The sequence below is a fragment of the Lepidochelys kempii genome, chromosome 6, assembly GCF_965140285.1.
Source record: "Lepidochelys kempii isolate rLepKem1 chromosome 6, rLepKem1.hap1, whole genome shotgun sequence".
NCBI classification, from domain to species: Eukaryota; Metazoa; Chordata; order Testudines; family Cheloniidae; genus Lepidochelys; species Lepidochelys kempii.
Genome location: NC_136385.1, coordinates 123,392,694 through 123,447,463, shown reverse-complemented (window position 1 = coordinate 123,447,463; position 54,770 = coordinate 123,392,694). Strand labels below are relative to the sequence as shown.

Genomic DNA, 54,770 nt, shown 5'->3' with positions numbered 1-54,770 from the left:
CCTAACTAGAAACTATTTAACAAACTACTGATAACACATGGGAAAATTTGGAAAATGTTTTATTTGGAAGCAATTCTACTCCTATGTCATACTTTGTTATTTTTTAATCTATTTTTTTTAAAAAATTTGGAACAGAAGGCTTGGTAATTAACAGTTCACTTTATCCTGCTGGCTTACTCCACAGCTAAAGTCTGATTCCAAATTCATTTTCCATGACATCACCATCATTGACATAGCAACAAGCTGTGACATCACATATAGTATTATGATTTCAAGCGGGGAACAACACCCCCACAGATTGCCGAATCCCACTAGGGTTTCCTACAGCCAATATCTTTTGTGGAGCAACACAGAAGCTACATTGGAGACCAGCTACTCATGCTAAATATACCAGAATGAGGAAGCAATGCCAATGACAGGCCATTCCCTCTTATGGAAATATCATGAGTCTATGGGAGGGGCCTGATGACAGCAGGTTTGTTACTATTTATTATTATTATTTAATGGCATTGTTATAGAGACCCATTGGTATACATGGCTATTGAACAGGTAGGAAGGAAGGATGTAGGAAGGCAAAGAGGCTACTGTTGAATAGAGAAGGCTACTTTTAGCCCAGTCTCCACTTCAGAAGATAGTGTGATGGTGAGGTGAAATGAAGCCACTGGTGGCTCACTCCTCTTTTGTGGAACAGAGAGATCTCTTCCCCTGACCTACTCCCAAATCCTCCTGTTTGCTTTATATACAGCGCTGGGCCTTTTTTCCCCACTGTGAGTTTTTTGTTTGGAAGTACACTCAAAATAACAGTGTTCCCACCTGTTATAAGAAAAAACACATGCACCATTCTGTTTCAGCCATCAGAATTTGAATACTGTTAGCACGTCCTGCTTTTGGGGGGGCGGGGCGGGAAGAGGGGATTACTTTTGGCAGAAGATGGAAGAATGCCAGGAGTGAGGTGGAAAGACTCTAATTAAGCCACAATGTAAAAATAACTGCACTGAGGGCATAATCAAGACTTGGTTAGCTGGTCAGACAGCACAGTCAACCAGCAGCGGGAACAAGTGAACTCTGCTTTTTTACAGAAAGTGGAAGAATGCCAACATTAAGGGCTAGCAAAAAGGGCTTATGCCAGGTCTTCAGTAGCCAGGGAGGGCTCTCTGTGCAGAGGGTATTCTCAGGGGGCCATTTCCATCCACTTTAAGACCCTTTCATGGTGCCAGAATGGTGTAAGAAGTCATTAGCGTAACTGAAAATCAGACTCTGAATTTCTCTGTGCAGAAGCAGTGCATAGCTTCCCACAATACTTCTCCAATATGCCTCAACCCTGACCTGCAGTGGCAGTGCCTGGGGGAAGAGGGGGAGAGAGAGTGCATTTTCCAGTACTCCTTTATTTTCTTCTCTGCTGAAATTGCCAACAATTGTATTAATTACTCTGATCCAGTAGTCATGGTAATTATTTTGAAGTGGACACCTCTTCCTCCTTTATAATCCTTTCAGTAGTACAGATAACCTTCACAGTGTACATGATCCTGCACTGTTGCCATGTTGACATAGCCTTGCTGATAAACGGGAAGTAATAAAGAGGAGACATCTATATACACCCTTCACCTCACTGCAGCATTAACGCAGGAGCTTAGCTGTGACCAGAGCAATTTACTCCATCCATGTTGGCTGTATTATTTTTATACAAATATTTTATAAGAAATCCAGATTCTGGGCACATTTTATACACTTTAGAATGATGCCATGCAACAATTTCCCAAAAGTAGGGAGCACGTACATTATGATTCTTCATAGCAACTCCCCTGGGAGACAGGAAAGTTGATCTTATGGTGAAAGCCCTGGACTGGAATTCATGAGGTGGAGGTTCAACTTCTGGCTCTGCCGTGAGCATCCTGTTTGACCTTGGGCAAGTCATTCTTTCTGTCTCAGTTCCCCATCTGTACAATGAGGATAATGTTATTCCCATCCCCCAACCATTGTTTGTCTTCTCTATTTATATTGTAAGCTCTTTGGGACAGAGACATGTGTTTATACAATGCTGGGGACCAATTCTTCTTAGCATAATGCAAATAATAAAGAACATAAATCATAACAATGAGAAGACCAGAGACACAGTATGACTGTCAGTGGACTAAGGGTAGGACAACGAACTAACAGCCCATTACCCTGGCCCCACCTCAACTTGTGTGGAAAATGGTTCGGCTGCTAGCATGGATGGGACAAAGCTGTTTTCAGCATCGTAACAGAAATCATTCCAGCAGGTCTCTCATGCTTCCTGTGACTGTGCGGTTGATGGCACAATATTTTTTTTGCAATAACAACTCAACCATTTTCACCCCAGTTGACATCTGTTGCCAGCAAGACATCATTTTCCTGACATAGATGGACTCACAATGTTGCGGGGGCCATTCATTTCCAGCTCCACTACTGCAACAATCCGCACTGAGCCATAACACTTCTTGATGCCATCATGCCCACTTTTATGCCTCTTCCATCTCATGTCTTCCTCTGTAGACTTAGGAAGTTTCTGTTTCTCTTAACAGTGGTTCCAATGATAAGTAAAATTCCCCTCCCCGAAAACTCCCTGAATTGCCAAAGGTTGTGAAGGATCAAAAGAAATCATCAGTCACTCCCTGAATTTTAAAGTTTGTTCCTTCTGTGACCGTGCTGGCTGGCGAAGTAGCTATACTTTTGTGGCTTGTATTCCAGTTCTGCTTTTGAATGGATAAAGCTATACACTTGTGTTGCTCAGCTTCTTTATTATTTTTATTTCTTGGAAGCGTTTTCAATTTTACCTTGCTATTTTGTGGCAGGGAAGACACTGGACCCATGCACACACATCCAAAGCCAATGGGACCAGTCTCAGGAGTCAACTTACTTGTGTGTGTGTTTGCAGGATCAGGCTCTTAGATTGTAGGCACCTCGGATCAGTGAGCATGGCTTCTTATCTCGCTGTAAAGTACTATATACACTCACTTTGCTATATCAGTAAGAGCTGGCTAGGAATTATAAATGTCAATTCATAAAATTAAAATAAAATACTAGTAAATAATGTGTAACAAAAGCCGCTATTGGGTGAATTCTCCACCCCCGACCCCTGTACATACTTCTATTAATGCCAATGACAATTTCAGACAGCATAAGCAAGACAAGGCAGCATAAGGCACAGACCAGTCCGACCCTACTCCCAGCATCCCTCTTGACCCAAAATTGTGAAGGGGAGACTCCCCGACACTCTGGGGGTAGTAGGTTCCAGATGGTAGAACTTGTAAAACATGGGGTAACACACTCAAGCCATACAATCCCCTTCCATGGGCTAAGGCAGGCCTTTCAATTCCTATCCCCATCTAAAGGAGTAGGCTAGATAAAAGCCCCATTTGGCTACTCCCACAACATAATGGAGTTATATCCTTTCCTCCTGTCCTTCCTTTCCCACTCCAACCACTCCTTTGTGCCCATTGTCCATACTGGACATTCAGGGTTAGAATCATAGAATATCAGAGTTGAAAGGGACCTCTGGAGATCATCTAGTCCAACCCCCTGCCCAGAGCAGGACCAATCCCCAACTAAATCATCCCAGCCAGGGTTTTGTCAAGCCTGACCTTAAAAACTTCTAAGGAAGGAGATTCCACCATCTCCCTAGGTAACGCATTCCAGTGTTTCACCACCCTCCTAGTGAAAAAGTTTTTCCTAATATCCAACCTTAACCTCCCCCACTGCAACTTGAGACCATTACTCCTTGTCCTGTCATCAGCTATCACTGAGAATAGTCTAGATCCATCCTCTTTGGATCCACCTTTCAGGTAGTTAAAAGCAGCTATCAAATCCCCCCTCATTCTTCTCTTCCGTAGACTAAACAATCCCAGTTCCCTCAGCCTCTCATCATAAGTCATGTGTTCCAGACCCCTAATCATTTTTGTTGCCCTTCGCTGGACTCTCTCCAATTTATCCACATCCTTCTTGTAGTGTGGGGCCCAAAACTGGACACAGTGCTCCAGATGAGGCCTCACCAATGTCGAATAGATGGGAACGATCACATCCCTCGATCTGCTGGCAATGCCCCTACTTATACACCCCAAAATGCCATTGGCCTTCTTGACAATAAGGGCACACTGTTGACTCATATCCAGCTTCTCGTCCACTGTCACCCCTAGGTCCCTCTCTGCAGAACTGCTGCCGAGCCATTCGGTCCCTAGTCTGTAGCGGTGCATTGGATTCTTCCGTCCTAAGTGCAGGACTCTGCACTTGTCCTTGTTGAACCTCATCAGATTTCTTTTGGCCCAATCCTCCAATTTGTCTAGGTCCCTCTGTATCCTATCCCTACCCTCCAGCATATCTACCACTCTTCCCAGTTTAGTGTCATCCGCAAACTTGCTGAGGGTGCAATCCACACCATCCTCCAGATCATTAATGAAGATATTGAACAAAACCGGCCCCAGGACCGACCCTTGGGGCACTCCGCTAGATACCGGCTGCCAACTAGACATGGAGCCATTGATCACTACCCGTTGAGCCTGACAATCTAGCCAACTTTCTACCCACCTTGTAGTGCATCCATCCAGCCCATACTTCTGTAACTTGCTGGCAAGAATACTGTGGGAGACCGCGTCAAAAGCTTTGCTAAAGTCAAGGAATAACACGTCCACTGCTTTCCCTTCATCCACAGAACCAGTAATCTCATCATAGAAGGCAATTAGATTAGTCAGGCATGACTTTCCCTTGGTGAATCCATGCTGACTGTTCCTGATCACTTTCCTCTCCTCTAAGTGCTTCAGAATTGATTCCTTGAGGACATGCTCCATGATTTTTCCGGGGACTGAGGTGAGGCTGACTGGCCTGTAGTTCCCAGGATCCTCCTTCTTCCCTTTTTTAAAGATGGGCACTACATTAGCTTTTTTCCAGTCTTCCGGGACTTCCCCCAATCGCCATGAGTTTTCAAAGATAATGGCCAATGGCTCTGCAATCACATCCGCTAATTCCTTTAGCACTCTCGGATGCAACGCATCCGGCCCCATGGACTTGTGCACGTCCAGCTTTTCTAAATAGTCCCGAACTGCTTCTTTCTTCACAGAGGGCTGGCCACCTCCTCCCCATGCTGTACTGCCCAGTGCAGTAATCTGGGAGCTGACTTTGTTCGTGAAGACAGAGGCAAAAAAAGCATTGAGTACATTAGCTTTTTCCACATCCTCTGTCACTAGGTTGCCTCCCTCACTCAGTAAGGGGCCCATACTTTCCTTGGCTTTCTTCTTGTTGCCAACATACCTAAAGAAACCCTTCTTGTTACTCTTAACATCTCTCGCTAGCTGCAACTCCAGGTGTGATTTAGCCTTCCTGATTCCATTCCTACGTGCCCAAGCAATATTTATATACTCATCCCTGGTCATTTGTCCAATCTTCCACTTCTTGTAAGCCTCTCTTTTGTGTTTAAGATCAGCAAGGATTTCACTGTTAAGCCAAGCTGGTCGCCTGCCATATTTACTATTCTTTCTACACATTGGGATGGTTTGTCCCTATAACCTCAATAAGGATGCTTTAAAATACAGCCAGCTCTCCTGGACTCCTTTCCCCCTCATGTTATTCTCCCAGGGGGTCTTGCCCATCAGTTCCCTCAGGGAGTCAAAGTCTGCTTTTCTGAAGTCCAGGGTCCATATTCTGCTGCTTTCCTTTCTTCCTTGTGACAGGATCCTGAACTCGACCATCTTATGGTCACTGCCTCCCAGGTTCCCATCCACTTTTGCTTCCCCTACTAATTCTTCCCGGTTTGTGAGCAGCAGGTCAAGAAGAGCTCCACCCCTAGTTGGTTCCTCCAGCACTTGCACCAGGAAATTGTCCCCTACAGTTTCCAAAAACTTCCTGGATTGTCTGTGCACTGCTGTATTGCTCTCCCAGCAGATATCAGGATGATTGAAGTCACCCATGAGAACCAGGGCGTGCGATCTAGTAGCTTCGACGACTTGCCGGAAGAAAGCCTCGTCCATCTCATCCCCCTGGTCCGGTGGTCTATAGCAGATTCCCACCACGACATCACCCTTGTTGCTCAGGCTTCTAAACTTAATCCAGAGACTCAGGTTTTTCTGCAGTTTCATACTTGAGCTCTGAGCAGTCATACTGCTCCCTTACATACAGTGCAACTCCCCCACCTTTTCTGGCCTCCCTGTCCTTCCTGAACAGTTTATACCCATCCATGACAGTACTCCAGTCATGCGAGTTATCCCACCAAGTCTCTGTTATTCCAATCACATCATAATTCCCTGACTTTGCCAGGACCTCCAGATCTCCCTGCTTGTTTCCCAGGCTTTGTGCATTTGTATATAGGCACTTGAGATAACCCTCTGATCGCCCCTCATTCTCAGTATGAGGCAGGAGCCCTCCCTTCTCACATGCTCCTGCTCGTGCTTCCTCCCGGTATCCCGCTTCCCCACCTACTCAGGGCTTTGGTCTCCTTCTCCCGGTGAACCTAGTTTAAAGCCCTCCTCACTCGGTTAGCCAGCCTGCTCGCGAAGATGCTCTTCCCTCTCTTGTTAGGTGGAGCCCGTCTCTGCCTAATACTCCTCCTTCTTGGAACACCATCCCATGGTCAAAGAATCCAAAGCCTCCTCTCCGACACCACCGGTTGGCTCCGGGGTCCAGATATAAGCTATAATGCAGGCTAGCGTTCCTCAATTCATACGTTCTCTCCAGAAAGATATAACCGAAATTCAAAAAGTCCAGAGAAGGGTGGGGAAGAAGTGACTAGTGGTCTGATAAGGTTAATGCATGACAAAAAATGGGAAAGATCTGAAAGGGAAAAAAATTGCATAAGGGGATTTAAGCGAGGTATAAGAAATTATGAAGGATGAATGGAAACAGATGCCAAGTATAATAAAATATGTGATAGAATGAAGACCCCAAGAAAATGAAAGGTGGTACTATTTACCAGAAACAAAAGGGAACACTTTGTTACACAGCTTCTAAGTCAACTGTGAAATTCACTGATGTAAGAGGTCATTGAAACTCTGACCTTCTCTACACTAAAAAATTTTAGCAAAACATTCCCTCTGGGTCCTCGTATAGATGACTCTCTGCCTTCTGCAGCTGTTGTCATCACTATGTCACATAACCTGGCAGAGCTGGAAGGCTGCTAACCCTACCCATACAGTTGCACCACTGTTCGCATTGGTGGGCATTTTTTGCTAAACAAAGACAAAGAAAAATAGTGTGGCTGCATTTAAAAAAAGGACTGGATACGTTTGGCACAGCTGCAGATGCTATGGGTGGTCAATGTTACCAAAATATTCTGTCATCTGATCACCTTGGTGGCTGGGAAGGAATTTTTCACACATATACAACATTGCACAATTTGGTTAGGTGCACTCGCTTTCATTCCTAACTCATCAGGTACTAGCCAGGCCCGAGGTATTGATTGGATCTTATATGGTAACACCTATTTACCTCTCTGTATTTAAACTCCTTATCAGTAACTGAAAAGATTAGGTCTCCGAGATGAAACATTTTAAAAATTGCTTTAATATTTACCAGTATATAAACATTTAAATTTATAGTGGTGCAATTATCTTTTAAGCGCTTCTAGTTATCATCTTAAGAAATTTGTAATTAGTAAACTCTCTGGGCCAGAATAAGCTCTCAGTTGTACCAGTGTGTATTTGGAGTAACTCCAAGGAAATTACCATTGTAACTGACAACAGAATTTGGCCCAGTGGTACATTAACAGGACTTTCTTACAGGGTAACACACTTTCCTTTTGGTCACATAGGGTGACATTCACTCGTCTTGCATAAAACTAGAGCATCTGGACTCCCTCCAAGCAGAGAGCAAAGCAGCAGTGGGACAAGAAAGGCCAATATTACTAAGAATAATATGCATACATTTTTCTGAAGGAAATCTATTAAAATATTTAAATATAAATGAATATAGGTTCTATTTCATTCTTGAAACTGACAGATTGCTGTTATTAATCTCTGTGGTTTAAGAAAAATAAGGCGATTCATTCATTTTCAATCAGCATTTTACTTTTCTCCTACTTTTCTTCAGAGCTCAGCAATGCATAGAGGGAAGCTTGAAACTCAGGGGTATTTCTAATTAAAGAATCCTGTTATGACATGTACAGCAATCACAGGAGTTTCCTTTTAAGTCCAGACCTGTCTCGTCTTTGAAAAATACTTAAATGAAGATGAGTGAGTTCTACATTCAGCAAACCTGCAAAGTTTCTTTATTTGGGGAGGAAGAAGCCACAATTTTTACAGGTATTTTAAGATGCTTTTAAAAGTATCTCCTTCTTGTTAGACAGGATTTTGCTTTGTTTAAAAAAAACATTTAACATTTCACTGATAATTTCTTTCAGTCTCCATTTGGATAGTCCCAAACTCTCTACAGTCCCACATTGAACCGGGTAGAGAAGATGATTTCTTTGAGACTACATGTATTCTTTAAATATATACTTTGCAGTATCTCCACTCAGCAAGCTGAACCACTTTCTTAGAAACAATGAAATTGACCCACAGGGGCTACACCAGAAGAGGAATGGTGCTGCTAGTTGTTGTCTCTGGCAGGAAGGGAGAGGATTAAAACTGCTATTCATCCCCTCTGGTCTGCAGGAGAGGAGCTGAAATACTGCTAGTGACTAACATGTCTACTAGACTGTCCCTGCAGAGCCTGCCAACTATATTTAGTGTCCTGTAACCAACCAGATATGGACTAATACTAATGACTGTCCCAAAAGCAACTAATATCTGCTAGTGACTATCTCTATAGGAGCTAATAACGCCAGTGCATAAAGGGGAAGGAGTGATTTCAGGAGAAAAGAGCGGTCACATACAGGGATTACTCTTTTAGGTCCCAATGAACACAGTGCAAGCAGATCCTTGCGCCTGTGCAGAATCCATTGCAATTTTGGGGTCTTAGCGGGCAAGTGGGTGGTATGTATCATTTGGGCAGCCAATGTTATAAATAGCGTGACATTAGGGGGTTTCCATATAAATAAGGTGAGCCCACATTGTCATAACTCCAGCTACAGAAAACCATAGTGCCTGTCTGCCTGGAGTTGGGGACAGGCAGCTTCAGCCCTCAAAAATAACACTTAGTTTCATTTTCCATTCCTCCAGCCTCTCTCAAATTCTCTCTCAGCAGTGACCAGCCCAGGTAGTGGGAGAAGGGAAGCCCAGTACATTCTTGTGACTTGAATGTTTTAATCTCTTTTCTTAAACTTGGTAAAAAACCCAAGAGTCAAAGAAAAATGCTTCAGTTATAAGTCAAAGGGAATGTACACAAATAAAGACAGGTTTCAGAGTAGCAGCCGTGTTAGTCTGTAGCCGCAAAAAGGAGTACTTTTAGCTCACCTTACCTGATCACTCTTGTTACAGTGTGTATGGTAACACCCATTGTTTCATGTTCTCTGTCTATATAAATCTCCCCACTGTATTTTCCACTGCATGCATCCAATGAAGTGAGCTATAGCTCACAAAAGCTTATGCTCAAATAAATTTGTTAGTCGCTAAGGTGCCACAAGTACTCCTTTTCTTTTTACACAAATAAAGTGGCTCTCCTGGGCTAGTCAAAGAGGGGCTAACAGTGCAAGTGGTTGTCCTGGTGGGGTTTTAATATCTATGGCTAATGGGCGAGGCTTTAGTCATGTCCTCAAACTAGCCTTATAGGGGCTAGAAGAAGGTCAATAACTGTTCCTGGGAGGGGTAATAATGCTAGTGCATCCCCCCTGGCTACTGAGATGGGATAAATGATCCTAGTCACTGGCCCTGTGGGGGTTAATAACACCAGTGTCTACCCTATGGAGGGTGAGAGGGGGGTAGATGGTGCTGTTGACTGGCCCTATGGGGTTCATAACAGCAATGTGTGTCCCACAGCTGGAGATGGGGAGATGATGCTGGAAATTCCATGCTCTAATAATAAGAATATTGTGCTAGGGATATATCACCAACCACCTGACCAGGATGGTGACAGTGACTGTGAAATGCTCAGGGAGATTACAGAGGCTATTAAAATAAAAAACTCAACAATAATAATAGTGGATTTCAATTATCCCCATATTGTCTGGGTACATGTCACCTCAGGACGGGATGCAGAGAAAAAGTTTCTTGACACCTTAAATGACTGCTTCTTGGAGCAGCTGGTCCTGGAACCCACCAGAGGAGAGGCAATTCTTGATTTAGTCCTAAGTGGAGCACCGGATCTGGTCCAAGAGGTGAATATAGCTGGACCGCTTGGTAATAGTGACCATAATATAATTAAATTTAATATCCCTGTGGCAGGATAAACTCCACAGTGGCCCAACACTGTAGCATTTAATTTCAGAAAGGGGAACTACACAAAAATGAGGCGATTAGTTAAACAGAAATTAAAGGGTACAGCGCCAAAAGTGAAATCTCTGCAAGCTGCGTGGAAACTTTTTAAAGACAGCATAATAGAGGCTCAGCTTAAATGTATACCCCAAATTAAAAAACATAGTAAGAGAACCAAAAAAGATCCACTCTGGCTAAACAACAAAGTAGAAGAAGCAGTGAGAGGCAAAAAGGCATCCTTTAAAAATTGGAAGTTAAATCCTAATGAGGAAAACAGAAAGGAGCGTAAACACTGGCAAATGAAGTATAAAAATACAATTAGGAAGGCCAAAAAAGAATTTGAGGAACAGTTAGCTAAAGACTCAAAAAGTAACAGCAACATTTGTTTTAAGTACATCAGAAGCAGGAAGCCGCTAAACCACCAGTGGGGCCACTGAACAATCGAGGTGCAAAAGGAGCACTCAAGGACAATAAGGCCATTGCGGAGAAACAAAATGAATTCTTTGCACCAGTCCCCACAGCTGAGGATGTGAGGGAGATTCCTAAACCTCAGCCATTCTTTTTAGGTGACAGATCTGAGGAACTGTCCCAGATTGAGGTATCATTAGAGGAGGTCTTGGAACAAACTGATAAATTAAACAGCAATAAGTCACCAGCACCAGATGGGATTCCCCCAAGAGTTCTGAAGGAACTCAAATGGGAAATTGCAGAACTACTAACTGGAGTCTGTAACCTGTCATTTAAATGAACTTCTGTATCAGATGACTGGAGGATAGCTAATGTGATGCCAATTTTATAAAGGGCTCCAGAGATGATCCCGGCAATTACAGACCTGTAAACCTGACTTCAATACCGGGCAAACTGATTGAAACTATAATAAAGAACAATATTGTCAGACATATAGATGAACATAATTTGTTGAGGAAGAGTCAACATGGTTTTAGTAAAGGGAAATCATACCTCACCAATCTACTAGAATTCTTTGAGGGGGTCAAGCATGTGGGTCAAGGAGATCCAGTGGATACAGTGTACGTAGATTTTCAGAAAGCCTTTGATAAGATCCCTCACCAAAGGCTCTTACGCAAAGTAAGCTGCCATGGGATAAGAGGGAAGGTGCTCTCATGGATTGGATAACTGAGTAAAAGATAGGAAACAAAGGGTAGATATAAATGGTCAGTTTTCAGAATGGAGAGAGGTAAATAGCGGTGTCCCCCAAGGATCTGTTCTGGGACCAGTCCTATTCAATATATTCATAAATGATCTGGAAAAAGGGGTAAACAGTGAGGTGCCAAAATTTGTAGATGATACAAAATTACTAAAGATAGCTAAGACACAGGCAGACTGCAAAGAGCTACAAAAGAATCTCTCAAAACTGGGTGACTGGGCAACAAAATGGCAGATGATATTTAATGTTGATAAATGCAAAGTAATGCACATTGGAAAGCATAATCCCAAATATACATATAAAATGATGGGATCTAAATTAGCTGTTACCACTCAGGAAAGAGATCTTGGAGTCATTGTAGATAGTTCTCTGAAAACAACCACTCAATGTGCAGCGGCAGTCAAAAAAGTGAACAGAATGCTGGGAATAATTAAGAGAGGGATAGATAATAGGACAGAAAATATCATGTCGTCTCTATATAAATCTATGGTACGCCCACATCTTGAATACTGTGTGCAGATGTGGTCGCCCCATCTCAAAAAAGATGTATTCGAATTGGAAAAGGTTCAGAAAAAGGGCAACAGAAATTATTAGGGGTGTGGAACGGCTTCCCTCTGAGGAGAGATTAATAAAGCTGGGACTTTTCAGCTTGGAAAAGAGACGGCTAAGCGGAGATATGAATGAGGTCTATAAAATCATGACTGGTGTAGAGAAAGTAGATAGGGAAGTGTTGTTTACCCCTTCTCATAACACAAGAACTAGGGTCACCAAATGAAATTAATAGGCAGCAGGTTTAAAACAAATAAAAGGAAGTATTTCTTCACACAACCTATGGTCAATCTGTGGAACTCCTTGCCAGAGGATGTTGAAAACAGCCAGGTGCGCTCACGGTGGCTGTGGGGGGAGGGTGCCAGGGAGAATGGCGGGCTGCGGCCACGGCGGGGGTGGGGTGCCAGGGAGAACGGCGGGGTGCGCCCACGGCGGCTGCGGGGGGAGGGGTGTGTGCCAGGCAGAACAGCGGGGTGCGCCCACGGCGGCTGCGGGGGGAGGGGTGTGTGCCAGGCAGAACAGCGGGGTGCGCCCACGGCGGGTGAGGCGGCCGCTGACTCGTTGCTGCTCGAAGGACGGTCACAAGTGACGCGACTCGCAGGCCCCGCCCAGCATCCCCCGCTCCCTTCCCCAGTCCCCGCCCCGGCCGAGGCCTCTGCCGCTGTCACGCGGCTCCAGCCTCTGCCCGTCCCTCACCAGGGCCAGCCGCCAGGCAGGGAAGTGTCGCAAAGCCTGACAGGAAACTTTGCTGTGGGTACGACAGCGGCGGGCTCGCTTTCCGGCCCCTGGATGAGTGGAGAGTGGGAGCCGAGGAGGAGCTGAGGAGACGCTGGGGTTAGTGGCCGCGGGCGGAGAGGGGGGGGGGGGGCGGGGAGGAGGCCGCGCGGGGGAAGCGGCCCGGCGGCGGGGTCAGGAGCCCGGGCAGCCGCCGCTGGCGGCGATGTGAGGCGGGGCCGGGGGCCGTCTCTACCTTTGTTGGCTCCCCGCCGCCCCCGCCCGGCCCGGCTCGGCCCGGCCCGGGAAGCGAAGCGAAGCGAAGCGGCTGCCCCGTCTCACGCTCTCCTTCTCTCTGGGTCTGTGTCGGTCTCTCTTCTAGGACATGGCCGAGGTACCGCCCGGGCCGAGCAGCCTCCTCGCCCCGCCGGGGGACGCCCTCTCCCCCTTCCCCGGAGGAGGGGGGGCCGCCGCCTGCCCCGGGGCCCTGGACGAGGAGGAGGAAGAGGAGGGCGGCCAGGCGCCGCAGGCGCGAAGCGGCGGCAAGGGGGGGCCGCCGCCGCAGCAGCACCGCCTCCTCCACCACCACCACCACCCGTCGCACCACAACCACCAGCTCAACGGCCTCCTCAGCCCCGAGCTGCGGCACCTCCGAGCCTCCCTCAAGAGCAAGATCCTGAGCTCGGAGGGGGCCGAGGGGCCGGAGAACAAGCGAGCCGGCAAAACAGTGGGCTCCGGACAGCCGCCGGCCGCAGCCCCGTGCTCGCCCCCCGTCCCCAACCACCTCCCGGAGCCCCAGGCCAGGACTGCGCCCCCGGCAGCCACAGGGGACAGGAGCCAGCCGGCGGCCGCCACTGCAGCCCGCAATGGACTGGCTGGGGGGCCTGGCCTGGAGGAGGGGGATGAAGGGGAGGAGGAGGAGGAGTCTCTGCTGCTGCTCTCCACATCCTTAGCAGCAGCCTGCAGTTTGAAAGGCTCGGGGACGGACTCTCCTCCCGAGGAGGACCTAACGATACGATACGTCCGGTATGAGTCCGAGCTGCAGATGCCCGATATCATGAGACTGATCACCAAAGATCTGTCTGAACCCTACTCCATTTACACGTATAGATATTTTATCCACAACTGGCCACAGCTTTGCTTTTTGGTAAGTGGTGGGGGAGGAGGGAAGACGTTGGGAAGGGTCTGGGGTAGAGGGAGCAGGTTGGAAGGGGGGTGGAATTCATGGGGAAGCTTGAACTGCCAACTGATGCTTTTTCATGGTCACGGGATGGAGAGAGTTCTGGAAATACCCTGTCTTATTTACCGGTGATGTGCTCTGCGCACCTGTGGTGCTCTATGTAGACAATTCAGAAAGTATACCTAGTCACGCTCGTAAATGAATGATTCAAGTAGAGTAATGGGGTTTGCATGTGGGACTGAAACCCAGGAACTCCTGAGTTCTAAGCCTGCCATTGACACTGATGTTCTTTACGACCTCTTGCAGTTCATTTCTTCATTCTCTGCCTCAGTTTCCACTCTTGTAAAATTGAAGTAACAGTACTTAACTAGCAAGTCTTGTGACTTAATTTGATAACTTTTTTCAAGGTTCTGTACAAAACAGTCCAAAGTAATTCACTTATACGATGTGGTCTGAGTTAAGTTGTAAATGTAATGGGATGGACAGATATCATGGAATTGAATTTTTGCAAACCTCAAACTTTTTATCTGCAAAACTAGTTGAAAATGAAACATAAAATACAACTGTATCTTCTAGTGCAAAAGTCACAGTATATGTAAAAACATAATTGTCATGCTATGTCCAAATACTGTGCTAATAACACATCCAGTCTTGTTTCCTGCCTGCTATATTAGACTAATAGTCCATTAGTCTGCCTTTGTCAGTGGCTTGAACTTCTTTATCTTAAAGAAAACATAGTAAGTTCTAAAGCTTTTTTAGTAATGAAAAGTTTAGTGTTATACACTAATCATATGGGTGTGAGCACCATATGTAAGTTGTCTAGAGAAACATTTGTACCTCAATCCTGTAGACGTTTCTGCACGTTTGACTTTATGCACGTGAATACTTATGTTTAAAACAAAGTATGTGTGTAAGTGTATGGCCTTGATCCTGTAAACATTGTCCTTGGTAATAGATAATAGGTAGTTTCCATTTACACAAGGAAAGTCAACATTTGTATGAAAACATTTTTATAACAGTTATCATATTGAAATGAAGTTGAATACAAAGTAAAAGAAGGAAAAACATGTTATGGATCTTTTGGGAACAGTTTAAAGACTAGCTATTACACTACAGACAGGGTGTAACTAATTTTGTGGAGGCAGAAGTTCTTTCTGATAAGTTATTAAACTCTTCTCCTTTATGTACAATAGTATTCATTCATCACATGTGGCTTGCAAATATTCACTCAGGAATAATTATTATTACATGGGAATAAGATGTGACTATACCTTTACTGTGGATTACTGGTGCTTATGTGCTTATATTTTCTGTGTTAACCATGGGCATAATTTAATGGTCTGTACTAGAGTTTCCAAAACTGTGGGCCTTATGACCCCTACAAGGGTATACAGCAGGGGTATGGAAAGTTGTGCAAAAAATGTGAAATAGTTAAAAATGGATATATAACAGAAGCCTTATAATGGTGTATCCTATTTGGACTACCATATTGTTGAATGTAGGAACCTCAGTTAGTGGTTCGATGCAGAGTAGTGCAGGATGTGAGTGTGTACAGCAGCCTGCTATAGCTTCTTCTGATAAAATAGTATGAAGCCTGTACTTGGGTGTGTCTAGATTTACCTTATACAAAACAAGTCCTATTAAAAACACTTGTGTGACATGAAACTCAAGTACCCATATGTGCACACGGCACTGAATTGGGATGCTGGATGTGTCAGCAGAAATCAGGCCAGAAGGCACTGTTGAGCATTGCATGATCTTATAGGATATGTTGTTTAGTCTGTGGAGCTCAGTTCTTGCCAAGGAGTGATTTAGGAAGACTGTTCCATGAAAAGGACAGTGACAAGTCATTCAGTGACATTCTCAAAGAAAATGTGGGAACGTGACACATGAGACATGGTTTTACATCAGTGGATTCAAAACCAGAATGTAGAGTGCTCTGAAGTGCTGGCTGTGGAGCTATAAAGTCTTTAAAGTGATTGCAGCATCAAAGGGGAAAGAAGAAACCTTAGGTTTATCTTTAAGGGTGTGTTTTGAGAAAACTTGAAGCCTTAAAAAAACAACAAAACTTGAGTACTCAAACTGGCAATGTTGATACAGATATCCTTCAGATTTGGTATTTCTGAATCACAACAGTGTAAAGCACATACAGTTGTGGAAAACCTTACACTTGTGACTTCAAATGTTAGTCTAATGCAGCTGACAAATTGAAAACAGTGTCTTTATCAAATAAGTTTGTTTCATGTTATATTAGTAACATGGATGAGAATATTCAGGAGCAACTGCTTTCAAAACTTGGGAAAAGAGACTTCTTAAGCCTTTCAGTGTGCTGAGTCAATTGACGCCTCTGATGCAGCACAGATTTTAGCATTTGTGAGGTTTGTTTTTAAAGGGTCTGTTGAAGACTTGCTTTTTTTGTAAAGCTGAGCTATGTACACACAACAGACAAATGCATATTTGAGACATTTCAGGAATCAAAGTTTTCACATTTGTGGGGAGCATTCTATTGTAATTTGCATGAGCAGTGTCAAGATGATAACAGGAAAGAATAGAGACCTGGGCCTACAGAACCAAAACATCATATCTAATGCTTCATGGCTTCGTTGTTTTTCCCTGCACAGCAAGAACTTGGCAATTAAGAAAACTCCTCAAAGATTGCACTACTCCTTTAGGAAACTTATAGAGAGGTGAACTTCTTAAAAGTTGTCCAGTGAATACCTGACTGTTTGCATTGCTCTGATGGGTTCCCTTCACTGGCAACTTCTTTCATGCTGAAGGGAGGTGGCTTTCACAAGATAAAGTGCTAAGTCCACTCTCAGTTAAGACCAGGATGGCATGTTTTCCTGAATCATCCCTTGCTGAAACCTTCAACATGTTGGGCAACATACTTATCCTAACTAGTTGACATCTTTGGGCATCTAAATGAGCAGAACTTTCTCTTTGGGAGTGGACTAGGAATGCTGCATACATGGTTGCTAAGGACACTTGGAACACTTGGAAATTGGCCTTCATGAGTGCAAAAAGGAAATTTTGAGTTTGCTCTTATTTCAAATTTATAGGGCATTGAAGCTGTAAGAAACCAATCAGGAACTTATACATTAAAAACTGAGGGAACTGAAAACTCAGCTGGGAATACAATACTGTAACCTGCTTTGGAGGGAGTAGGGGGGAAGCTGAGGGGAAGCTGGATCACCGGCTCTTTCATCCAGCATGTTATTGATTTGGCTGCATTGACTAGGCTAGTGCAAGTCATAAGAATGGTCAGACCAAAGCTCCATCTAGCTCAGTATCTTGTCTTCTGACAGTGGTCACTACTAGGTGCTTCAGAGAGAATGAACAGAACAGGTATTTATCGAGTGATCCATCCCCTGTTGCCCATTCCCAGCTTCTGGTAAACAGAGGCAAGGGACACCATCCCTTCCCATCCTGGCTAATAGCCATTGATGGACTTATCGTCCATTAACTTATCTAGTTCTTTGTGAACGCTGTTATAGTCTTGGCCTTCACAACATCCTCTGACAAAGAGTTCCACAGGTTGACTTGTCATAGGAGAGGCCTGTCAAACTGACAGTCTTCGCCTGTGACAAGACCCAACAACTGACTTTAGTTAGGAACTTAGATTTGTGGCCATCTCTGATAATGTAGGTATCCATCTTAAGTTGCAGATGCCTTGAAAGTAATTTTTTTTCTCATCTCTGAGGGTCCAGTTTCTCTACAATGGTGGCAATTAAAAATGAAGCATGGCAATCATTTCTCAATCAAAAATGACTTAAGACCACATGTTTTTCCCCAGTTCAGCCTTGTGTATAACATCTTTAGTTAGAACAGCTTCATACGTCATACAAAATTGTGAGCGTATTTTTAAAAAAAATTGTAGCTCCTTTTTAACTTTCTAGTTTTGGCATGGTTAAAGTTACAAAACTTCTCCCATTTATGGCTGCCATTAGAGGGCTCAGGGAAGATGTTTATTTTAGTTTAGAAAGGGCAAGTTAAGTAAACCCTGGTCTATTTCAAAGATTTGGTAAAATAGGACATGTTGCTTATTATATAGAAGTAGATTTCTTTCTGATTATTGATACCTTTTGCAAATCTCCCTCTCCCCCCACCCCACCCCAAAAAAACCCCAAAAAACCAGCTATAGATCCTACTCAAGTTCTATACCTTTATAGGGTTCTTAACTTCATGTGATTAGCAGTAGTAGTAGTTCTGTTTCAATTGAATTCTACAAGTTCTAAAGGTAATTTTTTTGTACTTCCAGTAAAGAGACTGCAGGTGTTTGGATATAAATCCCTAATGATTATAATTGAGATTTTTATGATTACTGTTAATGTTTTTCTTCTGTATCATATTCCATTCAAGGATCTCAAAGCATTTTACATTAACATAAGACCCCTTTGAGAAAAGTATTCACTACTTTTCAGTGGGAAAAACTAAGGCATTGAAACTGAACCCTAGAGAGGCCAGGAAATTGCCCAGACCTTCAGAGCAAGGTCACTGCAGACCCAGGAATAGATCTTAAAACACCTGACTCCCAGTCTTGCAGTCTACCACAACTATTTCTTTTTGTATTTCAACTTAACTCAGTTAAGAACACACAAGTTCCTCCAGAGCTTGTTACTTTTTTAACTGAAATACTTTGTTGCTTCTGTCTATCTAAGGCAGTGGTTCTCAAAGCCGGTCTGCCGCTTGTTCAGGGAAAGCCCCTGGCGGGCCGGACCGGTTTGTTTACCTGCCGCATTCGCAGGTGCGGCCGATCGCGGCTCCCACTGGCCGTGGTTCGCCGCTCCAGGCCAATGGGGGCTGCAGGAAACGGCGCCCTTCCCGCAGCCCCCACTGGCCTGGAGCTGTGGACAAGGCAGGTAAACAAACCAGTCTGGCCCGCCAGGGGCTTTCCCTGAACAAGCAGTGGACCGGCTTTGAAAACCACTGATCTAAGGTACTTGTATGGTTCCCAGCATTGTATCTGAGCACCTCTCAGTCTTTAATGTGTTTATGCCCACAATGCCTTTGTGAGGTAGGGAAGTGCTGTTATCCACATTTTACAGATGGAGGAACTGAGACACAGAAAGGCTAAGTGACTCCCCCAAGGGCAGACAGGAAGTCTGTGGCAGAACTGTCAAGTCCCAGGCTAATGCCCTAACCACTGGACCATCCTTCCTCTCTTTTCACAGTTGGTGATATGATAGCAAAACCTGAGACATGACATATGTGGCTCCGAAAGGCACTCTAGCCTTTGGTTTCAAGACTTAATTAGGTTTTTATTTTAGTTAATGTTTCAATCCATATGTAGACGCTTGTGAAGCAAAATGTAGACAGTTTAGTAATAACTCTTGCAATTTGTGGATGAGATGAAATCATCTCTTTAGTTAAATATTTAAATTTTCTTGCTTAAAAAACAGGTAACAAATGATGAAATTGAATTTATGCAAGTTAACACTCTTTGAGATTTAGACTAACATAGGTTTGAAAAATAATCTCACAGTACAAACACCTTTAGTACTGGGAATATTTAATACTTGTTTTGTGGAGTTGGTGTCTTGGGGCCAAAATCTGCTGTTTAAAAACTTACATGTGATTTCACTGGGAGCTGCATTCATGTATTTGAAAGCAGAATTTGGCTCTTAATCATTTGCTCTGAAATGATCCTTTATGGAAATTTCACTTTTGCTTCAGTCTGTTTTTATTTAGGCTATTTCCACTTTCTCCTTCAGAATGCCAGAGAACTAAACTATTAATTTTACGTGCTGGAGTAGGTTTTTCACCTTTCAGTAAGAGGGAAAAGGGAAATAAGGGCCTGATCCTGCAGTCCTTATGCAAGCAGAATGCTACTGGAGTCACTGGGAACCTTGTCTAAGAACTGCAGGAAAAGATCTTCTGAAAAACATGTACAATACCACTTTGTTACTTATCACTATTTTCTGACAGTAACCACAAAGATCAATGAATCTGCAGTTTTGTGTCAGTGAACTGCTAGATCAGTAGTGCAGTTTTATTTTTAAATAAAAATGAACACTATTTGTAGCCAATGGAATGTTGGTATATACATTTATTATTTCCTGTTTATCTCGAATTTCACTTCTCTCAACATGTATCAAGTATGTTATCTATAAAGTTTTCTGTATGATTCTAAGTGAACAGTAATTTGCACCATTATGTTCTCTTAAAGACAAGAGGTGTGTGTTTGCTTTAAATCAAAGTGTGGGATCACATCAGGTACTCTGCATAATTGTAGCAGCACTATTTAAGAGTCTGTCAGTTCTTCCAATATACAGTATAAGCTGTTTTATCTGGCATTTCATCAACCGGAAAGCTCTATAAACCAGCATTTCTGATTTTCATTGAAATTCCAATTTATAGTCTGGTTGGTGTGGGGCTGGCAGGGGGTTGGGGTGTGCAACACGGGCTCTGGGAGGGAGCTTGGGTGCGGGAGGGGGCTCGGGACGGGGGTTGGGGCGCGGGAAGGGGTGCTGGATCCGGGGGGGGGGGGGGGTTGCTCACCTTGGGCGGCTCCCTGCAAGCGACGATCTGTCCCAACTGCTCCTAGGTGGAGGTGCAGCAGGAACTGCGGTTCCCGGCCAATGGGAGCTGCAGAGCTAGCGCTCGGGGCGGGGGGGCAGCAGGTCGCAGAGCCGCCTGCTGTGCCTCTGCCTGTGAGCAGCCAGAATTGGTCGCTGCTTGCGGGGAGCTGCCCAAGGGGAGCGCACCCCAACCCACTGCCCTGAGTCCACAGACGCGCGCGCACACACACACACACACACACACTCTCTCTCTCTCTCTCAATCTGCCCCCTACCCCCGCCTGCATTCAGACTCCTTTCATCTTAGTTAACCGGCTTTTTTCACTTACCGGCACCCCCCATTTCCCCAACATGCCGGATTAAACAGCATTTACTGTAATGCTTTATGTTTCTCAGGGCCTGAGCTATACAAAACTTGCCTTGGACTGAAACTTGGCATACTAGGTCTTAGTGTTGAAGAGGTGTTTTTTCTTTTAAAGAAATGGAAAGAAATTTACTTGATTTGCCTGTTTAAATTATGAAATGTGAAGCAAAACAACTTGTAGGGTGTGTTATATCTCAAAAGTGTTTTCTCCCCTCCCCCCCCCGTTTTTTAAATAGATCTTTTTAAAGCCATTTGTCTAAATTGTAGACCAGTTCTTCTGGGTACATTAAGAAAAAAATTATTCTTGCTAAGTTTAATTTAGAAACTTCTTTCAGTGCTTGATGCACTTTTGCCCAATAGTCTGCACACAAAATCTGAATAAACTGTTATAATCAAGGGAATAAAATCTTTCCCCCCATATCATGGTGCTACTCTGCAACCACTGCTAATTTCTCAGTTGCTGCACCTCTCCTTCAATGGGGGCTCTTGGCGAGTGGATTTGTGTAGACACAATAATAACCCACCACTCATGAGCAGGACTATTAAAAGGACTAAAGGAAAATATTTTTTCCTGAAGGGAAACTTTGGTCCTCATCTTGCAACAGGAGCCACTTGGATGGATCCTTGTACTTATACACAGCCTCATTGTGTTAAATCTGTGTGAATGCGGTTAGCAATTATAATCATTCCATTTATTTAACATTTCATAATATGAAGTATTTCAGAGTGACTAAGTCATCATGACCATGCCTCTCATGGCAAGTGTCACTGGGAGTAACTGTTAATGAGGAATTCTTAAGTAAATGAGAACTCTGAATTAAAGGTACTTGAAAAGCATGAAATTACTGGTAAAACTATTTTTGTCTGAATGGTTTCTTTTCCTTGTTACTGGAATGAAAAGTGACACTTGTTAAAGATAAAACATTAGGGTTTCATGAGAGCCATTATGTTCTTGGGGTTAAAAAATTGCTAACAGAAACTTAAAACAAGTATAATCTTTCATAGCTTTTGTAAACAAACATGGAAAATCGTATGCAAAAATAAATTCAGTTTGTAGTTTATACGCTAGTCTTGACAGAATTCAGCTGGATTTTTTATAAATTTGATGGATAATAGCAATGTTTATTTTTAAACTTTTTTATTTTTATATACTCAAATTTTCATAGATAAAAGGAGTTATGGGGCAGGGAATGTCAGACAATTATTAAATAATGGTAGACTTTGAGACTGTTAAAACACAGATTGTCAACATAACGTGTCAAAATATGCAAAGGAAATATCCATATATGAAAGTTCTCAAGCAGTGGCTTTTTTGGTTTTTTTTGCTTTGCCTATCTGTACATTTAGATTGTTGTTGATGCAATTTTTGTCGGCTTCCATGTGTACAGTGAAATTGTTGATAAAAATCTAATCCTTCTAAGCCTATTTCTTTACTCAGGCTGCCATGTCTTTTATTTTTAAATGTGAGTAAATAAGGATGGATTGAAGGACCTATTTCTAGAGTCTTGTCTTATATACAAAGTCTGCTCCCATTGAAGTTCTGTGTTGAATGACTTTAAACTCTGGTTTTTATATCACTTTGAGAAACACTATAAAGAGTGTTGTTGATAAAGTTTCCCATCTGTACTTTGGATATATGTTTGAACTGTATATACAGTTTTACAGTGCAAGCTATTATTTGTTACTTTTGTGTACGTAAGATTGTAATTTAAAAGGCAAACAAATTCACTTTTGTTTTGTTGGCATTCATTGTATATCACATACTTAGAATGTACTTAGATATTTGTTTGTCTTTAAGGCCATGGTAGGTGAGGAGTGTGTAGGTGCCATCGTCTGCAAGTTGGATATGCACAAAAAGATGTTCCGCAGAGGTTATATAGCCATGTTAGCAGTGGATTCCAAATACAGAAGAAAAGGCATTGGTAAGAATAGCCTCTCCATGTTCTTATTCAAACTCTGATAACCCTGTTGGGATGGTTGTAACTTTTGGAATAGAAGAGTGCCACAAAAATAACAACAGGCTTCTGCAGAGGTAAAAGTTTGTTTTCTTAGAAAGCTTTTTTTTCTTTAACTCAGAGTAACTTGAAGTGGTTTGGAGACTGTCTACACTTACTATCATGTCACATATTGTATTTTACAACTTTGGAGTTGCAATAACTAATTCTAGTTCATTTCCAATGAAAAATGAACAATTTTATTTCATTTTTTACTTGAACTTTTTTTTTTTACTAGGAGGCTGTTTACCCAAGAAAAATCCTATTTTCTGGTAGTAGCAGTCTCCCCAAAACCAAGTCTGGACAAGCAACACTTACTTGCTACCTTCCTGGAGCATTCTTGATGTGCACTTAAATTCCTGGGTGTATTAAATAATTGGTAAATTTGGCATAGGTCTGAAATGAAAGATACCCAACCTGCCACCTCAGTTTCTCTTGTAAAATGTCAGTGCCAAATAAGAAAAGAAATGGATAACTTGTGTAGCCGTGTTTGCACATAAACCCATTCACAACCTCCTACTCACTATCCCGGTGAGCTGCTTTAGTAAATTCTTCCTTTGACTCCCCTTGATCAAATTAGCCACATACTGCCCTTTGGGGAGCCATACATATAGCTAATTACAGCATGTATACTTAAAAAAATCTCTCTTCTTATGAGGCAACCAAATTTGAGATAGTTTGTTGGACAGTTTCCTTAACATCCGTGCCAGGAATTTCTTCCTTGTTATCTTCACTTACCAAATCAACGTTGAACTACTTTTTTAAATAGGCCATCTTGAAACATTGTCCCCTATTTTGCAGTACTTTTGAAACTTAAAATGTATATTTCAGCATTTCAGGACAAGGATATGCTTTGCTACTAATTCGTTATGGAGCAAACTCTTGCTTCCTGTATGTTTAAACTCTGTTTTTGTTATGGAGGACAGAGCATGACTTGCACCAGAAAAATACGGGACAGATTTGTAAAATATTTCTGTTGTGCTTCTCTGACCCCTTTCTCTTCCTGCAGCTCCTCCAAATATGACACAACATCAAAACAAGTTTCACCCCAAGTGCACAAACAATCTTGAATGTAGTCTTGGTTTTTATAAAAGCAAAATTTTGGCATAGGCTTCCAAGTTTGGGGCCAATAATGACTGCCCTAATATAGTCACAGTAGTATATAGGGGAAAGGATACAGGGAGATCACTCTTCCTCCTTTCCCTTGAGCACTGTCATGCAGGAGGCAGCCATAATTTAGCTGCAGATGCTTGGGAGTACAAGGGGATGCCAACTAACGCTACATTTATGTCCACAAAGCGTGCTGTCTCTGCATGACTTCTCCCCTTCTCTGCCCCGTCTGTATCCTGTTCATGCCACATCAGGGTAGCACTGGCTTCACTTTTTAACGTGAAGCAAATCGAAAGTACCTTCCCTCAGTACCTCTCAAGATGTTTTTTTTTCCCACAAAGAGCATCACTACTCATTAGATTTACCTTTCCCTGTCCCCAGCATATATCAAACTTTGTAAGAGGTGAAATTTCATCCTCTATATCTATTTAGTTGGTATTTTAAATATACAATCTATAGATTGTTTCAGGGTGTGTGTTTTTCTTTTTTTTTTTAAAGAGCAATCTTTTTGCAAGAGAAATGTTCCTCAAATATGTTCAAAGGGGATTCCAATCATAGGTGCAACAAAAGGGAATTAAACAAGTCTTGAAATTCATCTTTATTATGTAAAATATGAGGATATTTTTAAACATGAGAAGCCTGTTTATAACAACAGAAAGACAAAGAAAAGAACTTCAGATTCCAAGGAGAAGCTTGTATATGTTACCTGTAGACCTATTATACTCTCATGGGTGCCACGTAGAAGTCTTTGCAAATACAGAATAGTTAGTATATACTTAAAGGCAATTTTAATGCCAAAACCTTGAAAGCAGACAGTGAATCTGCAGTCTAGTTTTGGGTATTGTGACTATTATATGCCACTGTGCTGTGTATTGAAATGGAATATGTGGATGTAATTAATATATATATTATAAAATTAGTAATCTGTAAACTGTGATTCTCTGAATTTAGATCTCTTCAAAAAATCTATACCTGTATTTTACTTTAATGCTATTAAAATCTATTTTCCAGGTACAAATTTGGTTAAGAAAGCTATTTATGCCATGGTTGAAGGAGATTGTGATGAGGTAAGTTTTTATAGGTGCTCAAAAATTTTGAGGGAGTACTCTCTGCTGTGTTTGTGTTATTCTCCATACCCATGGATTTATTTTGTAGGCATTCTTTTAGACACTTGATTATCTTGTAAGCAATTCTTCCATTTATTGTAGGAGATGGGATACCTTCAAAAAGGCAAACTGAGGAGTATTTTTTCAAACTTAAGTTTAGTTAACTATAACATAATGTACAAATAAGAAGAGTTAATACTTTTGATATATACTACACTAAACAGTTAGATACATCTTCTGAAATTTGATTCGTGTGCTCTGGGCTCCCAAACATTCTAAGAATAAATGCTTCTGTTGAACAGAGAGAGCTTGTTTTGGAATTTGAGTCGGTTATTCTACCTAACTCCTCATTGTATTCAGGATATGTGAAGTTAAACACTGAAACAGTATCAACTGTAATACTGTAAAACATGGTCTTATCAGAGTATCATCAAATTTTCCAAAAGAAACCCATACAGAGTACTTCCCAATAACATAGAATTATCACAAAGTGATTTAGTGTGTATTCTCTTCAGAGAATTTAGTAAAACTATTGCAGTATCATAAAATCAAACTTTACTTTCTGTATCCTAAATTTTGTTAATATCCCTATTCATCTTTTTTGCAAAATTCTTCCAACTAGATGAAAACTTATGAGTTCTGTTTGACTATACAAGAAGTAACTAATGTAGTCTTAATATGATTGGGTGAAGAGGAAAAATAAGGGAGGGAGAGAATAAGGTTCTTCACAGGCTTGTCTGTTTACCGCAGCTATCTATTCCTTAACACTAACTCAATAGGATAGAACCATAAACCTGTTGTCCTTAATGTAAGTGATTTAAAACACTAAATCATATTCATAGTTCCTCAGGGAGGTTAGCTAGTCCTTTGATCTTTCTTGGGTATCCTGATTAGCTGTGCACCCTGCTAATGCAGTATTTAGGTATGTTGTGGAAATTTGAACTAAAAATTGCAGGTTTTCTTTAAAAAAAAAAACAACAAAAAACAAAAACAAACCCTTCTAGAACGTATTTTTTCTCTCCCTTCCCCCCTCCTCCCAAATCAAGACTACTGATAAACTCTGCCACTTTTTCTATAATCTCTTCGGAATCTTATTCTCTGTTATCCCCTTCATCCTTATTGCCAATTTCTTGGTCACCTCTCACCTCAATTACTGCATCCGCTTCCTTTGGCCCTCCCATTTCTGGGATTGTGCCTCTCAATTATAACTCATGTGCTTCTGTTGAAATAGTTGTCCTCCCCCACAGCTCTTCCCTCTACCTCCTCCTTGAGTGGTCTTCAGATTTTGTTCCATAACTCATTCAAACCCTCTTTCCCAGGGCCCTTCAGAGCTCTACTCTAACTGCATGTGCACTTACCTACTTATGACTTATGCTTTGGCAACATAATGAAGCTTGATAACTCTCCATTTCCTTTTCCCATAAGCAGCTCCATGTCTTGTCCCATGTCATCCCCTATTCTTGAAATATACGTCCTGGTGCTGTCACTACACATCCCTTTCCTTGTTCAAATACTTCTTCAGTACTTCCTCATTTTTATCAGTCTTCCATTGCTGATCTCCAGTTTGGCCTTGAATATGATCACCATTTACAGATAAATAGCAATATTTCCCCCATTACCATAGTATCTAAGCACCTCTCAATCTTTAATGTATTTGTCACAACAGCCTTGTGATATAGAGAAGTGCAATTATCTCCATTTTCGAGATGGGGAACTGAGACCCAGATAGGTGAAGCAGCTTGCCCAAGGTCACACAGGAAATTTGTAGCACAGCAGGGAGTAGTAACATGATCTTCTGAGTCACAACTAGTGCCCTAACCATCCTTCTTCACTAATAAATGATTATTTTTTTAAAATGAGAGGAACTAATAAGACACATACATAATATTAAGTACATCTCATGAGTTTTTCCTATTGTAATCTTTGTGTTCCTTGTCCCATACACCTTATTGTTTTTATTTCTCACTGTGTAAAATCTAATGTGGACTACAAATTCCTCAACACATAGACCCTGCTATTTCATTTTTGTTAAATGCTATGCCCCTCTGCTGTATAAATAATTTTCCATGTTAGGTCGTTTATATACTTTTCAAACTCTCCCGTTAAATGTGCTACATTCTAGGCTTCACTGTGATCCATTATTATGAGATATTAACATATATAAACTATCTACAATAATATAGCAAATATGTCTTGATATTTTTTCTCTTCCTTGGCACTAAGTCTGGGCGTAGGTGACTTCCTCCAGATGCTTGTGATGCAACAATACAACAACTTTGGCTACTTGAACCAATGTCTATTCGACATTGGTGAGGCCTCATCTGGAGTACTGTGTCCAGTTTTGGGCCCCACACTTCAAGAAGGATGTGGATAAATTGGAGAGAGTCCAGCGAAGGGCAACAAAAATGATTAGGGGACTGGAACACATGAGTTATGAGGAGAGGCTGAGGGAGCTGGGATTGTTTAGCCTGCAGAAGAGAAGAATGAGGGGGGATTTGATAGCTGCTTTCAACTACCTGAAAGGGGGTTCCAAAGAGGATGGCTCTAGACTGTTCTCAATGGTAGCAGATGACAGAACGAGGAGTAATGGTCTCAAGTTGCAGTGGGGGAGGTTTAGATTGGATATTAGGAAAAACTTTTTCACTAGGAGGGTGGTGAAACACTGGAATGCGTTACCTAGGGAGGTGGTAGAATCTCCTTCCTTAGAGGTTTTTAAGGTCAGGCTTGACAAAGCCCTGGCTGGGATGATTTAACTGGGAATTGGTCCTGCTTCAAGCAGGGGGTTGGACTAGATGACCTTCTGGGGTCCCTTCCAACCCTGATATTCTATGATTCTATGAACCTTCTAATATATTTCAGAAAAGTTTTCGCTCATGACAAGGATTGGAAAAATCCACAGACCTGCTCGTCACTGGAGAGTGGGAAGCTTCCCCTGATGAGCGAGGAAGCCCATATCACCCATTTCTGCAAGATTTAAGTTTTTTTAATTCTTACTTAAGTTTCTAGTCCTTATGATTGGTACATAGCCAAGCAAGTATGAAATGATGCAGCATTACAGCTTGTCTTCCTGCACCTATAGATTGCTGCAGTAGTCTGCTGCTATTGGTTTTTTTCCAATCAGTGGCAGAGAGAAATTAACAAGGTGTTCAGTTTCACTGCTGCTACTCAGAATACAGTGAACAGTAAGGGAGAAAAATGTAAAAAATCTTATTTTTGTTCAAAAGTGTGCTTGAAAAATGAGCATGTTGTCCCATGTGTAAACATCAGTTTTTCCCAAGTGCCTGTTTGTTCACCCACTTAAAACATGTTTAGATGCGTCTTTGAAACTTTACCCGTAAATCTTACCTTGGAACAAAGGTGACAAAAGTACCATGTTCCAGTAATACTTGGGCAAGTAATCTGACAAGCTTGTACAATACTTTTCAAAGTATTGAAGAGCAAGGGGTAGATCTTAGGGAACAGTAGGTGAACTGTGATGTACATTTAGTACCTAAAGTATATGGTGGTGCCCATTTGTGGTGTTTGAAAGTTTGCTGCAACAGCATAATGGTAGCTGTAAAAAGTTTAATCTCTGTTTTGTTTGCTGGTGGTAACAAACTAGGCAAACATACAAAGTCCCCAGGTAGAATCGGATATCTGAGGCCTTGTCTACACTACTGCAGTAAGTCGACCTAAGTTACACTACTCTAGCTACTTGAATAATGTAACTGGAGTCGATGTAGCTTAGGTTGACTTACCACAGTGTCTACACTGTGCTGCGTCAACGGGAGACACTCTCCCGTGGACTTACTTGACTCTTCTCATTCCAGTGGAGTAGACTGGAGAGTGCGCTGCTGTCGATTTAGCGGGTCTACATCAGACCTGCTAAATTGCCCCCCACTGCATTGATCACAGCAGCGTCAATTTCCAATAAGGGTAGATGTGGCCTAAGGCACTGTGTGCTTAACATACTTTGGTCAAAAGGCCATTTTGAGCTACAGGTAAAATTTAAGTCTGAAGAATGTACCGCTAGCGAAAGATTACTTTAAATACGTGTTCATGTGTGTAAATTTAACATTCTGCCAAGTCCCTAAATTTCACTAGTGTAATTTTTGACATTATGGTTTTCTGAGATACTTAATGATAGTGAATTTTGATGATGATCGTTCAAGATTGTGGACTAAAGATTTTGGGAAACTAAATGAGCCAAAGTTTATAGTAGATTATGGTAAATTAGCATAATTTATTGGCATGATCTGAGAGCAATATGTAGAAAATGTGGTCTACTGGAAACAATTTTAAAAGCTATGCCTCTGAAATACATAATTACCTGAATTACTGTGACTATATTTGCATAGCCCCAAACTCCGCTAAAAGTGAAAACTCAATGGTTTGATAAAAAGCCAAATACATCTGTCGTCTTGATTTCATGAATACTCAACTTCTTAGGTGTTATAAGCATTTCATTAGTAAAATATCTTAGGAGGATATTTTCAATGATTTTCAATGGCAGTTGGCCTCTTAACCACTCTTTGTTTGTTTGAAAATTCCCCTTAAAGCAGATCTGGCTGAAAAATTGCAGCATTTAGGGCCATCCTGTAGATTTGTTTTCCCTTCTTGAGGGAATTTGATTCTTTAAAGGAAAGAATGGATTGTTCATTAATGTATAATCTTTCATAGTAATCGAAGTATAACATTTCGTACTTGCACAGTGTCTTACATCTTCATAGCACTGTATAACTGCTAACTAATCAAAATAAATTGGCAGTACATGCTAAAAATACTTAACATTCTCACAATTTTTCTGAAAGTTAGGAAAGAAAATTGCTTATACAAAATGTGAAAAGGAATCGCAGCTTTTTACAAGCAGCCTCATTGAAAAACAGATAACAGTCCACAGCTGAAAGTCACCATGAATACTATTATCAGCTAGGTTGGTCTTTAGCATCATAAATACACCTACTAAACAATAAAGTGTGACGCTTTGCTTACCTCACTGGGATCACAACTTTAAGTCAGCAAAACTCGAGAGTCCAGACATCTGGTTACATGAAATACTGCATCATAATGTGGCTTTTTTATTGTATATGTTGTAAAGGATGATGTATGGTATCATGAAATATTTCAGATTATTCATTGGAAATATGGTCTTTCTTCAGAAACTTTGTGTCTGTAGAAAATACTATTCTATTGATTGAGCTGGTCAGGACTCATGCAGGTGGACAGAGGAGATGATGTTTCTGAGTTATTAAAAGAATTAACAGGCATACTTGTACACCGAAAGCAAATTGGTTGTAGGAAATGCTCTAGGACAGAAGTGAGTGGGAACACTGAACACGCTGTCTTGCATTTGAAACTGAATACAGGAATGGGACAAGTCTTTGCGCAACCACACCCCTCCAAACCAAATGAAGCATGAACAAAAACAACCAAGAGAATGTAATTGGGCTTCTTGATTATGTGCAAATACACATTTCAGTATCACTTGCATATTGTTTATTCAAGCAGGGTGACTTAGGTCCTTCTTGTCTGCAAGGTACATATATCTTGTCTATTCAGTGTTTAAGATTAAACTTTTTCCAGCAGTATATTTGATCAATTTTATACTTAATTGAAGGTTAAAATTACACTAGATTACACTAGCCTTCTAAATTGTAAGTATCAATCGTAATAAGGTGACATGGACCAGTGGCCAAGGCACTGGCTAGGAGTAACGAGGCCAGCGTTCTTTTCTTGGATGAACCAGTAATTTGCTGTACTCTAATTATTTAATCTATTTCCTTCAGTTTTCCCATCTGTAAAATGGGGACAAAAATACTTATCACCTCAGATTCCACAGTGATGGGTGTTATAAAAGAACCTATTTAGAGCTGCTGTTCCTTTGTAGAGCATCAGAAGTCAGTCTTTTTGTTTTTCTTCTCCACTCTGAAAATGCTGGCATTCTTAAAATCAGAGCTCACTGCCTTATTTAATTTTTCAGTAATTTTTCACTTTGTATGACACTCTCTATCCCTTCTTATGGTGTGATGTAAACAAATGTACTTCACTGTTGTCTGTTTCATTGTGTCTTGGTGAATGGAGAACTAAAGTATTGGGATTCCAGCAGACCTGAATTTCAACATTTAACCACTTTTAAATAAGTGACTTGCAGGAGTGGTTGGCAGCCCTTTGGCATTGCTTGCAAATCAGCATGAATATGCAAAGTTGAAACTGGACACAGGCATGTTATAGTACTCTGCCAAGTTGCTAAACTTCAGTGAGAATGAATGCTGTTGACAAAGTTCAAATGACAGGGGGCTTCCTGCTCAGTGTTACTTATGTGGGTCGTATTTCCTGACCTCTATAATGCTTTGTTTTAATCTGAGCTCAGAAGCAATTTGAGGCTTTTAATTGTAATTAAGTAGAAAATAAGCATTGATTCTTTAGTTCTAAATTGCTACTATTTCAGTAAGTGATTGAGTCAATGTTTATTTAATCAATTCAAATTAATATGGTAGTACTAATGAGCCCAGTCAGAAGTCTCGATGATGATACCAGCGAAGTAACAAGGTGTATTGAAAACCAGAAACCCAATGTCTAATTCTTCCCAGGAGGCTTAGAATTGAATTAACATGTCTTACAAATACAGATACAGTAAACTGACCACCATGTTTTAATCACCCTGGATATTATTTTTTTTTATTTTACATCACTTTGTCTTTGCTTATTTAAAAAAATGAATTATTTTAGCCTTTTCTTCCTTTTAATTTTCCCTGCTGTGCCTATCCCAGGACATGGTTTATTTGTGGGGGGATTAAAGGGGGATGAATGGCTGGAATATGTGGTCAGAGATGTTTCAGATTTGGCCATTAGTCAAACTTGTAAATGTAATGAATATGTATTATGTTTTAGTATATGCATTCAGAGTTCATGGTGAGCACATTTTCTTTTCCATTGTCTTGTATTTTGTGTAGCCATTTGTACCTTTGCAAAGTGGATGTGAAATGCTACAGTTTGACAGTGTAAGAAGCTCTTTCTTGAGCATCAACAAGAGAATTGATTCATAGTTTGCTGCAAATATTATGCAAAATGTTGCTTTAATTCTGTGGTCTCTATACCATGCGCATCATTATAGTATTAAATGCTTTTTTGTATTTAATATGTAAATTCACTTCATCATGGATTCATCTGTAGTCTGAAGAGCTTGTCATTTTCATTTTGGTGGGCAAGTATTGTGTGTTCTTGTGCATACAGAGACCGTTTTTAGTGTTAAAATAAGATCTGCTTGAGTTTTGGTAGAATATTGTGAAAATGTGTGTATATTTTACAAATTTAGATTAGATTCTCTGATGTGCCAGAGCTCTGCTCAGTGCAGCTGAGAAAAGGGATGAAGAGTGGAACCAACACTGATATTATGACACCTTTGTACTCCCCCGTGCTTGGGGCCAATTTGGTTCTCAGTGTAACTTAAGCCAGGCTCAGGTTTGCTGTAAATTGTACATGGCTGCCATACTTCCAGGGGGGCCTTTCCACATCCAGCAATTGCCAGAGCACAAGGGAATAGAAAAAAGCGGCTCTCCATGCTCAACTTATGCCAGGACTAGCTGGGAGTGGTGTAGGGCAAACTGCATGCCACTCAGGAATTTTCCGATATAGAATCACAGGACTGGAAGGGAGCTTGAGAGGTCATCTAGTCCAGTCCCGTGCACTTATGACAGGACTAAGTATTATTTAGACCATCCCTTACGTGTTTGTCTAACCTGCTCTTAAAAATCTCCAATGATGGAGATTCTACAGCCTCCCTAGGCAATTTATTCCAGTGCTTAACCACCCTGACAGTTAAGTTTTTCCTAATGTCCAACCTAAACCTCTCTTGCTTCAATTTAAGCCCATTGCTTCTTGTCCTATCCTCAAAGATTCAGAACAACAATTTTTCTCCCTCCTCCTTGCAACAACCTTTCATGTACCTGAAAATTATCATGTCCCCTCTCAGTCTTCTCTTTTCCAGACTGAACAAACCTAATGTATTCAATCTTCTCTCATAAGTCATGTTTTTTAGACCTTTTATCATTTTTGTTGCTCTTCTCTGGACTGTCTCCAGTTTGTCCACTTTTTTTCTGAAGTGTGGCGCCCAGAACTGGACACAATACTCCAGGCCTAATCAGTACGGAGTAGAGTGGAAGAATTACTTCTCGTGTCTTGTTTACAACACTTCTGCGAATACATCCCAGAATGGTGTTTGTTTTTTTTACCCCCTCAACAGTGTTATACTGTTGACTCATATTTAGCTTGTGGTCCACTATGACCCCCCCGATCCCTTTTCGTAGTATTCCTTGCTAGACAGTCACTTCCCATTTTGTACATGTGCAACTGATTGTTCCTTCCTAAGTGGAGTACTTTGCATTTGTAAATAGGATGAAATTCAATAAGGACTTTAGACCATTTCTCCAATTTGTCTAGATCATTTTGAAATATAATCCTATCCTCCAAAGCACTTGCAACCCCTACCAGCATGGTATCGTCCACAGACTTTATAAATGTACTCTCTATGCCCTTATCTAAATCATTGATGAAGATATTGAACAGAACCAGACCCAGAACTGATCCCTGCAGGACCCCACTCGTTATGCCCTTCCAGCATGACTCTGAACCACTAATAACTACTCTCTGGGAACGATTTTCCAACCAGTTATGCACCCACCTTAGAGTAGCTCCATTTTGGTTAGTTTGTTTATGAGGAGGTTATGCAAGTATCAAAAGCTTTAGTAAAGTCAAGATATACCACGTCTACCACTTCCTCCTATCCACAAGGCTTGTTGTCCTGTCAAAGAAAGCTATCAGGTTGGTTTGACATGATTTGTTCTTGACAAACCCATGCTGACTGTTACTTATCACCTTATTATCTTCTAGATGTTTGCAAATTGATTGCTTAATTATTTGCTCCATTATCTTTCCGGGTACAGAAGTTAAGCTGACTAGTCTGTAGTTCCCTAGGTTGTCCTTATTTCCCTTTTTATAGACTGGCATTCTATTTGCCCTTTTCCAGTCTTCTGGAATCTCTCCCGTCTTCCATGACTTTTCAAAGATAATGGCTAATCAGATATCTCCTCAGTCAGCTCCTTGAGTATTCTAGGATGCATTTAATCAACCCCTGGTGACGTGAAGACTTCTAACTTGTCTAAGTAATTTTTAACTTGTTCTTTCCCTATTTTAGCCTCTGATCCTACCTCATTTTCACTGGCATTCACTGTGTTAGACGTCCAATCTCCACCAACCTTCTTGGTGAAAACTGAAACAAAGACATCATTAAGCACCTCTGCCATTTCCACATTTTCTGTTATTGTCTCTCCCACCCCACATTGAGTAATGGGTTTACCCTGTCCTTGGTCTTCCTCTTGCTTCTAATGTATTCTAGAATGTTTTCTTGTTACCCTTTATGCTTCTAGCTAGTTCGATCTCGTTTTATGACTTGGCCTTTGTAATTTTGTCCCTACATACTTGTGTTATTTGTTTATATTCATCCTTTGTATTTTGACCTAGTTCCCACTTTTTGTAGGACTCTTTTGATTTTTAGATCACTAAAGATTTCTCCTGGTTAAGCCAGGGTGGTCTCTTGCCATACTGCCTGTCTTTCCTACGCAGTGGGGTAGTTTGCTCTTGTGCCCTTAATAATGTTCTCTGAAGAACTGCCAACTATCATCAATTGTTTTTCCCCTTAGACTTGCTTCCCATGGGATCTTACCTAAAGTTTGCTAAAGTCTGCACTCTTGAAATCCATTTTCTTTATTTTGCTGCTCTCCCTCCTACCATTCCTTAGAATCATGAACTCTACCATTTCATGATCACTTTCACCCAAGCTGCCTTCCACTTTCAAATTCTCAGTATAGCAGAAAGCAGCCATTTGAGGGGTCCAGGATCTGCCTAGAATTTCATTTTGATTTGAAAAAAGAAAAGGAGTACTTGTGGCATTTATTTGAGCATAAGCTTTTGTGAGCTACAGCTCACTGTCATTTTGATTGAGTTTGCACTTTTTCTGTACACAAAAAATGTTCATGTAAATATTTCATCTAACAAATGTTCATGGAAAGCTAAACTTGGATCTGTTGCCAAATCTATTTAATCACGTAGCTAAACTTGTTTGGGGCAAAGTGTAATTAGTTTACAAAGGTTAGAGCATTCATTGAAAGAACTGAAAGGGTACCATGTGACTTAGGTCCCTAGCCATTCAATTTGAATAATAAATTCCAAATATCAAATACTTGATTGAAGCAATACAGCAAACAGATGAAATTTAATTGCACAAAACTTTAATTGATGTTGAGTAGCTGCCACATTTTTTAAAATTGGGTTCCATTTGGACAATTAATGAACAGAAGAAAAAAAAAGCTAATTCTATTAACAAATTGTTTATGGGTACACATTAGTCTATTAATCTAGAAGAGTTTTAAAACCGAACAGATAGCTGTGTAAATAATTTTTCTGAAATAATGCAACTCTTCTCAAAATTGACTTATTTTTTTCATTGTCTTTAAAGGTTGTCTTGGAAACAGAGATCACAAACAAGTCTGCTTTGAAACTTTATGAAAATCTTGGTTTTGTGCGAGATAAGAGGCTGTTCAGATACTATTTAAATGGAGTTGATGCACTGCGTCTTAAACTGTGGCTGCGTTAAAAGAAACCATCACATCAATCAACTGACTTCCCAACAACACAGAGTTGTCCTTTGCATGCAATGCAATTTGTACAGAATTGCTTTGCAGGTGGACTTAGTAATTTCCATGCAGCTCTTATCTGTCAGTGTCTCATTGAGTGTCGCACATATTTGTTGCACTTTGGCATGGCGCATTTGTTCTGAATTAAAACAGATTGTTTCAAACTTCGAGTTCTTTTGGTACCAGCAAGACGTGCCAGTTGATAGCCAAGATATGTTCATTCATTTGCAAGTCTACTGACTGTATTACATACATAGTGAACACTTGATCAAAGACACTGTATGTGGAACACAATGCTTGGTTCCAGAAAAAAGCCAATCTAGATTGTAAAATTCTATAAGTATACTAACATTTCATACAAAACTTGCCATAGTTTTCTGGAAAAAGGCTTCAATTTTAGGTTTTATTTTCAATATTGAATTTTCCATTCTTAAATATTGGTACCTCAGTGATTAGTGAATGAAAAAAATGTATTGTAGGGTGGGGTGTGTGTTACAATGAGTAACGGTAACAATTAAATTGCGTCTGCCAGTGCCTGTATAGATAAGTATATTTGTCTTCACCTCTAATTTTTGAGTGCATGCTTTTTTCTTTTTACTTTTTTCAATTGTCTTTGCAAGCAAACTTATGCTTTTATTTAAATTCTGAATTTGATAATAAATTATTTCAGATTTTTATAATTTGGATACTTCTCCCAGAAAAGGGTTTGGAAAGCCCTTCTTTTCTTATAGCAAGAAGTGTTAAGCTATTTTGAAAAACCTTGAGTAGCTGCTGAAAAAAGAACCTGATGTCACCAGTAAATCGCTGCTGCTTTTGGATGCACTTTTTCTTTAAAAGAGGGATTTTTAAAAATATATAGAAAATTAATGTAAATTGGTATGATTTTATTTAATCAAAATTATCTCTAGAAGCTCTGAAGAACAGCTATTTTAAAATAGAACAATTTTTTCACTTTGATTTGGATTCAGATTGCTTTGCTTCAGTGTTCTAAAATGCTTCTATCTTCGGTTCTCGAGCTTTGAAATAAATGTCAAGGTGTATTGTATCCATTTTTAGCTGCTCTCACCTTCTCAAAACTTATTTGAGCTAAGTTATTGAGGGGGTTCTTCCCCCTCCCCCTTCCCCTTTAAAATAAATGTAGCAGAGAAGGGACTTCCCTTTTTTAAATGGGATATATAGGTCTTGCCCTAAGCCATCAACTTGTTCAGCAGTAATGCTGTGTTTATGCTCTCCTGATTGATCAACGTGATATATGACCAAATTTATAAATGGATTGTATTTCATCTTGAAAAAAGGTGACATTGGTTTATTTATATAAGTGGAAGAACCTAGGCAACCCATGAAAAAAGGATGAACTCTCAATGAGTCTGCTCGTCTGTACTGAGTGTAATCTTCAGATTTGCCTTATTACACTGTGTTTTTAGGGTTTGGTTAGAGTCATGTTTTTTAATTGTTATAATTACTGTACATTTAAAAACCCTACCTCCTGTAAGTTTGGAAAATATCCCCTTACAGGAAAACTGGATTTAAACGAAAGCCAGCCTTATTTTGCACAGACAAACGTTCACATGGTGACAGGCATTTCTCACCGTGTACAAATTGTGAATTGTATTTGAAAATAAAGATTTTTTTTTTAATTAAAATTGGCACTTGGAAGTTCTCTGCTTGTGGACACCATTTGTGCTTTTCACTTTTTCCATTTCTAAAATGAAATTAATCCTCTAAAACAGTGCCAGAATAAATGTAAACTGAAGACTCTTATTTACAGAACAGGTATGGTGTGGTCAGTGACAGTGCATGTTTCCACCATACTACCCTGTAATGTAATTCATGCTTGTTCTGATTCAAAAACTTCTAGGGATAAGAATATTATTGACTCTGCTTAATCAATCATTGCTTGGCCTCTTGTGAATATACTGTCAGTAGGTGCCAATTTTAGTTAAGATTTCAGTGATATGGACTTCAGTCCACTAGAAACTGAACCTTCACCACAAACTTTATTTCCCATATGTGTTTTGGTGTCCTATCAAATGGTAACTACTTTGGTTCATTTGGCACTAATGATCTAGAGAGGAGATACTTCATGTCCTGTTACCAACTGTTGGAGACTATGTAGGGGATCCAGTGTTGGAAATTGCGAACCAGTCTTGCTTCATTGTTTAAAAAACAGCAGAAGAGAAGTCTTCTGCTGGTCAAATCTGAAAACACCTACTGTTTAAATATTAAAAGCAGATTAGAACCTAGCTTACAATAGCTCATACAGGTTGTTGCACAAATACCACTTTTGAGCAAAATTCAAATACAATTCAGTCTAGCCGTGGCACGAAGTGGTTCTCACCATGCAAACTTTCAGAATTCTGAGCAAAATGGGGGCAACTTTCTTTTAAGAGTGCTGTCTACAATAGTCTAATATTGCTACTGTATCACACACAGTTCACTACAGAAGATACTGAAGCTGTACACATTGGTATTCAAAAAATTGGTATAGTCTCACTTTGTTGCATAGGGTGGGATGTCCTGAATTTGCAACAAGGTGAGACTATCATTAACATGAAAACAGTTCAAATAGTACTTCAGATAGAAAGGCATAATCAGGGTTTCTTGGGGTTCTTTGTCTTTGTTGTCAAGACATGCTCCCTGCCCCTTTTTGCATTGACAAATCTAAACTAAGGAGTTGGTATTAAGTCACTTTTATGTTTAACTTTATATTGCCTGAAATACTACTATTGGCTGACATGTCAGAAATGTGTGCATTACAATGCTTTAAAAAGGAAAAAACGTTACGACTATCAGGTTCACCACTAATCTAATTGGCATTGCATAGCGCATCCCAGTTTCAGTGCACTACAAGACATCACTAAAACTGAGTGCTAAGTTACAAGGTTTTCAGGTTTTGTAGAAATGCGACCATAAATTATATTGGAGTTCGGGGATCAGGTGGGTAGCTAAAAAATATCAAGTGTATCTCAAAATATTGGACTGCTGTTTTGCGTGGATTATGTTCTTCTGTCCTTTATCCTTTGGCAAGAACAAGAACCAGTGAGGTTATGGAATGTGCAAGCTGTCTAAATAAGATGCAGTCAAATAAAATATGGTTAAGTTGTTTATGCATATCATTTTAAATGCACATTTTAATGTTCTAGTTTGATTTTTTTTATTGCCAGTAAAAACATACATAATTGTGTGTGTGTTTTTACTGTCTTCAGAGGATGAATGGAGAAATATTAGTAAGTGAAAACTCTACTCCTGACCCCTTCATACACGGCTATATATTTTTGATTTCCAAATCTAGTTCAGAATCACGTTGAATATTATTTATAGGAACTTCATGTCTGTGGCTGGACTAAAATATGAGATTGTTTGCATTATGCATCAATTAGTGTAGACAGGCAACCTGTGAGCCTGACCCTGCAAGGTGCCAAGGTGTCCCATGAGGTAATATGGGCAGTTGGCTCCTATTGAAATAAACAGGAGTTCAGGGCCATCAATAGCCTGTTCAAAGGCACTGAGGACTGGATTGTTAAATGTATTTAGGTGCCTAAACACAAAGATTAGCACCTTGTATTTTCAGAAGTGCCAAGGCACCAAACTCTCACTAGGTGCCTTTTCAAAAGTGCCTAACTCCCATTGACTTCAGTGGAAATTAAGCATTTAAGCACTTTTGAAAACAGCATTAGGCACCAAAGGGTGTAAACACCTTTTTAAAATCTAGCCATATAAGTAATTTGCAGGATTTGGCCTTATGTTTGTAAGAGGTGTACAACACAACTGAGATTAACTTGTTTACATCTTGAATTACTGATCAGCTGACATTTTTATTGGCTCTCATTACTCCAGGCTGTCTTCCAGCTAGATTCAGTCCTATTGGATTATGAGAATGTCAGTCACCAAAACGAAATGGAGCAGAACAAAACAGTTTTGAAGAATATTGCACACACAATGTTTTTGTGGTCCTAATGGTGGTAATCTTTCCTAATGGAGTATTCTGCTGCTAGAAAATATGGTGTATAAATGGAAAACTTTTTCCAGCACAAGGAACACCAGTGTGCACTGAATTTTTCAGCTCTTTTGGTGTATCATGTGGTAAAGCAGTGTGGCAGAAACTGGCCTAGAGCATTGCTGCTGCCTATGTTCCTCAGCAACCTCTTGAATTCTGGGCAAGATGTAGTTTTAAATGTTTTCTTGTTTTGTACTGCAATGTAGTCACAGCAGGAATACATACAGTTAATATATGTAGACTAAAATAGGTTTGGAAAGATCCAATAGCATTGGATTTTCAACCTATGACATTGGGATATGAACCTTTCAGGGCTGTAGCTGAAGATAGCTTTCAGTACTCTGGCAAATATTTTTATGAATAGAATGCTTTTAAGAAATATATTGTGGTAACGTAACCTACATAATTCTAACACAGAGTATCCTGTTTGGGAGCCTTTAGTTTCCCTAAACTTAAAGTGCTGTAGTAGCTGAGCTATAAATAATGGAGGAAATACCTCCCTACCTGTCCAAAGGCTTCAGGTGAGGAAGTAGAAATTCTTTCTCCCTTTGAGCATGCAGATCTCTGAATTTTTGAACGGAAGACAAAGAATTGTCATCTTTGTGGCACAGTTTTTCCCGTGCCTGCTCTGTGTTGTTGAGTTCAGTGTAGGGGTAACTGGGTGAAAGTATATGGCCTATGTTTAAACAGGAAGCCAGATTAGACCAAATTAATGAGAATGTAAATATTTTAGGCAGTGGCCCTACCTGGATGGAGCTCTGGCAGGCTGGAGAATCAGATAGTGGAGTAAGAGAGATAGTGGTCTTTGGGGTAGCACCATTCCATGCTATGCAACAATATTTCCACAATGAAATGGGCAAGGAAGAAGAGCAGAAGTATGATCTAATTTACATGTACAGTCCTTAGATTTTTACAGTGATGGTTTCTCTGTGTGTGTGTGTGTGTATATATAATATAAAATAAATAAAATCCTCCAATTGGAGAGTAGCTATACATTTGGGGCCCTAGTCACTGCATGAGGATCCAGCTAATGGCAATGTAGTATGGAGCTATGCCATGGAGAGGAAATTCAGTAGCACGCCAACTGTTCCTTCAGGATGGCTTCCTCCTCTGTAGGGATTGGGGTGTGATGGGGTTCCTCCGAGACCTGGGAGGTTGGAAAGGAGTGTGCCTCCAAATTCAGTAGAACCGGTGTGGTTCCAGGAAATTCAGGGATAGTCATGCAAATTTATTCCCTTTGAGTCCTTCCTACGGCTCTTTTCTCAAGGGAACAACTCCATGTCTAACAGATGTCACAGGTAAGATGTGATGTTTGTTTCTACTGTTATTGAACCCTGGTGCAGCCAGTCCAAGACATAAGTATTCTGTACTGCTATGAACTGATAAGTTGTGTCTGCTGTGTTCCTTAAACCTGTGTCACTGAATGCTGATCAGCAATCCATCATTCTACCTGGCTAAGATACCATTTGGTATAGTAGAATCATAGAAATGTGGGGCCAGACCCTTGCACTGATGCAGCACCAAGTAAACCTAAACCATCCCTGACTGGTGTTTGTCGAACCTGTTTTTCAAAACCTCCAGCAGTGGGGATTCCACATCCTCCCTTGAAAGTCTGTTCCAGAGCATAACTACTATTGTAGCTAGAAAATTTTTCTTTCATGTACAAGTAAAAACTATGTTCACTTAATTCACTGAGTCTGCAGGAATTGTGAAGGCATAACTAATAACAGATTTTGCTTCTTTTTCTTTACAGTTCAGCTCAACAGTAAGCTTTAACAAATTTCTGCTGGCTTGATTGTCAGGAGTCTTAAGATTTCTCCACCTGCTGGTTATGCTACAGGTGCCTAAATGTGGGAGGAAAAAAGCTATATGCATGATATGCTTAGAAACTCTTAGAAGTATGGGGGTTGATAGTAGCCTTTTACCTCATGAGAACTGGGAGGTTATATCAGTCAGTAATTTAGAAAGTGGCCTTATCCTAGTGCCCAGAAAACCCTTATCACAGCTTGTGTGTGGTTACTCACCTGAGTAAGGGTTAGCAGGATCACGCCCCTAATTTTCGTTTGCCCACATCATACAGTTACCTCATAATTGTGCCAAATAGAGTATTACCATACTAACAGTCTCTTGAGGGGCCCATAAGTTATTACAAGTAGTTGCACATGAGGGTTGAGAGGCTTTGGTACAGTTTAGCTTACCCGAAGCCTGGCTCTAGCTGTAGCCAGCGTTCGTAGTGCTTGTGAAAAGTGAGATGTTGAACTAGCTCAAGTAGTTTTTACTACTTCAAAAATGTATTAATGAGTTTTGCCTTTACTCTTTCAGAGGAGAACTTAGTACTCACTCCAGTCTACCAAAAATTGGAGTGGCTTCAAAGTTTTGTATTCCTGTGGACGTTCCATGGGGAATGTATGTAAACCATAAAACTCTTACAGATCACCTTGTGAAGTGCATTGCATCCCATTCCCCAATTGTCTAAGCTTTTATTGTAGGTGGTTTCTCTATCACCCCTCTGTTCCTCCCTAGACATAGCTATTAGTCCTCCTACTGTCCCATAATGACAGGAAAAATAATAAAACTCTTGTTACTCCTACCCTCTTTCCACCATCCCCACTAATGGGGTTTGTCTGACGAATGCTGCTTGGTGATCTCCAAATCTCCAGCAGATGGAGATAGGTCACTGACTGGCTCAACTAGACTGGGCTTTGCGTCTTGTAGTTTATATTGGTGTAGTGTCTAGGGGCCCCACGGTTTGAAGTGCTTTACAAGCATCAAACAAAGACAGCTCTTGCTTCAAAGAGTTTTACAACTACAGTTGGTTTAAAAAATTGAAATTTTGATGAGACTTCTAGTCAAAAATTCAAATTTTGGCTGGGAAAAAGGGTCAAAATATTAGTAAAAACTTGCTCCCAGCTGTAGACCTGGTGGAAAAAGTTTGACACCCAAAAAGGACAACAGTTTGTGACACATTTGGACCCATTTTTTAACATGCACTCTTTAAATTGTAAAGAGGGACAAGATGTAACGGGTTGGTACAGAGCACAAGCGGAGGAGGGGACGGTGATAGGAATACAAAATTGTATCGATTTGCTAGATGTACAACTTGGCATCTTCAAAGTAACTTTTTTCCACTTTTCCCCTGCATAAGATACAAATGAACAAGAGATAATGAGTCAACTTCATAGCTATTATCATTTGGTAGTCTGTTATGGCCATGTTAGTAGAGGTGAAGCTTGAGAAGGAATTTTAAGGAGAACACGGTAATGGCTTTGCTAAGGTAAGATTATTTTATGCAAAGCGAAGGTGGTTATTACCAACATGGCCAAAGAAGGTATGATTTGAGTGACCAATGTTGTATGCTAACATGATAAAATGCCCTCACTCTTGAAAACACAGCCACACGAATTCATTTCAAATATAACTCTGCGGAGAGTTGCCAGATCTGCACCCAGGTCCACATTCTGTCCATGTACAAGCAATTTTTTTCACGCTATTTCTAACAGGAAGCTAATCATATGCTCTCTATTGCCAGTTCGTGTGGCTCTCCAAGAGCATAGGAACAGAGTTAAAGGGCTTTTAGTGAAAATAAGAATCAGGCCCACAGTGTTCAAAAGACTCCATGAGCTTGGTGTATGTGATGGGAATAGTCTCTGTCATTTCAGAATGTGGGTAAATCCTAGGTTAAGCACATTGCTTTGAATTATAGCGCTTGAACTGTAAGAGCTAATATTTATAGTCAAAGAAAGTTATGCATCCCTAGGACAAATAAAGGGCCCCATCCTGAAAGCTGCTCTCTGTTCCTGCATAGATCTCCACTGAAATCGTTGGGGCTCGAGACAGAGTACTCCAACCTGCACAGAGTAGCTTCCAAGATCAGGGCCTAAAGCTTCCATTTATAATACAGTGTTGCAGCAAATGTGGTTTTAAATTAAACTGTAGAAGTTAACGTTTTGTAAATCTTAATATATAGCATATTTTGTGGAGGATGGAATTGGACTCATTTGGAGCCTCTGGGCTGGCTGCTAAGTGTCATAGCCGTGTCAGTAATGCCTAGGATATGTGTGAGTCTGAATTTTGATGAATAAATTGCATTTATAGATAGAAGCAAGACACTTCATTTCTTGGTGGCAGGTGCCCTTGCTAGATAGTTAAATTCACTCTGCAGCCATGTCTTATTGCTTCAGCTTCGATCAGTTAAATGTGTTGTGATAAATTCAGAATTGAATCTGAAATCCCTGGTTGGCACAGAGTTGCATCTTTGCAGCTGTGAAGCTAGCTTGCTGGAGCTAGTTAACTGGACTAGAATCGCTTGAGACAGTGAAACAAGCTACAAACAGCAGTCAAAGAAATTTTCTGCAAGTGTGCACAGCCCTCTCATTTGGTTGTATGAACCCAGCATTCCCTTGGAGAGAGAAAAGTGCCATGTTATATTAAATAGTCAGCACAGGGAAGTGCTAAAAAGGGAAGCTTTTCACCTTATGCCTTCTGCTTGATTGCCAAATCTTCCATTTTCATTTCAATCTCTGGACCATCATGAAGAAAACAATTGGACAGTTTCATATATAAGACAAGAAATGGGGTATGTATAATGCATTGAATATAAATATGCCTCTGCATTATACTCCGTACTAAGACCAAGCTTAAAGCCCACTATATATTCTCAGTGAAACAAATCTTCTCTTAAACTAGGTTGAAATGTTCTGATGTTTACTGGAATGTAAAACTTCAACTTTTGGATTGTGATGATCAAGTAGAGGAGAGCTTTTTTATTTCTTGGTAAAATGCTGCTGTTCTCCATGAAATTGTCTCTTCAGATCCCTGCTTTGGGAATGCAGAAAAATGTTTATTTTTGCAAATGTTTTCCATTTTTCAGACAATTAAAGAGCTGGTAAGTTTTCAAAGTCAGACATTTAGAAATAAAGTAAAAAAAAAAAAGGCGAAGGAACATTATTTTTAAATATTTTTGTCAATTTCAGTCACTTCCCTTCTCATATCCTGCTCCCCACCTAGCCCCCATTTTCCAACTAGCTGTGATATTTGGAGAACAAGTTACTGGATTGTAGGCTTCCTTTGTCTAGATAAAAATACTATTTTCAAAAATTTGGGGATTTGATTCAGCAGCAGATTTCTTGGGTTTGAAATCAAAATGCACATCTTAAGGTTCTTATAGCCTTGAACTTGTCTAGGAAAGGCTCTGTGCCCAAAGCTGCCCTCTTTTTCTGTGAGCATGTAATCTAGTTGAATTGCTCTGCAGGATTTATAAAGTGCCGGCTCTGTGATGTATTCCCACTTCTCCTTTATCTCTTTGGAAGTCCTTCTGTGATTGCTCTGCAGGGTTGAGCACAGCAGACAGTAGATGTGGGGCTGGGAGAGACAGATGCTGTCCATGCCACTTTGAACTTATGGAAAACCCTGACCAGTCAGTATGGTCATTGGTCCTGCTTTGAGCAGGGGGTTGGACTAGATGACCTCCTGAGGTCCATTCCAATCCTGATATTTTATGATTCTATGAACTTGAATTTAACCAAATCAGCATCAACTTGATAAGAGCAAATATTTAAAGCTTCCACTTTAAGGGGAGGTTGGGAGGTAACTCAAGTGCTCCTTCCATAGGGAAGGGGGATGGGAAAGTAGTGAAGAGACACAAGGGCCTCAGTGGTTGAGGGAAGAAAGGGGAAGTTGATAGTAAAGAATATAAATCAGAAGTTAGGAATTGTAGAAAATAGATAAGGGAAGTCAAGGGACACAAGGCGAAATCTATGGCCAGCAGAACTAAGGAAAACAAGGAGTTTTAAAAATATATTAGGAATAAAAGCAATCCTGACAATGGTATTTGTCCATTACTAGACAGATATGGTAGACTTATCACTGATAATGCGGAAAAGGCAGAAGCGTTCAATAAATATTTGTTCTGTGTTTGGGGAAAAAGATTAGATAGACTCAGCATACGGGTACAATAACACTCTTTCCATTTCACTAGTATCTCTGGAGCATGTTAATCAGAAGCTATAAAAGTTAGACATTTTAAATCAGCAGGTCCAGATAATTTGCATCCAAGAGTTCTAAAAGAGCTGGCTGAGGCACTTGCTTGACCATTAATGTTGATTTTCAATAAATCTTGTAGCACTGAGGAAGTTCTAGAAGACTGGGAGAAAGCAAACGTTGTGCCAGTGTCTAAAAAGGGTAAACAGGATGAGCTGGGTAATTATAAGTCTGTCAGCCTGACATTGATCTCAGGCAAGACGATGGAGTGGCTGATACAGGATTTGATTAATGAAGAACTAAAGGAAGATAATATAATTAATGCAAATCAACATGGGGTTATGGAAAATACATCCTCTCAATCTAACTTGATACCTTTTTTGAGAAAATTACAAATTTAGTTGGTTAAGCTAATAGTGTTGATGTAATATACTTAGGGCTCATCTACATTAAAAATGCGCATTGGCATAACTGTGTCTCGGGTGTGAAAAATCCGAGACATGTAGCTACCCCACCTAACTCCTGGTGTAGACCGTGCTAGGTTGACAGAAGAACTTTTGTGTTGACCAAGCTACCACCTCTCAGGGAGAACCCCTGCCATCCCTGTACTGTCTACCCTGAAGCACTGCCGTCACACAGCTGCAGCTGTGCTTCTGTAGTGTTTTAGGTGTAGACATAGCCTCAGACTTCTGTAAGGCAGCTGACTTGGTACCACACAACATTTTTACCAAAAAACCTTGAACGATATAAAATTAACCTGGCACCCATTAAATGGATCAAAAATTGGCTAATTGATAGGTCTCAAAATGTAACTGTACATGGGCAATCGTCATCGAGCGGGTGCATTTCCAGTGGGGTCCCCCAGGGATCAATGCTTTCTCCATGCTAGTGAACATTTTTATCAATGACCTGGAAGAAAATACAAAATCATCACTGATGGTTTGCAGAGGACACAAAAATTAGAGCAATGGTAAATAGTAGAGTACAGATCACTAATTCAGAGTGATCTGGGTCGCTTGGTAGACTGGGCACAAGCAAACAATATGCATTTTGATGCAGCTAAATGTAAATGTATATATCTAGGAACAAAGAATCTAGGCCATGCTTACAGGATGTGGGACTGTATCCTGGGAAGCAGTGATTATGAAAAGGATTTGGAGGGGTCATAGTGGATAATCAGCTGAATATGAGCTCTTTCTTGCCAGATGCTGTGGCCAAAAGAACTAGCATTGTACTGAGATGCATAAACAGGGGAATCTAAGGAGGACTAGAGAGGTTATTTTACCTCTGTATTTGGCACTGGTGTGACCACTGCTGGAATCCTGTGTCCAGTTCTGGTACCCTGTGCACTAGGCTAACGGTTATAAGGCCAGTGGTCCCTCTTCTCCCCCTGGTTGTTTTGTTTCAGGCCCTACATGCGACCTAGGTGACCAAATGCCTTATCTGCCACTGGTTCATGGATCTCAAGCAGAGATAGGTGGCCAAACTCTGAGAGCAGGGCTTAGCCCACATCCTTATTGGTATCTCCCATGGACTAACCTCGGCGACACCCTGCCTAGCATGCTGGCTTTTGTGCATCACAGTCTGAGGCACCTATCTCTCCCTGCTCATTCTACTGAGAGCCTAGACACCGAACTCAGGCTTAGTGGATCGCAGTAGTGATCCTGTGACTTTACGAGGCACCTAAGTCTCTTTGAGCACCCCGTCCCTTGAATCTCATTAGAAGACATGTTTTCCAATCTTTAAATCATTCTATTTGTACTGGGAGGTATAAGCAGACTCTAAATGGGTAAATAGAAATTAATGGTCTTGGGTTTAGATAGGTGCAATAATAAAATTAGTAGTAATCTACATTTTTCTTATGAGTAGACCCACAAATTCATATACTTACTATGCTTCTGAAGATTGGGGAAAATTATCCAGGTAGATGAGCAGTGGCAAAATCAAAGGTGCAGGATGTTAATTAATTCAAATGCTTTGTCTCAAAGAATTATTCAGCCTCTCAAATGAAGCAAATTCACCATGTAGCTAAATACTTTCTTATTGAAGAGCAGTGGAAGTAAGCACACCAACTAAATTCCTGTTGGTAAATATGAATGCAATTTTTGTTTTTTTTTAACCAAGGAAACCTTAAATTCTTCTTCAAGACGGGTGCTCCACTTCAGGTGTTGGTGTGTCCCTGCGCGTTTGACTGGAGAATTTCAGGACCAGTGCCCGGCCGGGTCACGCATGTGCTGTCCCCATCTTGTGGCATCGTTGGTGCCTCATCTAGCGCCCGCGACCCAACCCCCTCAGTTCCTTCTGAACTGTCCGTGGCCTGAGATGGGCTCCCAGCAGTGTCATGAAGTTAGCTCGGTTGGCGTTAGAATAGTTTACTTAACATAGTTTTAGCTTAACGATTGGGTTGCTTACTCTTTTCCCTGTTTTTCTTTAAAAAATTTTAAAATTTCATTTTCCATAGGCTGGTTAAGTTCACCCCTGGAATGAACCACCCTTTTCCCGTTTAGCCTCGTTTGCCAGGCTTTAAGCCCTGCCTGTCATGCTGAGACGCCATCCTGGCGTCGGATGGATACTGCACAGGCTGAGTAACCTCTTATGCGCCCTATTTTTTCATTTGCAAACCCACCAGTTTCATCTGAATATTAATCTGTTCTTTTTAAAACCTCTTCCCTTTTTGTGGGTGTACAGGTGTGGACGTTTATACGTAGGAAAAGAATTGACTGAATGAATTGGGAAAAGGCCACCAAATTCACTTACAAAATGTGCACAAAGCTGCTTTCTCATGGAAGCATGGAAATACCTCTTAAAAACAACGGCCTACGTTTCCAAAAGTGACTGACATTTGGGTGCCCAACCTGAAACACCTGAAGGGGGCCAGATTTTCAGACGGTGGGTGCTCAGCACTTTCTGAAAATCAGGTCTTTAAAGTGTCTAAAGTTGGGCTCCCTAACCCTGAGAAACTGTAATTGATTAATCCCATATGAAAATTGAAGCCCATGCATGTAAATTTAACTTTCTACCACCATGAAATACATAGATTTAATGCTTGTGAAAACATATTGGGTATCAAGAACCGAGTAGCTACGCTTGTAAAATCCTCATGATACTTATTGCTGCAATAAAAAAATAAGAAGGTGACTTTATAGGTGAGGATACCACAGGCTAATGTCAATTACAGGGATGACATCCTGTGGAAGAGGAGTGTAAAGTGATTGCACAAGGTCACCCTTTCAAAGCATTCAGACAAAATGCTCTGCTATGTTGATCATCCAAAACATTTAGCCCAAGATCTCTTATCAGAAGAGACAAGGCCAGGTTTCTTGCTCAAGAGCTCTAATTGTCTTGGTAATGTATTTGCTCCACCAGGTGTTGGGTTACCGATGTTCCTTTGAGGATGAAGACAATGTTCCTCAAGGTTAGAAGCTTGATATTTATTTATTCGTTCGCTGAAACAAAATCTTTCCTTTTTTAAAAAAATAAATAAATAAATCAGCACTCTGGGCTGTTCTCTCCATCAAAGAAGTGAGATCTCATTGGGTTTTTTAGAAAAGAAAAAGCTAGAAAAGAGCACAGCTCTAAGTATAGCAATACTGCTAGGGAACTGAATATGCCTAGTGATGCAACAGCACAGGAATTAAAGTTCTGATCACCTACATTGTTAAGCTTGTAACATATAAAACTGAATCATGTCATTGTCTAATAGAAGGATCTGCATATGTTTAATATAATCTGCCATTTAAAGGGAACTAACTTTAGGAAAAATATTGTCCTAAAAGAATTTTTTTTTCCTGTTTATAGCAGCTTTCTGAATAGGAGCAATTTTGTTACTAGTTCAGATTTTGTAAATCCAGTCAATTTCTTAAAGCTTCATTACAAAAGCTCTGTAATTCAATATGTCTGGTTGTAAAACACCCCTTAAGGACCATCCTTCACATTCATTTCAAAGCCAAGCAACTTCATTTATAAAGCCAGTTACAATTGTTGTGTGACAACAGTGTACTTACCGAGCACATAATTTACAAAACCCAAGCTCTAAAAGCAAGGAGATGAATAGTTAAGACCACAATAAAATGTTAACACTTTCCACACAGTAAACAAACACACATTTTTACTGAACATAAATGAAAGCCCCTTTCACCAGAAAGTGATAACCTTAACTCTGACCCAAAATAAATACTAAATAATCTTACTGGGTTTTTATTCCAAAGGGTGTTTTGTTTGGTCCCAATTTGACTGTTTTATGCTTTGTTTTGTTTTTCTTTTATGTCGGCAAATGAAGATACAGCTTTTAAAATACAAACACATGGGGGCAGAGAGGTCAGTAGTTTATTAAATTAAAGGAAGGAATGTGGCCGGCCACACTAATAGTGTCTGGAAATCAATATCCACTTTGCCCTAGTAACCTGAGACTGTTGTAGAAAGAGAAGAGGCACTGTTTACAAAAAAACCCATATATTCCTGATCCTACAAGCAATTAGGAATGTCAATGGGGTGACTCACATGAGTAAAATATTCACAAGATGGTAGCCTGTGTTTACAAGAGTTGTGCAAAGTACCCATCATTGAGACTGTACAGTGTAGGAGCTCCCGTGTCTCTGCATTGGTCACTGGATTCCCGGGTGACAGGCACCTTCACAGAATATCTTCTGTAGAGACTTTTGCTTGTCTTTGTCAGCTTCACTGTTGGGAAGTCATGTCTAATTAATTGGGGGGCAGGGGATAAGTGGGGCAAAAAGAATGATTAAGATGCTTTGCTGAATCATTTTTAAAAGGCACCATTTTAAGTTTCGGACTCAAAATTTAGATTCATTCAGCATAGCTAGAGTACATTCAAATTGTGAATGGGATGTGACCAGAAAAGAAAGTATCTTTTCTAGTGGGGAGGGAATTAAAAAGTGGATCAAAATCAGCCTTCTTGTGGAGATATTAACTTTCCTTAATAAACCACACACCTCCTGAGAGGAGACTAAATACCTGGTCCTACAGCTGCAAAACCATAGGCTCTTCCACTTGAGCTAAAGTGAGAGCTCCATCAGCCTTGACCTGTGCAAGTATCCATTTGTTCTTGTGGAGCTGCAGTCAGTCAGTAGAGGGCGACATGCTCACACAAATGTATAGTGCCAGTTACTGCTCCCACTGGAGTCAGTGACAAAAACCTCCCATAGATATTAAAAAAACGGGCACACTCATTTTCAAGGAGATTTTGCTTTTTGGAAAGTTTGAAGGCGCGGAGGGGTGGGGTTGGAGACGTGTGACAAGCCACATTTGAGCTAGAGAAAGATGAAGAAACATTAAATAAAAGTCAGAATTTCAAAATCAGGTTTGAACAATATGTAACTCAAAATGCCTTTGAGCAATTTTCTTTATACATTACAGAAACATTCTCCTTTGCCTTCAGACTAAACCTTGCCATTTTCAGGCCAAAGCAATTTTACCATACCCAATTAATTAGGGCTTTGTAATGGAAGCTGGTTCCTTGACTAGGGGAAGGTTGCATTGTTTAATATTTATATTACAGAAGCACCAACAGCCCTCAACTCTAGACAGGCTGACTCTGGGCTAGATGCTGCACAGATATGCAGTAAGAGACAGCCCCTGCCCTGAGGAGTTTACAATATAAACGTAAGGCCAGATGGAACATGTGGGTGTAACAAACAGCAAGGAAGGGAGGAGCCCCTCAGTAACAATTAGGAATAGCACAAAGCTTTCTTCCTTCAAGTCATTTCTCAGACATGAAGCGAGCTGCCTATCATCCTTTGGAGATGACAAATTAATTATCTCCATTTCAAAGATGAAAAACAAGCAGATTATATCATTTGCTCAAAGCAACAGTGTCAGAATTGGGACTATAAATCAGCAATTCCTGTTTTCAGACCATTGGCTTTCAGAAATAAAAATATTTCCTTTGAACATAATGTTTGGGTCTTGAAGAGCAGTTTAGACTTTAGTCAAGTACCAACATTGTTTTAATATTCAGGGTTTGAAATGGACCCCTTTGCCTTTTTTTCATTAAATTTACTGTAATACTTTTTATCAAAAATGTCACAAGTTTTCTTATTTTTTGGTTTGGTTTGGGTTTTTTTGGCAGACGGTTTGTAACTTATCTAAATCATTATTGAAATTTTTCATTTACTGAAACCATTTCAATAAACAAAATATTTCAGAATAGTTGCCTAAAGCAAATGAAAATGTTGATATCTATTTAGATCATCATTTTGATTTTTTTAACATAATTTTTTCAGGGAAAATGTAAAATTTTGATAATTTTTTGTAAAAATCTTTACCGTTCATTTTTAAAGAAAAAAGTTGCTCAGCAATTTTCTACCTCCTAAATGAATAAGGTATCCGGTTTGCAAATACTTATTATAACTCGTCAGCACCTGATTCCACTTTATAAAGTTGGAAGCAATGCAGCACAGGAATGCTTGCTAGGCAGGGGGAGGTCATATTATTTCAGGTCGTCTTGTGCAATATAACTAAAGCTACAGCGAGATATGTGTCTAAGTTACAAGTTCCACTTGCCTGGCATGAAAAATATGAGCGACTTTTACTTTGCTCAGAATGCCTATTCAAGGTGGTAGTGGGTGAAATGATTTGTTCAGCAGGTGTCTCTCTTATGGTTCTCACCTGGCCTTGTCTAACAAGCCCCAGTGAATTGCAGCAAAGTGTAAAATGCAGTACCGTCCCAGACTTGTTCCTTAGACACAGCTTGTGAGTGGATCAAGGTAGCTAAGTGTGAAAAGCAGAAATTTAGCACATGTGTTTTATAGACAGAAGCAGTTAGCAAGGATTGATTTTGTATTAGTAACAAAGGTGACCAAAAAAAGGATGGCTTTAAAACACACAGAGTATAAAATGTTAGTGTCCTCAAGTCAGTTTGGAGGTTAATAGTCATGTTGTGTATAAAACCCAATTTGATAAAATGGGCATTTCAAACCTTTCTGGGCCACCAGCTAAATACCAGGCTGTGCTTATGCCCTGTGGCAGAAAGGGACCTCCTCTAAATATGGGAATTTCAGAGTTGACAATCAGACTTTGTGTATCTTGGTTCTTGTACTTCACCTATCATCAACTATCTGAATGCCAGCAAACCACTCAGCTTCTACAGGCATTATGTGTGATGTATGTAAAGGTATGCCCTCTCCACAACTGGAAGTGAGAGATTCTATGCAGAAGCTGGATTTCCCAGGTTTATTAAGAGCTATTGCAGCTACATATTTAACCATAATACTCCCTTCATATTAAGGATACTTATGGTACCAGAACATATCAGATACGTGTTGTATCTGGATTAATAATAGCCATTATGTGGCCAGGGATGAGTTTGCTTATTGAGAGTAGTCAGAGCTTAATTCAACTGAGTTTAACAGAAACTGCATGAGCAGGCAAAAGAATCCCAGTTCTTTCTGGTTCTACTTCAACTACATCCCATTCAAAGTCTCTGGGAGGATATTGGACCACACTCTCATTGGCTGATTGTTTGGGGTGAAATTCACCCCTCTGCAGAGTTACTACAAGGGTTATTCACTACTCAAGCTCTCAACAGAGTTCAAGTGGAAGTTAAGTAGCACACAGGGCCTTGTGCAGGCCCTATGCAAGGGATATGCCTTAAGACAATCAATGAAGATCTTCTATAAGAGCAACATTACCTGGGGGAGATGCATTGTTCAGGTCTCTTGAACTTCTCCAGGTCATGGTGGTTAATCAGTCAATACCTTTTCCAAACTGTTTGTTTTTTATGCAATGTGGTGGGTTTTTTAAATAAAGAACTTAAGTTAGAATAAAGTTTTAGTTTGTTCACTACAGGTGGTTGGAAGTCTGCACAGTCTTTAGACTCTCGAGACAGCCATCTTGTGACATAGCTGCTTACAGATTAGATCTGCAATGGCTTTGCAGCAAAAACAGCTTCAGAGACTTGCAGAAGGAAGCTCCATGTAAACCAGAGCATGCAGGTTCTCTAGGCTCCACAGAGCTAATTCTGCTAAATGTTCACAGAAGGTTTGGGGGGAAAGGAGCCACCAGAACCCCATACAAAGCAAATGAAAATTCTAATTTTCCTTGAAGCAAAATAAAATGGTCACACATATGTTTGTGCTGTTAAAAATTTCAGAGTATGTTGGCACCAGAGCTGGGCCTGAGCTAATAAATTCAGATCTTGACTGGGATTTTGAAGATGCTCAAAACTTGCAAGGAAGCCTGGGGCTTTAGTCTGGCCTGTCACAGGGCTAAGGGCCAGCTGCAAAATTCTGGTTGAGAATTCAGTTGTAATCTTTCTAGAACCCAGAAATTTCATGGATTTTGGATCTGGGGCTTGGCTGTGAGTTCCTCTCTCGGTGGTACTGCTTTTGGTAAAAACACTGAAATCCTACAGTAAGCACAGGCTGAAATGGCATTTGAAAGGTGAAGCAAGAGGCAACAGCTAGCTTTGCTCAAAAGAAAATGAGAACAGCAGGGAGAGAGAGAGAGAGAGGAGAATGTTCTAGACAGGACACAGGAAAATGAGAAGAAACAAGGAAAGTGCCAGCGAAGTTGGGGTCTTCTTCCTTTGCCCATGCTCAATAGACTTGCCTTTCAAAAAGCTCTCCAATGAGCGGGCTTATGCCTCTGGGCTTGGAAAATTGTGAAAAGCTCCTGTGGACACCTTGTCCTACCTGCCTCCCCCCTAACTTCCTCTCCCACAGCCATGGCTGCTACCTCACTACTGGGACAAGACAGCAGAAGGCAATTGGAAGAAGCAGCCCCCCGCACACACACACATTCCAGTCTTTGTGCCCTGTTGCCTCTGGGTGAAGCATTCAGGAGAACCATGTTGCACAAGGATAGCTCAGCGGTTTGAGCATTGGCCTGCTAAACCCAGGGTTGTGAGTTCAATCCTTGAGGGGGGTATTTAGGGATCTGGGGCAAAAATTAAGGATTGGTCCTGCTTTGAGCAGGGGGTTGGACTAGATGATCTCCTGAGGTCTCTTCCAACCCTGATATTCTATGAACTTTCTAAGGCTCCTGGCACCACACGCTGCTGGAACAGGATGCCGCTCTTTCGTGAAAGGCTCCTGGCGATGACTAGGTCAGGGAGACATGTTAGAAGGAATTAGAGGAAAGAAGGGTGATTCAGGGAAAGGGTAGAAGGGGAAAA

At 40.7% G+C, this 54,770-nt stretch overlaps 1 protein-coding gene across 4 annotated transcripts; it reads left to right on the top strand.

The window, feature by feature from the left end:
• Positions 1 to 12,744: 12,744 nt before the first annotated feature.
• On the top strand, positions 12,745 to 40,498 carry NAA30 (N-alpha-acetyltransferase 30, NatC catalytic subunit). 4 transcript variants are annotated; one of them, XM_073350009.2, is made up of 5 exons: positions 12,745 to 12,840; positions 13,103 to 13,867; positions 22,580 to 22,703; positions 24,897 to 24,952; positions 35,484 to 40,498. In XM_073350009.2, the coding sequence occupies exons 2-5, from the start codon at positions 13,106 to 13,108 to the stop codon at positions 35,619 to 35,621; spliced, it is 1,080 nt and encodes a 359-aa protein (XP_073206110.2). In that variant the 5' UTR covers positions 12,745 to 12,840; positions 13,103 to 13,105; the 3' UTR covers positions 35,622 to 40,498. The 4 variants fall into 4 exon arrangements, with proteins under 4 accessions (XP_073206110.2, XP_073206111.2, XP_078709539.1 ...); XM_073350010.2 differs by lacking the exon at positions 35,484 to 40,498 and adding an exon at positions 27,851 to 27,957; XM_078853413.1 differs by lacking the exons at positions 22,580 to 22,703; positions 35,484 to 40,498 and adding an exon at positions 27,851 to 35,473.
• Positions 40,499 to 54,770: the final 14,272 nt, after the last annotated feature.

What these genes read in the sequence shown, in the direction of transcription:
- NAA30 (XM_073350009.2), top strand. Translation starts at nt 13,106, where the DNA reads ATGGCCGAGGTACCGCCCGGGCCGAGCAGCCTCCTCGCCCCGCCGGGG. An exon ending in ATACAGAAGAAAAGGCATTG is followed by an intron (nt 22,704 to 24,896) that starts GTAAGAATAGCC and finishes TCTATTTTCCAG; the next exon opens with GTACAAATTTGGTTAAGAAA. An exon ending in TTGAAGGAGATTGTGATGAG is followed by an intron (nt 24,953 to 35,483) that starts GTAAGTTTTTAT and finishes TTGTCTTTAAAG; the next exon opens with GTTGTCTTGGAAACAGAGAT.